This window comes from Aedes albopictus, chromosome 2, assembly GCF_035046485.1.
Source record: "Aedes albopictus strain Foshan chromosome 2, AalbF5, whole genome shotgun sequence".
Lineage (NCBI taxonomy): Eukaryota > Metazoa > Arthropoda > Insecta > Diptera > Culicidae > Aedes > Aedes albopictus.
Window position 1 is genome coordinate 400,145,661 of NC_085137.1, and position 60,948 is coordinate 400,206,608.

The 60,948-nt window shown below is 39.9% G+C and overlaps 1 protein-coding gene across 1 annotated transcript; it reads left to right on the plus strand.

The window, feature by feature from the left end:
• Nucleotides 1–27,656: 27,656 nt before the first annotated feature.
• LOC134288434 (UDP-N-acetylglucosamine--peptide N-acetylglucosaminyltransferase 110 kDa subunit) lies at nucleotides 27,657–60,209 on the plus strand. Its single transcript, XM_062853300.1, has 3 exons — nucleotides 27,657–27,927; nucleotides 44,332–46,434; nucleotides 58,518–60,209. Exons 1-3 carry the CDS (start codon nucleotides 27,800–27,802, stop codon nucleotides 58,786–58,788), a joined length of 2,502 nt encoding a protein of 833 aa, XP_062709284.1. The 5' UTR covers nucleotides 27,657–27,799; the 3' UTR covers nucleotides 58,789–60,209.
• The last annotated feature ends 739 nt before the right edge of the window (nucleotides 60,210–60,948 follow it).

A 60,948-nucleotide genomic window follows, 5' to 3' on the forward strand; every position in this document is an offset into this window, starting at 1 on the left:
GACTACTGCACAGAAAAAAATATTCATGTAAAATTCAGCGAAAAATCATGCACATAAAGGGAATGCTAGAGTTAGTGCATATTTACATGAGATATCATTAGAGTGTCCATTTCCCGGCCAATTCTCGTGTCCCGGGATTCGGGACAAAATACTTAGCTAAACCCAGGAAATCCCGGGATCCCGGGATTTTGTAAAATTTCAATAAAACCCAGAAAATTGATTTGTTTAGCTTTTGTGCAGTTGAAATATTCATTTTTTAAGTTATGGTTATTTCTGTATCCATCACAAGAAGTATTATAAAATGTCTATACAATGTACTGCACTACTACGTGATGTACAAATGTCAATAACGAAATACATATAAAAGTATCAACGTTATGTTCGTCAAGAACAGTCTGTTTTCAACTATTTAGTAGTTAATTTATTGTAAGTAATTTTCTACCGATATCTAATAGTTTAAGAGAAATAATTATCATAATCTGTATTATATCGCTACGGAAGATGTTTGTATTGTTGATATGTATCGTAAAAATCGCACTTCAATATAATTTTAGAGTACCTTTTGAACTCTTAGTTTCCGAATTCCATAATTTTAAAACTTTTGTACTTGTTATTGGGATTCATTAATTCTCTTCTGAAAAATTCAAATTATTTACATAATATAGTAAAAGTTTGGTCTCAGATTTTCAAAATTACAATGTAATATGGTATGTGGGCTATGTCCAGTTTGTTGTTGCTGCTACTGAATAAACCAATGAATAGAAAAAGATGAATGAAAAGCATAACATGATACCAAGTTTATCATGAATGATTGATTTTTTTTTTCAGGTATGACCAGGGATGCCAGATGATTTTTTGAAATATCTGTATCACTATTTCCAAAAATCTGTATCCCATACAAAATTTGGGTGAAAAATCTGTATCCCATATAAAAATAAAATAGCTCTTCTAGCTCAAAAATCTGTATTTCATAGAAAACAAAATCTGTACGGATGCTCAAAAATCTGTATAATACAGATAAATCTGTATATATGGCATCCCTGGGTATGACCTAGTGTCCAAAGCCCGATGGTGGTGTGTGAGAAAACCGCTCATATTTCGAAAGTGAAAATGGCCAGATAAAGTTTTTGCCTTGATATTTGGCAGTTTTATCTACATATTGTCTTCATCGCGGGATTCCCGGGATTGTCGGGATTTCTGAAATGATATCCCGGGATTCGGGAAATCCCGAAATCACTCAAATCCCGGGAATTCTTGTCCCGGGATGTCCCGGGAAGGACACTCTAGATATCATTTAAAATTACGTTATATTCGTGTAAATTTCCGCTAATAGTCGCGTAATTGGTTGGTGTCCATGATGGTTTACGCGATGGTTGGCGGAAATTTACACGATGGTAATGTAATTTTACATTATATCTCATGTAAAAGTGCACTAACTCTAGCATTCCCTTTATGTGCATGATTTCTCGCTGAATTTTAATTACATATTTTTTTCTGTGTGGTCTAAAATCACTTTTTTTGTTCGCAATCAAAAGTTATAGACGAGTAATAAGAACTCCTGAAGAAACCCTTAATGGAACTCCTAGAGATATCCTTGAAGGAAATCCTAGAGAGAACCCTAAAGGAAGGCCAGAAGAAAATTCTGATTGGAATTTTAGAGGAATTCCTGAATGAACTTCTGGAGGAATCTCTGAAGGAACTCCTGGCCAAATTCTTAAAGGAACTCCTGTTGGAATTCCTGAAAAAATTTCGGAATGAATCTTTTAAGGAAATCTCTGAAAGACCTTCTATGGGAATCCCTGGAGAATCTGCAGGATCAATCACTGATGGTTCCCCAGGCGGCATTCCCGAATCCTTCTTAATAAATCTCGGAAGCAAGTACTGGAGACATCTCTGAAGGAACTCCTGATGAGATCTCTAAAATAATTTCTGGAAAAATCCTTAATTGAAATTTTGAAGAAATATTTGAAGAAGTTTTAGGATGAATCTTCAAAGATGCCTGTAAGTCTTCTTTTTTTTTTTTTTGAAGAAACCCTCAAGCATCCAAAAGTTTGTTGAAGAGCGGACTCAGAAGTTAAATTTGATTTAATTCTGACTTCGTCGAACTTCATTCTTCAAAAAGTTACATATGTATTGTTTATAAACTTGGAAGTACATGTCTCGACATTAAAGTGCTACTCCGTGTTTGACAAGAACGATCGAGATGGCACAAGGAACCAAATAACGGAGCTTGGGAATAACTTTCCGTTCTCAATGTGCGCCTTCGAGTATTCCTAACTTTATTAAGTCAATAACAGTGCCGCCGACGTCCTCACGGTCAACGAGGAAGATTACTAGAGACTGAGATCACCTCTACTTTTCCACGTCTGTCACGGGAAGGGGTTTTTGTTACTGGGGATAGAAAAGTCACATGACCTGGATTCACTTTTGTAAGTGTTGTGATTCATGGATGCTTTATTTGAATCAAAACATTTTTTTTTCATTCTGACTAAAATATTACACATGTCGGCACTGAAATAGACGATCCATGTTCAAACATGAATGTAAAATATTTATGTATTGGAGGATGCCAAGGTTCTCAGAATTCACAGATTTTTTTTTTAGAGGTAGGGTTCATATATATATATATATATGTATAAACAAAAACAAAATTGAAAAAAATCAGGGTCGCCTAATTTTCCCGAAAACTCCAGTGGAAAACCAACATTTTCTACAGACACCATCTCCATTACTAACAAAAGGTGAAACGGAAACTTGCGACGACACTTGACGTGACGAACCTTTCAATGTTTATTAAGTGAATACGCAAAAATACGGATTAGTTTTTAAATAATTATTTTAATATGGAACGAACTCACCGATCGATATTCATATCTGTGTCCAGGGATTATGTGCTCCTAATCTACGCGAACAGAAGCGGCTCTTATCTAACACTTTTATCAGGAGGAAATGTATGCGTTATTGAAACTGCATTCTAGCATTTAACTGAAACTTATAGCGGCAAACTGTACTATATTTATTTGTTAAATTTACAGAGATGATTGTATACAGTATGTGCTTATCCTTACATTTTGTTATATAGGAGAATAACTTTTGTAAAACTTTTTCAATGAAATAATAGCTTGAAACGAGCTCACCGATTTATATATGTATCTCCGGCGATATGCGAGACTCGAAAAAGAAGCTTATCATACCGGCGCACTCAAGAGGGAAATGAATCCCACTCACACGATGCTCTTCTTTGTACTGACGAGTCGTTGTTGCTATCCCAGCGCCCCGAATTGAAATATGCGGGAATCTAAGAAGGATGCTCATCAGATCGGCGCAAGCAATGGATACACAAATCCCACTTGTCCGAGTCTCCTCTTCGCACTCCCTCTTCAAGGAGCTACTTTGAGATTCAGTGACCGTACATATGACTTTCACCAAAATTACTAGAGTGGTAAATACAGGGCTGACCACAATAGATTAAATCAATGATATCATTCCCTCAACACATGCAGGGCTGTTACAGCTGACACGGATTTTGTCAAAAAGTTTTTGATATTTTTTATGAAATTATACCGACAAAATTTTTAGAACTTACCTCAGACCGTTCTGCAGGATTTAGACAAAAAAATTCTCAAAGTTATACAAAAAAATTGCTAAAAATACTCAATCTCATTGTTTAAGCGGTTAGTCATTGAAAGGCTTATAAGCATGCTCGATCTTAGTTGGGACGTGAAATCAGAAAGAAAAAGAAAACATGTGATTGGTCGTTTTTCATTTCAAAAAACCTTTTAGAAACCAACAAAAAGGGGAAAAAATATAACTAACTCAAATTACATCTTCATGATCCGGTTCGAGTCGACGCGAAAAAAAAAACAATTGTTTGGGGAATAAATCTTGCCTGCTTTGAGGCAATCCCCATCCAATCGGTTCCGATTCAAACATCTAGGGTTTAGCTATATAGAAAATCATTTCATGGGTCTACCGCAAAAGGAAGGGAGGATACAGATAGCTTCTAAAAATAGCTTCATCTATAAGAAGTGTTTTCACAGTATAAACTTCTAAAAGTACCGAAGATAGCAATCTCTGAAGACGGTTTCTCTGTTTTCGCACAACTTTCAAACAGTACCGTACTTGCTAATCTAATGTTAAATCGTTTCGCCATAAACACATTTTCAAGTTGGCACGTGAATAGGAGGAAATTTACCTTCTTGAACAAATAATAACATAGTACCTATCTGATGATCAGTGGCCCAGAAAATTTGCCGACTCATCAATCCTCAATTCGCACCTTTGTTTGCCAATCGCGCAATATGTCAGCAGCAGAATGAGCTGATGGGCACGGGCAGGAGCAGCTTGACGACATTTGTCACTGACCACCGTTAGTGACAAACCCTGTAACATGTCAGGTCTCATTTTGAGTGACGCTGAGTAAATCTTCCTTCACCTGTTCGTTTGTTCATCCAACCAGATGAAACTGAACGAACGAAACAAAATCCAAAAAAAAAAGGTCGGTGCAAACAGCAAATGATATTCCCATCGAAATTGACCGTGTTGGCTTATACCTACGCGACCGGGAACGCTTAGTGACGAACTTGCGTTGTGTGTAGGATTAATACCCATTCAGCCGGCGCGGTGCCACTTAATAAGCAATCCGTCAAAGTCTCTGCTCATCTTGGATTCGGCTAAATTTAGACGAAATCATTCTGCGACGAAGCTAATTCGTGTACGACCGACCACGCAGGAATCGTTTCAACATTTGGAGTAAGGACAATGTGATAGACACTTGACTTTTTTTTATAAGTTGAGCGTTTATAATTAGTAATACTCGTGACCGGAAGCTAAACTACTTCAATTAGCGATCTTCAAAACTCATCACATCATATTGATAGCCTGCAGCAGGCAGATGTCACCCAAAATGATGAACGTATTCCGACCTGTGGAATGTCCGGCGTGGGCGTAGGTACCACCAGGAAGTATCGAACAAACTCCAATTCAATCGAATCCAGGCTGCCTTTGGCACAATTTTATAAATAAACTTCACGGAACAAGGAGTGGGCAAATTGTTGGCCCACATTTACTGTCCCGTCCCTGTTGTTGTTGTATGTACCATACCAATGTACCAAGTTAACTTTCCTTGGGGTAATAATGTGTTGTCGCGTCGACATCCCACTCCCGAACGAATGCCCCCGTTGCGGCTTCCATCATTCGGCTGAAAATATGTTAGAAATTTTCATAAATTTTCCGCGGTAAAGATTAATGAGCTGCACACACGCAACGGCGCGGTAGGTAGACGAACACGCGCGCTGTTGGTTGGATGACATCTTTTTGTACGAGACGACAACACTGGATTTGCTGGTCATTTCATTGAATAACGAATGGTTAGCGTTTGCGGTTGTCACTTGTAGTCACGCTACGTTGTAGAGTGGAATGTCATTGCTGTGTTACTGTCATTCTTGGAAAAAATGTCCCAAGTAACACAGAAAACATCTTTGGAAATTGAAATTCTTAAAGATGTATTATAAATGTACTATAAGTGGAATCTCAAACTATCAGTGTCATAGACGAGCTCTAATTGTGTTGTTCGATAACAAACACAAAACCTAACTGCAGTCTTGCCCATGGGCTTCATAAACGTATGGAATATGTTGTTTAAACAATTATACAACACTACTAAAGCAACAGGCGCACAAGTTCCAAAAATGTTTACGTTTTCACATTTAGCGCTTTTATTGTCAATCGTCACTTTTGAAAAAAAAACACTTTGTTTTAGTAAATAATCTGCCAATGCACCCGGCTCTATGACCCCCGCGAGACCAAGTCAGCCAACGTAACCGATTCAGCTGGTCCAGCCGCATAACGTTTCTGTACCTCCCAAAAGACCAGGAGCACTCCAAGCCAACTCCATTTTTTTTATCCCAAATACCTATGTGTCTACTTTTTAGCAGTATCGTACGGTGTATCGGATACCACTGCAAATGCAGTGGCAGCGTTCTTCCGGCAGTGTTCTGTTGACCTTCCAACCCCAGTGCAGCTTTGCTTATTTTACAACGGCACACGCAAATCGCCCCGGTAGCTTTCAAAACCTTCGAATTCGAACCTCACCGAGACTGAATATGAGCTGAGCCGTCATTCATTGAGCTAAGATTCTTCACACGGATAACTCTTTTGATGAGCACTACCAATTTCCCTCAGCAATTTATTCGGGTGGACTTTTAAATTTGTCATTGGACTAATACTAATGATTAACGGAATGCTAACTGGAAATTCCACAGAAACTAAAAAAACTCTGACGAGCCTTTGGGCAACAGCGCGTTTGGTGACAAAAATACATTTTGACGTTTTGATAGACTTGAGAGTCGCTACACAAATATGTTGTAATACAGTTTTTTAGCTGTTGCGATGATTACTGCAAAATCAAATAATAACATATTTGTGTTTATATTGGAAAAAAGCTATCAAGACGTATTATTAACGTTGATAAATGACCTATCACATTTCATTATTGAGTTCCTCTCTAAATGTAATTTCAACGCTATTTTAACTATGTTTTTACAAACAAAGAGCAGGATTAGTAAAAATGTTTTTGTTTCTTCGAGAAATAATTTTGATTACAGTGCTGGCTAAAAATATGAAGATGTAAAATGCAAGCCAAGCAAATTGACATTACATATTAATTTCCTTGCTTGGTGAGAGCTATATTTTTTTTAAATTCTGAATATGAAAATTTTATATGAGCGATAATTAGTAATTCGTCATATCTTCCATTAATTCGTGTATAATCAAAATTTAAATTATTATCAACATTTTTGATTGTCACTGTTAGCTTCACGAAGTTGCCGCCATATTTTTATCTTTCACGCGGATTAAAAAAAATCTCCAAACCAGGATTATTCGTTGATTTATGATATATTTTTAAGTCATTTCAATGGCGCTCAAATTATGCAAAAGTAAAATTATTGGTTTCACAGTAAATCTGCAACAGCATAGCTAAACATGATTAACACCTCTGTGCCTGAGCATTTCAGAATTTATCTTCTGAAAAATAAACGGCCATTAACATCATCACTTATAAATAATCATCATTTTTTTCGTGCACTTAGCAAGTGTAGATTACATTGTTATATTATTTTTTTCGGAAAGTTTCTTCGCTTCAAATATCGAGGTTCTTAAATAAAATATCAGTTTGTTTGAAAAAGATGTTCTGCAAGCTATATCGCTTTTAAATGACTTAATTGTAACATATGAGTATGTTATGTAATATAAGTGTTTTCTGCTAGTTGATTCATCTAAAATTAGCCTAATTTTAACCAAAGAATGTGATTGCATTATCTGAGTATTTTGTCATTATTAAATACAGTCAAATAACTTGATGGAAACTGATTATTAATGATGCGTCAGGTGTGAACGACATAATTAGTATTATAAGTGTATCACAATACATCTTATATAACTTGTAAGATGTTTTATAAGCCGCCATTTTTTGCGCTGTTTTGATTTTATAAGTGTCTAAAATCAAGTAAATAATGCAAGGAAAATACAGCAGATTATGTTGTAAACGTTGAGTTTTTACAATTATATAACAAGTTGTGTTACTTGGGGTGTTTGACTAATCGAGGATTTTTTACCATGAATAAATTATCATGACAATTGGAAAACTGTGCTGTTGTTTTCTCCATTTATTGCCTCTTCGACAGCACAGTTTTCCAAAGTTTTGCTCGAACAGCATCAAATCAGACAAAGAATCATAATACCCACGCTTTTTGCACGATTTCCTTGCAGAAACGGAGACTTCACCTTCTCACCATACAAAAACTCAGCTAGTTACTTCAAATCTAGTACTTCGCCGATTGTGCCCTATTATAGCATTGAATATTCCACGACATCATGATGCTGATTCACGTTTTTATTAGTATTTATCATGAAGTCAGTAAAAACCTAACATCGAGAGCTGAGACCACGTCAATAGCATTGAGTGACTGTAGATATATTTCGGGCCCAATTTCGTTTGATCAGCACATTTTGGGGCCGTTATAACAAAAGAGATGTTGACAGCAATGCCTGTCACTGGGCCGACTGAGACGGATACTTGACCTAGAGGCGCAGGGCACGGTTCTTATCCAAAGATTGATCGTTTGATTCTCATTCGGATGATGTTTTATATATTTTTTGCAAGCTGGGGCCTGAAGATCTGCAAGCGTAATCAATGGTTTGTTAGTCCATTACTGACGCGTTGTAATATCCTACAAGCTCATGGAACATTGGTGAATAGAGAACTAATATTCAAAGATATTCTAGATCATTCAAGAACTTCCGCGAGTGAAGGTCTAAGAACTACAAGCGTAATCAATGGTTTTTTAGTGCATTACTGACGCGGTGTAGCATCCTGCTGGTCCATGGAGTTAAGTTATGTAGAGAAATAATTATCAAAGATGTTCTAGGTCATCCAAGAATTTCCGCGAGAAATGGTCTTAAGATCTACGAGCGTAATCAATGGATTGTTGTTACATTACTAATGCGGTGTAACATCGTACAAGTCCATGAAGGCATGTTTTTGTTATAAAGAACTGCTTTCCAAAGGTGGTCCAGGTCATCCAAGAACTTTAGCGAATAAAGACCTGAAGGACTACAATCGTAATCAACCAATTGTTGTTACATTACTGATACGCTGCAACATCGTACAGGTCCCATGGAGCATGGTTCCTCAAAAACTAATTTGCGAAGATGTTCAAGGTAATCCAAGGATTTCCGCGAGTAAAGTCGTTGAGATCTACAGGCGTTATCAATGGATTGTTGACTAAGGACTAAGACTAAGGAGCATAGTTCTGAATTCCTAAAATTTTCGCGAGTAAAAGCTTTAGATTTACAAGTATAATCAATGGATTTTTGTTACATTCTGATATGGTGAATAATCCTACAGGCCCATGAAGCATAGTTCTGCAGTGGATTAATTTCCAAAGATGATCTATAACTTCCTAGACCATCTGTTAGGGAAGGTCGTAAGATCTACAAACGTAATCAATGGATTGTTATTACACCAGTGATGTGGTGTAAATCCCACAGGTTCATGGAAGAATCTTGTGTAGAGTAGTGATTTCTAAAGATGCCATAGCAGGGGTTTTCAGCCCTTTCGGCTCGCGGTGCACTTTTTGGAAACAATTCGCTCCGCGGTGCTCATGTTCATTATTACAAAAAAATCGTCAAAAAAACTGTTGTATTTTCCATACTAGCGACACCCAGGTGCATACAATTGTCGTTAACAATTTTTCTCACTGACTGACACTGACACTGCCTTGCATTTTTCCATTACTTTTCGGGGGACACAGTAACACAGTTATTCGACTTGGAATATTTCTTGCTGAGAATATTTCTGAAAGCATTCAAATAAAATCTTTATAAATATTGAGTGAAATCCTGAAAAGATTCATAACAAAATTCTTGCAAAATTAGTAGCATTTTGTTTTCAAAAAATTACAACCTTTGGTATAATATTGCAAGTTTTTTGATAATTTTTTTCCAGGCGCTCTTGTCAATTCTGAAGAAGATTCCTGAGTTCTAGATCTGAGATTAATTCCTACTCTGGTATCGAACAAAGCCTCAGAAATATAAGTAAGTTTTTTTTTTTAATCATTGAAAATTCCTTGTGGGGTGCTTATGAATATCCATAACGAGTTCCTAAAAAAAATTATACTTATGTGTAGGGTTTTGGTAGATTTGTTCTATGATTCTTCGCATATATCGGAAAGGATTTGTGCTGGATTCAAGGTAAACAAGCCATTGGAAATAATGCAAATGTTAGGGGGATTAGGGGCATAATGGACACCCGGGGCGAAATGGACACCCCTGTTTTTGCCGAAACCGTTGACTTTTATGTAAAACTTTTAATGCATAAGTGTAAAGGAACAAGACATTGTTCTATTTTTCAAAAGTACCATTTATATTCCTTCAAAATAACCAAAATATCCTTGAAATTGAAGCATGTTCTTCATATGGTGGATTTCTTATAATTTCGAAGCAGCAGCAAATAAGGCATTACGAGTGATTGAGTGTGTCCACCATACAAACAAGTGTATTGTTAGCTTATCTACATGTATACGTAGATTTAGCAATTATATTTTTGATCTGAACACACTGAAAATAGCAATTTTAATGTTGTAGTCTATTCGGGGCGAAATGAACACTGGCAATTTTGAATGGATGTACGCGCGTTGCATACTGTTAGGCGTTTTAGAGAGTTTGAAAAAATTCAATCCGGTTATTTTAGCCTAAAATTAATTTAATTAACTTTGAAGTTATGTAAACTCGTCTAAGATGGAGTGTTATATATGTGGTATTGATCTCCGTTGGCAAATTACTTAACTGGTCGATATTCTCAAAGATACAGCATAAAATATGCAGGGGTGTCCATTATGCCCCGATGGGTGTCCATTTCGCCCCGTACCTTTCCTGCCAGCTCCAAAAAACACACGGTTTTCAACTCATTATTTCATCACAATAATGACATTCTAATAGCTGTAAAAGATTGAAATACGTAGGAAACAAGTTAAAGTTGTATGCCAACTGATAATATGTTAAGTTTTTGTCTGTTATACATGCCTAAAATACTCATTTGCTTAGGGTGTCCATTATGCCCCTAATACCCCTACTCTCAATTTTTTTAAGCACCTTCCATAGTTTGGCCATAGACCACTTTTTCAATTATTTCGAATTATTTTTCATTTAGGCTCAATTGAAAATGGCAGATGTTCCAGAACTAAAAAACATTTTTTTTCCAAAGTGATCCACAAATCGAAGAAAATAAGAATGTCAGATAGTTTATTTAGTTAATTTTCAATTATGACAATCGGACACGCTGGTTTTTGTTCGCTTTTTCGTCATTCTGGAGAAAAGTGCTTTTTCAGTTTTTGATAATATGCATTTTTAATTTGAGCCTTAAGCAGGTAATCCATTTGAATATGCAGAATTTTCTTAAGTGCCGCGGTGCACTTGTCATGGCTTCGTGGTGCACAAAGTGCACCGCGGTGCATGATCTGAAAACCCCTATAGACCATCCAAGTATTCTCGCAAGTATAATCCTTGAAATGTACAAGGTTATTCAATGGGTTATTATTCCATTATAGATGCGATGCAACATCCTTTAGGTGCAAGGAAGATAGTTCTGCAGAGTGATTTCCAAGGATCTTCTAGGTCATCAAAGAACTCTCGCGAATACAGGCCTGTAGATCCAAGCGCAATCAATGAGTTGTTATTAAATTACAGGTGCGATGTAACATCCTACAGGTCCATGGAAGATGGTTTTGTAGAATTATGGATTTCAAAGATGTTCTAGGTCACCCAAATACGGGATTTCGGGAAGGTCATTGATTATGCTTGTAGATCTTGAGGCCTACACATACAAGGAGCAGCCTGTTTCACACAAATTTACGTTTTTACCATAAATAAAGTCTAGCTAGCAATCGCTAAAACCAAGTCGACAGATAAAACATATAAAAACAAAATATTGAACCAGATTCGAACACTAGTCCGCTGATTGAGAGGCACGGACTATACATCTCGGCCATATCACCAAGTTGTATGGTAGTCGACAAATGTGCAACTTTTTCTACGTACCTGGTCAGATAGATTTGTTGACTTCTTGTGCAACCGACTTGAACTTACATGACGAATGTAAAATTGAGTCAAATTTGCCATTCAGTCATGAAATGTTTACGTACGTTGATGGTTTACGTCACGTGTAAATTTCTAATTTTTTAAGAGTTACGAAAATTCATAGCCCAAGTAACACACATGTTATATAAAAGTTACGACAGCGCAAGTTTTGGTTGTATAGAAGATTATTTTACGTTATTTCAACACAATGTTAGAATTACGTAAAATAAACTTCTATACAACCAAAACTTGCGCTGTCGTAACTCTATTATAACATGTGTGTTGCTTGGGAGAAACAATTCTTGACCGTCTCCTTGATCTTTCGCTTCGTCCGTCTTAGCCCTTATTAATATCTAAATATCCTCTGGAACCCTCCTTGAAACCAATGCACTCCCTTTCTCAAACCCTTCAAACATGCCTTTACACAACACAAACAGGGTCCTTAACACGATTCCTAAAACATAACAATCTAATTTTATCTACAACATGACATTCATAGGAATAGCAAAAAATGAACTAAATAAAAACAAGACTCAGCGGACATCATACACTCATCAGCAAGCACAAATGGCTTGTAGAAGTAAACACAGCACACGCAAACGAGGAGATACGTAGGCTTGATTACATAACTGCACTTATGAAACACACTATTGATCATGATCATTAATTCGATCTAACTAAAACAACCATACTAGATCAAACACGGAGCTATAGAACAAACACAGACAATCTCGATACCACTTACGCTGAAATACTACATACCATTAGACATTTTAAACCGGGAGCGGTCGCGTCGCGTCGTGTACTGAGTACACCAACCATGAAAAATGCACCTAAGACGCGGATTAACAGCAGACGATATAGAAGACAAAACGATGAAAATAGCAACACATAGGGTTAAACTAAGTATCAAGTAGTACTGTAAACATTTGACGAAAAATGTTACCACAAAAATGCCCAGAAGATGACCAACCGTCAACTACAAAAACAGATAATTTAATACGAAAACGATAAATCAAGTAAGAGTAGTTAAAGAAGTGATATTGTGACCAACTAAAGCCCACTTTTCGGCTTTTCGGGCCCGTATGAAGTTGATCACCAATATCAACTTCTTTTCCCGATCAGCCTAGATAGCTGTGTAGTGTCGGTAGCGGTTAGTTCAACTGGCTAAGAATAGCACTACGGACCGCCTGTTCCAGTGGTAGGAATCCACTAATCAGGTGACCCCTAATTCATGGTGTTATGCGGCTTTATGCTTACCGTGCCTAGGAATGAATGGCTAGGGGGGTCTAATAAAAACCTAACCGCAAACGGAGCCTGTGGAGTACCAGGGCACCCTCCACAGTATTTGCCCTTACTGTGCTAACCGGAGCAATAGCGCGGTGGACCTTGTGTTTCTCCGAGACAATCAGCTGCCCTTCTTCAATCTCATACTTGAGGCTGAATAAGGGCGGGATTATGAAGATGTTATTAATTAGTTTAGATTTTCACCTATATGGTTTCGCATTATGCGTTTTACACAGTGTATTCTGTGCATCCTCGCCTTTGGAGTAATAAGTTTTACATATCGTACCTTTCGTGTTTAGTTAGGCTTAATCAACATCTTTTATATATAGATTAAGAAAAGATATGGGGTTTTTACGCCTTCTTGTTTCCGGCAAAATGTGGCTGACTCAAGGAGGCTTTTCCCCATCATAATCCATTTCATTAAGACCTTAAGGTCAGATGGAATTATTAAACAAATAAATAAATAAATAAATAAATAGAAACAGTTGGAACAGACGACGTTCGGCTGGATCGGAGGCTTTCAGGTCGGCTCGCAAGGCCTACCAGAAAGCTCTTCGGTCTGCTGAACGATCCGGCTGGAAAAACCTTTGTACAAATGTTTCCAGTCTGAGTGAAGCCAGTCGATTGAACAAAATCCTTGCAAAATCTAAGGATTTTCAAGTGAACGAACTTCGTTTGCCAAATGGTGATTTCACTTCCTCTGATGAGGAAGTTTTAGAATGTTTATTCAGTACACACTTCCCCGGATGTGTGGATATTACATCTTCGGATGAACCTGATGTCTTTTCTTGTAGTTATGATTCTTTAGCTTCGGCTCGGAGTATCATAACTTTAGAATCGATTGAATGGGCACTTAATAGCTTTGCTCCTTTCAAATCTCCTGGGGCAGATGGGATTTATCCTATTTTGCTTCAGAAGGGATTTGATCATTTCAAACATGTTTTGAAACAACTACTTGTTTGCAGTTTTGCTACAGGGTATATTCCCAAATCCTGGCGGGATATTACTGTGAAGTTTATTCCGAAAGTGGGTCGCGCGTCGTATGAAGAAGCAAAGAGCTTCAGACCTATCAGTTTGACCTCTTTTCTTCTGAAATGCTTAGAACGCATTGTGGATCATCACATCCGTGATGTTTATCTGGCCAATGTGCCTCTTCATGTGAACCAACATGCTTACCAATCTGGAAAGTCCACTGTGACTCTTTTACACAAAGTTGTTTACGATATCGAGAAGGCATTCGCTCAAAAGCAATCCTGCTTGGGTGTTTTCTTAGATATCGAGGGTGCCTTTGACAACGTGCCTTTCGATGCCATATTGGAAGCCGCACGGGGTCATGGTATATCTCCAATGATTTCCAATTGGATTCACCAAATGCTCAAAAACCGACATGTCTTCTCGACATTGCGTCAAGCGGCGATTAGGAAATTGAGTGTTTGTGGATGCCCCCAAGGGGGAGTCTTATCACCACTTTTATGGAATCTCGTAGCAGATACGCTATTGAGGCAACTCAATAATAGCGGTTTTCCTACTTATGGTTTTGCCGACGACTACCTAACATTGTTAGTCGGTATGTGCATCAGCACCCTTTTCGACCTGATGCAAAACAGTAGTTGAGGGTTGGTGTCGCCAATATGGCCTTTCGGTAAATCCGAGTAAAACATCTATTGTTCTTTTCACGGAAAAGCGAAACCGTAATGGTGTTCGAACTTTACGTCTCTTTGATTCTGAAATCAATGTGACTGAACAGGTAAAGTACGTTGGAGTCATTCTTGATTCCAAGCTTTCCTGGACACCTCATGTTGAGTTCAGAATCAAGAAAGCTTGTATGGCCTTCGGGCAATGCCGGCGAACCTTTGGTACAACTTGGGGTCTAAAACCCAAGTATATCAAATGGATCTACACAACTGTTGTTCGGCCAATATTGGCCTATGGATGTCATGTGTGGTGGCAAAAGGGCGAAGTGAGAACGGTCCAATCAAAGTTAGGCCATCTCCAAAGGATGTGCTTAATGGCGATGTCTGGAGCGTTCTCTTCAACTCCCACGGCAGCGCTCGAAGTTCTCTTTGACGTTGTCCCACTACACATTCATCTCAAACAAGAAGCACTTTCTTGCACTTACCGTCTATGGGTACTCGGTTTATTAGAGGAAACTCCTGTGAACCGCAGTTCAACACACACCTCGTTGTTTCCACTTTTGGTGAATTGGGACAAAGTTGTCCTTGCTCCAAGTGATCTTACAATTGCTTGTAATTTTCCATATAGGACATTTTCCACGAAATTCCCTTCCCGGGAAGAGTGGACATCTGGTTATCTGGAGAGAAGTATTTCAGACGGCATCGTATGTTACACTGATGGCTCCCTTCTAGAAGGTCGAGCAGGTGCTGGTGCTTATTCTCGTGAACTAAGGCTGTATCAGTCTTATTCACTTGGCAGACACTGCATCGTTTTTCAGGCCGGAATCTTTGCTCTTATGTGCGGAGTGCAATCAGCACTTCAGCAGCACGTAATGGGCAAAGTAATATACTTCTGTTCAGATAGCCAGGCTGCTATTAAAGCACTTGCTTCGGCCAACTCCAGGTCGAAGATAGTTATCGCTTGTCGAACTCAAATTGAGGAGCTGAATTCAGCAAACGCTGTTCACCTTGTATGGGTACCTGGCCATTCTTCCATCGCTGGAAATGAATTGGCTGATGAGTTAGCTCGCACTGGAGCATCACATGACTTCATTGGCCCTGAGCCAGCTATTCCGGTATCCAAGTGTTGGGTGAAGCTTCAGATTGACACCTGGGCTGCCACTCAGCACAAACAATACTGGAATAGTTTGGAGTCATGTCGTCAAACAAAATTGTATTGTACTGAGCCATCTCTAGGGGTGGCAAAGTATCTAACAAATCTGTCAAAGCAGAATTGCAGCATGCTGGTCAAAGCATTGACTGGCCACTGCCGACTCAGTTATCACATGGCGAATATTCAGCAAGCTGATTCATTTTCATGTGATAGCTGTGAATCCGATTATGGAACTTCGTATCATTTAATATGTAACTGTCCAGCTTTTGCGCAATTGCGTTTCCGAGTACTCGGGAAACACTTATTAAGTGAAACTGACTTCAGAAACCTGAATCTTCAGGACGTTCTGTTGTTCTTGACCCGCTGTGGTAAAGAGCTATAGGCTCTCTTTACGCTTTATGCATTATCACAGTGCCCTTCTCAGGGCGCTGTTCGAACCCATTGTGGCACGCTTATGCGTTATTACAGTGTCCTTTTCAGGACGCTATGTGAACCCATTGTGGTACGCTTTTGCGAGTATGACGATCCTATTCCCTTACCTGTCCTTTCCCATCTCCTATCCTTTTTCCTTCCCTTTTCCGTCAGGTAAATGATGAATAGGCTCGTGTTCATGGCGATGGCACAAATTTCCCAAATGGAGGAGAACGTGCCTCTAGAGCCGACCTACTGATAAGTAGTACTGTAAACATTTGACGAAAAATGTTACCACAAAAATGCCCGGAAGATGACCAACCGTCAACTACAAAAACAGATAATTTAATACGAAAACGATAAATCAAGTAAGAGTAGTTAAAGAAGTGATATTGTGACCAACTAAAGCCCACTTTTCCCTTGAAAAAGCCCACATGTCATGGCCAAAACGTCGGGCAGAATAGAATAAAGCGTTTAATTTTCAAGACTAATAGCGCCAACTTTCTCCGATTTATCTGTTAGCAAGTTACCTTCACGGTCATTACACGAGACGAAAGACGGCGCTGTTTTTCTCCGCACGTCATTGACAGTTTCGTAAAATATCCGCATATCATTTTGTTTCATACTGTTTTACGCATCAGTGACGACACACGTGGAGGAGAATGGGCAAAATGATAAACTTACCGATGTTTTCTGAGCATTGGGTTCGTATCATTCGATTTGTTAGTTTGCGTAAATTTTGTTTTACGAATTGAGAGAAAACTCTTTTTTATTTAAGTTTCGTTTCTTCAATAGGAATATATTCTATATGGGGTAATTCTGGAAGAGATTAAATAAAATACTGTTGTTCGCACGAAGAGATCGAGCCTTTGCTCGAATGCTTTATTTAGCTATCTATCCAATACAGTGGTCGGTGTAAGGGTGGTATACACCACAAATCTTGCTTATTTTAGTAACGCAACCAAACCAAGGAAAACCCCATGACTCATCATCATGGCCTTCGCATTGTGAAGAATTTACAACTGCCGGATCATTTGTATTTTATAACCGGATAATAAACTCCAGTAGTGCATAATTAAAGAAACTTCCGAAGTGGTGGTTGCTGCCGTTATTCTAGAAGCAATAGCAGCAACAGAACAGAACATGAAGCTTCTAGGTGTACCTCCGCCAGGAGAACACCGAAAGTACTTTGCTCGCGAACTAATTAGCACACTTTTCGCGTTTGGTTATACCATTAATGGTAGGAGTTCCTGCCGTACTCGGTATAGGTACATCATTCTGCACTTCTGCACAGGGCAAGGTAGTGGAATGATGAAAACCATTGCGCGCCGCGACAACTTCGAAAGCACTCTTGCCTGTCGGCTGGCGGTACAGAAGATGAGAGCCAAAGAAAAACTTGATTAATTTTGTTTCCCGTCAAAAGGTACACATGTTTTGAGAGAGAACACTTTCGCCGGGTACTTTCTTCCTGTCGTATTGTTTCACGTGTTGTACGTTTTACATACAACTACCATTCATTCTAACGATTTTTTGTTGGTTTTTATTTTACGATGACAAGCCGGCATGCAGTTGTTACTCATGTCAGCAGACAATCCCCCGGTGATACAGAATTGAAATTGCTTGCCGACTCTCTGCTACAACGAGCATTCGCAGCACTGCGGAATGGTCAGATTAAAGCGACTGCCGCCGCGCCGAAGGCATAAAGTACAAAGTTGTAGCATTACCAATTGGGAGGCAAATTGAGTGCCAACGCTGTTCCCTCCTGTTGTGCTCATGCCAGAACGAAATATGACGGCTAATTAAATTTATTAAATTTGCGACTGGGTGCGGAGCACCTCGGTGATGACATTTCCAAATGTGCGCGAATCAACGACGACAACTTTTCCCAATTCAATCTCAGCAGAAATGGGCACCAATATTTACCGATGAAGGCAGGTCGTTGACGACTACCTACTGGTGGTAAGGAGAATGGTCACGGTTAATTGAGGACAACGAGCAAATAGCAGAATTTTTGGAAACTGTGTCTAAAACTGTAAGATTAAATATTCAAGTGCAGTAAATAGTCAACTCAGCTGTATGCTGATTATAACATATAGCTCTTCGTGTCCAACTTCTTTATGTTAAAAAAAATCAGGAAAGAAAATTAGCCAGCGTCATGAATTATGGTTCATGATTGCATGACTACTTGACACATCAAGAACAAGCCAATTAAAAGCAGAAGATTTAAGTTCGATCCCTGTTAGAATATGCTTATCCAAGCTGGTGGATCAAGATATACATAGCTAAATCATGAGAATGTAATTCAAGTCTTCAATTCGCGAAGAACGTTCGACAAACTGTTGACAAGTAACGCACAGGATGTATTACGGCTGAATAGCTGATGGTCATGATATCATGGACAGTTTCATAATTTGTATCATAGCACACAAAGTATTTTTTCTTGTGTAGATTCCTTGCCCAAAATTCAACGTAAACAGCCTACGACCCCGGTTTGCAATATACTCGTGTGTACTCTCGAGAGGAAAATCTACTTTTCTGGTGGAGGAGGGGTAACCGTCACGTAATATCCTGTTCAAGGATGGAAAATCCAGTCTGACTCGAAGTATGAGCTTCTATAGCCAGTCATAGATACCAGCAGCAACATTCCCTTTGCTCTCGTGTGCTTTTGCCGAGAAGATGGCAAAAGAACGTTCGGAAGGTTAGGTGCACGTACACACTGAAGCGAGCAACCATCAGGAAAAGCAAATAAACAACACTTACAGCTGTTCGCTCTGCTGTTGGGTAGAGATTCGTCGTTTTTTTCCTGATGAAATTCTGATGGTACCAGGCTTGATTGTTTTACTTCTGGCACAGCAATAATCCATTCAGGGTTTCCACTGTGGGTCTTTTGCATGCATGTTTACTCATATGATATCATGATTCGGAAGAAAATTAAAAAAAGGGGCAATTCCAACGAATTCTTATTGTTCTTAGGTTTTACTCGTCATGATTTATAACCCAGAATAGAGGTGCAGTCGAGTTTCCTACAATACAGTGCTACCCACTTTATGCCCACCGCATTTGCTCGACAATTCTACTTCCAATGAAACTATTTTTTTCTTGTACAATAAGCTTATTATCTTCCAAAAATCAACTGAATTGGATAAAAGACAACAGAGAAATAACGGTGGCGTAAAGTGGGTGACATCGTATTATAGGAGTCATGACTGTATGTCGAACATTTGCGTGACGACAACGAGAAATTGGAAAGTGACGGAAATTTTCCGGAGCTAGAAGATGCAACTGCGGAAGAACAAGGGAAACCAAATTTCCGTTCGGTTCTGCTGTGCATCCCCATAGTAACGCTAATTTACGATACGAACCAGAAGTTTTCCAATAGAGAAGTTTTGCTGGAGTTTTTTTTTTTACCAACGTTACCAAAACGCAACAACAACTGAGAAGCTTCCTAGTATTATCTGGAATGCAGTTTCAAGAATCTTATGTGATGCTCGGAGTATGCTTACTTTGCTCGTTAAATGTTATAGGCCAATACGCTACAAACAGCGGTATGCACTTTTTCGACATTATTGTCAAATTAAATTGAAGCTAAAATACAAAAGGCGAATCAACGCAAAGACATAGGACTATCATGTCTTTTAAGAATCATATCGAAAGGACAAGTTTTCAGAAATCAGACTACCGTTTCCTAAGTTAGATGGAAGCTCGTATTTCATCCGGTACTCAAAGCTGGCAAAATTAGACACAACAAATTTGGTGTGTTTTTTTTTTAATTTTATGTTATGAAAATACACAATGAAAAAAATGTCATGATATCATGACTCACTTTGTCGTAACGCCACAGCTTTGATCCTGACCTGATCTTGTCCAGGCGTCCCGATCCTTTATCACGTCAGTATTCGTTGCAGGGATCAAAAATACGAGGACTTTTTCTTTCTCGTCATCTCTACTTTACAATGCACGACATCGACGATGATAACGGAGGTAAAATTTCCCAACTTTTTATTAACGGCACGGAATCTACACGTTGCCGTTCGTCAAGTATCCTTCTCGGATAGGCTATTTGTGACCTCACTTTTGAACACAAGAAAATATGTTTTCCAAAGGAAACAAACCGGAGACCGGTGGGTCGAAAATCGCACTCTTGTCCTTCGTCTGAAAGGAAGGCCCCTCCTTCGATCGCTCTCGCACAATAAAAAAGCTTCAGTACTATTTTTCACAAACGCTTTTGAACTTCAGAACAAGCAATTGTGCTTATTTTGTCACTAATTTAAGATTCTACACCCAGAAAAAATGAAAACAAACAACTGACGCCTTGATGGGCAAATGGCTGACAGGCTTGCATTATATAACGTTAAACGACGCCAAAATCCGTAATTTTGTTTCATGTTTTCATTACTCGGAGTCATGTTTACAGGTATCAGAGACATGATACCTGTACAATGGCTGAGTGTAATGCTATTTTATTTGTGAAAGCAAGAATAGCTTCGAATGACGCTTTTCGCAATCATGTCTTTTGGTCATGAAAAGGGTTACAATTGTTCATGAATACCAAAGTATAGGTCATGATATCATGATTATGATTTGTATTATGCTGGCCTAGCCTAATATTTACCAATTTTCGCTAATTGTTGAACGGTGTACTCCGGTAGTCGAAGTTTCAAATTATCTGTTGCATTTGTTTCATGGGGGTTTCAGAGGGGTTTCAAGGAGTTTCGCAAGAAGGAATGAACGTTGAGTTTCAAGAAGCTTCCCGAGGCGAGTTTCACATAAGTTTTATGGAGGTTATACGGGCGTTTCATATGGTTTTACACGCTAATAAAACCGTTGTTATAAAAAGCTTAAGCAAGTGCACTGAAATTAATATATGTTGAGTGAAATGATGCCGTATCGTGACGCATCAAAAGTAAATTACTAAGAAACGTATTTCAAACTTTCTGGCAAATGTTCCACCGACTATCAGCTGACTATTTCGCCTAGTGAAATAAAATCACAACGCCCAAGAAAGCTATAAAGTTCCACAATTTTGCTTCAAATTTCCTGGTACGACGTTGCATTATTTTTTTCCCAACCAACTTCGTCCTGTTATAGCTCAGTAATAGTCCTGTTACGAAACTATCGCGCTGCTGCTGCTACCACGGGCTGCTGACTGATGGACGACGAGCGCTGCGTTTGACTAAATAATGCTGGTGATATTTCTCCTCCGGCTTGTGCCGGGTCCGGGTAGTTGTGTGCCAAGTTGATATCCGTGCAGTTTTTTTTGCTCTACTCTTGCTCGTTTGTAGGATTGCAAGCTGTCTATTAAGAGTGCAGAAATGCAGCAAAAAACGAGGTCGACGGCTGGCTGTGGGCAACCGGAGCTCTAGCTAACTAGATTGTCCTTGCCCGCTTGGTGTGCCAGCTACATCGTCTTCACCTGCACAGGTTTTCCCTTTTTTTTCGCTAAATTTCAAATGGAGCACCACTTGTCGTGATAAAGTACCACTGCCGCCGCCAGCGCCAGATATGAAGATTCGATGGGCAACCTATATATCTACATAAGTTTATAACCGCCATCATCAGCAGCACCACTTGTGTGTTACGAAATGTGGAATTAATTTTACTTTCGGTGAATCCCCCACACCCCAAATACCAAAGGTCAGAGCCGTCGCCGTGGCGAAATGTGCATGGAATGTTTGAATTTTTGGCTTTCCACTGCTGATGAGGGCGGCTGGCAGCAACGGGCATTGCATTGCAATAAATGGGAAAGTGATGTGAATTTTAGCGAATTAGGGAAATGTAGGCGTGTTCAGTATTGGAGTGCCGCCAAGTACGAATTTAAGCACCATCGGCTCAATATGGAGCTATAAATTTGGTGGAATAAGCCAACTTATGCACCGAAAACAAATCCCGTGCAACATTAAGCCCCAATATGCATTACAATGAATCGATGTCCATACAAAAACAAGGACTAGCTAGGGAGTAGTAAATACCCGTGAATAGAAATGGACTTCAAAACTCTTGATACGACCTTGTGGTCTCGAAAATTGTTCGATTTGTAAGGTCCCACGACCCACGACGGATGGTAAGGACCCACGACCAGTGCTGAAAATGTCATTTGGCGCTGTCCATAAACTACGTAGACTCAATTTTGGCAATCTCAGACCCCCCCCCCCTCCCCCCTCGTAGACTTTCGTCCATACAAAATTTTCGAAATTTGTAAGGACCGTAGACTTTGGCCAGACCCCCCGTCCCCCCCTCAGAGTCTACGTAGTTTATGGACAGCCCCTTTCGACATCAACCAACTGCAGCTCATTTTAAAAGCTGAACCTGACAATATGATATATAAGAAATTTATGAGTCTAGTGTAGACTAGTTCTATAATAAAGTCACGGAAAATCCGCTCTTTTTCGAATATATAAGGTAAATGTCACGGACTACTTACGAAAAATACCGATTGATATTCATCATGAATATCATTGTCATTTTTCAAAGGTAGTCCGTGACATTTACCTTGAATATTCGAAAAAGAGCGGCTTTTCCATGACTTTCTTGTAAAACTGGTCTAGCCGCACAAGTTTTTCATATATCATATTCTCAGGTTCGGCTTCTAAAATCAGCTGCACTGCCCATGATTGCATATCAGTACCATCTTTGCTGGGTTTCCTATTCATATGGGACAGTTATGCGGTCATAGGCAGTGCAGGTGGTTGAATTTAGATATGTCGAAATGACATTTTCAGCACTGCCCACCACAACAGCAAGTGGACTCCGGATTGACTGATAAAGGACATCAGTAACAATACAGTTTCTTACCGATTTTGGCAACACGAGGTGAATTTTATGTTGCCAAATTGGGGTGTTGCCAAAATCGGTAATTTTTTTTGTGGATTATTTTCAACTTTTATACGTTAATTTGGCGTATATTTTAAATATGGACTATTCACAACTTATAAAACGATCCCTGTAGGTGACGTTCATAAATTACATCATGATTTGTAAATTTGTTGATTTTGGAAAATTTAATGAATTTTGATTTTTTGAAGAAGAGTAAGGCTAAAATATAAATACTTTTACAAATACAAACGATTTTTCGAACGATTTTTCGGTAAACATTTTTGGTCAAAATTTTTTGTTGCCAAAATCGGTAAAAAATGTTGCCAAAATCGGGTGTTGCCAAAATCGGTATGAAATTGTTGCCAAAAACGGGTGTTGCCAAAATCGGGAGTAGACAAAAACGGGTATTGCCAAAATCGGTAAGAAACTGTATTATGTCCTTCTTCGTTATACTGTCGATGAAGTAGAAGACAAGCTGTTTCGAAGTTGACTATCAATGTCAGCAGTAGGATAGATGTACTAAATTTAAAACCCCCGGAAACTACTCTCAAATCCTCAAAAGTCTCAGAGAAACCCCCAGAAGCCTCTTGAAACGCCTTAAGACCCCTCAGAAACTTTTCATGAAACTCTCTTAAAAGCATGGTTCCTGATTTACAGTGTGCCACAGTTAATGGTTGCCGTTATTGCTTGTGTGCCTGCTTGACGATAGCAAACTCCGGCGAACAATTTGAAGCCACACTCGGAAATTATTCATTCGTTCCTCATTCGCATCGTGAGTGATCGAACTTAGTGTTCTTTGAGCACTTCCACAGGCTTTCTTTGCCAGCCATTGCATGAATTTGTACATTGTGAAGCAAGCACAATGATACACTATGCCCAGGGAGTCGAGCAATTTTTCCCGACTGGAACGGGAATCGAACCCGCCGTCTCCGGATTGGTGATCCATAGCCTTAACCACTAGGCTAACTGTCTAATCTAATAAACTGTAAATATCGATTACCGACTGAAACCTGCGGTTCAAAATTCAGTAAAAGATGGAAAAATACTGAACTTAGTGAAAAAAAATACATCAGAATTTAAGTAGTGTAGAAATTTACTTCGGCATATGCGCTAATTCTCGTCATATCAGATGGAAAATAGCTGAAAAAATTTTTAATTTACCTTTGGCAATGACTCATCAGATGGATGCAAATATTTGTAGACCAACCACTGGAAATCAAATAATTACGCAAAATTTCGCGTATCAAGTTCACTCCACTTAAGACTTCATATTTTTTCTCGTTTTGCGAATGACGAAAGCAACCGCTCCAAAGCTGCAACTAGCCGAATTGTTCTACATCACCGTTCAATTTTCACTAGTTGATCAGCGGGGTGAACTTGATCACTATTAGTCTTTCAACGGCTGTGGACGCTAGAATTCTGTTTCAATGTAAGAATTGTTGACGTAAATCAACTGTATGGATAAAGTTGAAGAAGTTTTTGAAGGTTTTTGTACCAATTGTGTCAGATTTTACATAAAAATATCAACTCTTTTAGAAGTGTATTGAAATTAGGTAAAAAGATTGTCTTTTCAAAAATCGCCTCCCATCAACACCTTGTAAGGACTGTATCGTTAATTATGAGTACACCTGAAAATTGCTGTATTTAAAAATGTTTTATTTATTTTGTAAATTAAATTCAATTACATTGTACTTTTCGGCACTTTTGTTTTAATGAAAAAAGTAGACCGTTTCAACGCTCTTTTGCTCAGTGAAAAGTTGACGTTTTCACAACGTAATGACAACCCAGGTAACCACTAAGCATTTGAATAAGCCGTACATCAGCCCGTATTATGCATTTGAACTGCTTGCTGCCCTACGGAAGCAGTTCGAATGCACAACTGCCTTGAGTTAGCATAAGCTGTGCTGCTCAAAAACTTTTGGCTGTTAATTAGCATTTCAACTGCTTGAGGTGTTTTCACTTGGGAGCAATCAGAATGCTTTTCAACTGCTCTTCAAATGCTAAGAGCAAAGAGGTTAGGAGATATGTTATGCATTTGGCAACACATTGTCTCTCTTACTGAGCCTATGTTTCTGTTGACAAATTTGTGCATCTGATTTGTTTCTTCATTTTCCCCTACTCATCCTAAAGTCCCACAGAAAACATTACTGTAGCAGTGTAGCTGCATTGGATTGGGAACATGCCTATCAAAAAATCACCAATTATCATTTCGTCGGGAAATATGTGCCGAATATGTGGATGCTTTGATAGATCATAAGATTGTTTGAAAAAGGGAAGAGATAATCATATTCCACAGATAAAAGAAGGGATGGTAATGCTCTACCACAATGAAATTTCTCTTGGAAAAAAGTGTGTTGTATGTTGAAACTGAAGCTGTTAGTCAATTATCTTTATATGGTATATGATTGATCAATCTCCGGATTGTAAGTTCAAACCCACATCACAACAAAAAATTAACAAAAAAGTGCCACCTAACACCAGCTGTAATAATATGGAAGGACGATGAAGCGGGGAAGCAGGCTGATTTTTGTTTTGTTTTTTTGCTCGACGAGGCGTTACGCTTTTTTGACATTTCGTCACGACGTTCCTGAAGGGGTAGCACTAAGACAGCCCGTTATTTTGCCAAAACCTGCTGTGAGGTAGCACTATATGTGCATATACGCTAATCAGCATTAAATGCCTTGTCGTAAAGGCTACTATAATGCTGGAGGAATGCTAATTTAAATGCTTACTGGTTACTTGGGAAAAATAACTTTTTGCTACTCCGTCATATAGGCATGGAGTGTGCAACAATAGGCGAGTTTTTAGCCGTGCAACAATTGGCAAATTACCCTAATATCTATTTTTATACTTGCCTTTTTGGTATCGTAACGGCCTACTTTTCTTCACTAAATCAAAGAGTTGCATTATTGTTCATAATGCAACTCATTTGGGTTGCATAAATAACTATTACAAGTCTCCACAGAAGCCCGTTAGAGAAGTCCTTGATTTTAACTATATGAATCTCATTTACCATATTGATGCCATAGTTTGATTGTCGTACGTTTTGCTGACAGTTATTTTGATTTGTTATTCGTTCTGTTCGTGTCGTTGTCTACCTCAACAAGTCATAAATTTTAAGCTTGAAGAACTTTTTAACAATAAAAGGCACCCCATTTTTTGTTGTGACTACTTTAGTAAGCCCCACATTATTAGCGTGGTTCAAAATACCACATGAGCATGAGATGACCGTACAAATCGTAGTCGCTACTCCGTTACTGACCAGAACAGTCAACATTGTACAGGGAATTAAAAGGATAGGGCCTGGGTGTAGCTATCCATTCTCAATGTGCAATTTTGAAAGTTCAAAACTTTAGGGTATCGCGCCACTTGGGCGTTGGCTTCTATATTCGTCTGTTTTCCACTATAACTCAGTCAATTTTGAACCAATTGACTTGAAATGTTGTACACTGGTAGATACTATACCTATCTCACTACATTCCAAAAGTTGTGTCAATTGGTTCAAATTTGACTGAGTTATAGTGGAAAACAGACGAATATAGAAGCCACCGCCCAAGTAGCGTGATTCCCTATATTGTCAGTTCCGGCGCCGGCCACGTCCTAACGGTCATCGGGAAAGAGTAGGAATGTTAGTGTGACATCCGCTGCTATTAGACACCGTGTATACCTACGCATTTCCACGGTTCAAAATACCACATGTAAAAAAGTTCGTTGGGCACCCTTTTCATTCCTTTCTATACGACGCCACTATGCTCTGGTCCAATCTTCAGCTAAATCCGTTAACATTTGGGCGGTGCAGCATGAGTGAATTTCTTAACATTTGTTTACTGCTGAAAATGTATGATCCCCTCAATCTAAAATACAATGACCCCACACCGATAAATCACCTTAATTTTGTACACTATTTATGAATTACCATGTTGATCAAATGAGTGATCCATAAACTGTGGTAATTTTTGCCGATTCATAAATTGTGGGGTCACTGTACCTTTCGCAAGAAAAAGGAAACGTTTTTTTTTCACCCGAGAGCATTTCGCTGATGCACTCATAAGATGATATGTCGCCAATATACCAGTCAGTCTGTGGGGGATTAGAAGCAACTGTTTTTGCGCAATGTATCAATGTCACCTGTTCACCTGCCGTTAACGGTCGACAGGCAGTCAGCATCCCGCCAGCGACATAATGCCATAGTGCTGTGGTTGGCAACCAACAGTTCGGTCCAATCTCGCGTTGGTTAAAGCCAAACCATGTAAAACACACAGACCGGGAAATGCCACTGCCAACGAAGTGTTAAATTGTTTTAATTGCTGTTTACAAACAATGCCACAAAGCGTCCGGCGACGCCACCATCGCATCCAAATCACAATCGCTTTGGTTGTTTAGCTAGAGAGGAAAACCAAGGACCGACAATCCCAGAAAATTAATGTAGCGATAGGAAATCATGCGGTTTGATGGCCAACGTGGTCGTCCTGCTGAATGCAATGCTCCGTGCGTGGACCGAGAAACTTTATAGTTCAAATGGGTTATGGTCAAGTACGGGGACGATGGATGGTTTGAGGTTCAGCATGTGCAGTAAACGCATCATGTTATCGACAAAAACACCACCCACGTTTAGGTGCACAAAGTGCAAATCCGTGATGCGTACGACGACGATGCAGGGAGTAGTGGAAACATACGGTGTTGATATGTAGGCCATCGCATAATACGAACCAGTCAGTCAGTGATAGCAACAGATAACTGCCAGCGAAGGGTGTGAAAAGGGGGAAAAGACCACAAAACCGCACTCATATCCGTCTACCAACCAACCAACACCTGCTCAACTGCACCAGGTCAGCAGGAGACTCACTCACCTGTTGCAGCAGCCATGGATTACCAGTGTATCGTGATCTACACCATCGTCAGGATAACACCATATCATCCGTACAACTCGCTCTCGGAGCTCGAAGCCGACCAACATGGATGCGTTGATTGGATTAAGTTCTACATAAAAAGGTTTGTCCCTTCAGAGTATAGTGCCTCTTTTGTTCGGAAATGACTCGTTCTTGTAGTGTAGAGTCTGTGATATTTATCTTACGAAAACATATGGCCTTTTTTCAATTTTTATGACTGGACGCTTATTTTTATATTTAAAGTCGCTCTGAATTCCTGATTGTAAGACTTACATCAGTAATATATTCTGAAAACTTATAAATGCATATATGTATAAATCTTATTAGATCCACACATATAAAACTAAGTTATTATCAATGTCCTAGATTGCCGGTGGACGCATAAATTTCGCATGTGCAAAAACAGACAATCGAGAAAATCGCGTCCAAAGTTCTAAAAATCGTGTTCTCGAATCGTGTTCTAACATCAACCAATGTTCAAAACACAGGAAATTTAGACGATAAATACCCCTCATGACAAAGAGATCAAAGCTGCCGAAAATATCCACTCATCGAAGTCATTCAGAGATGACTGTTTTTTTTTTGCCGCTTGATGGTTCTGGTAGCTTGCAAACATTTCTATTTCTGGTAATTTCACAGGAAACTTTTCTCTCTGCAAAACAACTTTGACTACGACAGCAACACGCTTAATATGAAGGAAGTAAATATTCCTCTATCGCATAACTTCGTCCAACTTTTTAAACTATTTAATATAGTATAAGATTTTAGTGAAATCTTCTTCTTTGTTACTTTTGGGGTATGATTCCTCCTTGAATTCTCCCGGAGATTTCTCCTGGAATTCTTACTGAGGTTGAATATGAATAGGAAATTCCTAATAGGATTCATCCTATTCCATTCAGAGATTCATCCTTCAGGAATTTCTTTTGGAATTCCTTCAGATATTCCTCAATAAGTTCCGTCTTAGATTTTTCCCTTCTAAAAATCTATCCTTCTAAAATACCTCCTGGGTTTCATTCACAATTTTGCCATGAGATTCTTTTGCGAAAAACTGCTAGGATTGCTTCAGAAATTTCTGCTGCATTCCTCCAAAAATAATGCTGGAAATTCTTCAGAAATTCCTCTTAAAATTCCTTTGAGGACTCCTCCAGATAGTCCATACATTTATAGAAACTTATCCAGGATTACTTCTAGAAATTTGCTCCAAGGCGTTCCTCTAAGGAATTCTCTAGAAACTTCTCTACGGATTCCTGAAGGAAATCCTGGAGGTATTTTTCCAGCAATTTCTGCTAGAATTCCTTCAAAATTTCATGCAGAATCCTCCTGGATTTTTATAAGAGGTTTATTCAAGGATTCTGTTAGGAATTCTTCCAGAGATTTTTCTACGCATTTATTCAGGTTTTCAGATTCATCAAGGAATTCCTGCGAACCCTTCTAAAACTCCTGCTAAATCTTTCTGGGATAAATCAAATACTATCTGTTGATGTTATTGGCGTTGAATGATCTATGTAAAATGCTAAAATTTGCCTATTTTTTTAACCCTCTATGTGCATTAGGGTCATTATGACCCCTAAACGTGCACTAGGTCAGCGAGGTGCGCGCAAGCTAATGCACGAAGAAGGTTAAAGATGCCTTAAGGAATTTTTCCTATCATTTATACTAGGATTTTTTTTTTTTTCAAAAGCTCTTGCTGGGATTCCTTAGGAAATTCCTCCTGGAAACCTTCCAGGAATTCTTCATAAGATTTCTCCAAACAATCAGTGATTCCTCCAGGTTTTTTTTCCAAACATACTCTCAGATTTCTTTTTTCAATTATTTCTCCAGAAATTTCCCCAGGATTTTTTCCAGGAATCGGTCTTAGTTTTCTCATTTAGTGTCGGCAACATGTTCGCTTGATGCAATTAGAGAGCTGTTTGGCTTATGTGGAATTATGGGAAAATTGAAGCCTCTTGTTAAGGTTGCCTTGTGGCATGCCAGCTTATGTCCTTCAAAAGAAGATTAAAATAATGTTAACAAGTCTATGGCTTGTGTAGTCTCTGATTTGCGGTCCGTACTTATACTACAATAGTTAGATATAATGAATCATACCTAGGTACTGACAATAATGGTATTTCATGTAGGTAGATACTACAACAGTTCCGATCAATCCGTGTATTGAATTACCGTAATCAATAAAATCAGTTACATTGTAATTTCTTCCGAGAAATTTCAACGTTTTGTAAAAAAAATTCGAAACGCCAAAATCGAAAACTTTGAATCCGTTGGGAAACTGATCAACCGATGAAATTTAATTCTTATATGGGAAAATGAGCTGAGCTGAGCTGAGCTTGAGCTGGGCTGAGCTGAGCTTGATTGACCGCCCGTAGATGCTACTCCAGTATCACCAGACCAGCTACACTCACACAAGGAACCAATGAGATATCTGCCGGGGACTAGCAGGCATCTTCAGTGTGTGAGCGTTGGCAATCTTCTATTTTTAGGCGACAATGGCGCCTGCTACGTCAGGTTGCAGGTCAATGTGGGGAAGGGTAAGGAAGTGATGATTGCAATCGTTTGTATCCACGTCTGATCGAATATATCTCTGCGCCAGCACAAATTCATGCGGATGTCGGAGTGTTGGTGGGACTAGGTTGGCAGAAGGTTCACACATTGAAGTGTAGATATCAGGGTAAGGTGATAGAAGTGTGTGTTTTTAGTATTCTGAAGATGTGCGGCACAGTTCGCTTGATTGCATAACTTTTAGGCGTTATCTAATAGGATTGAGACACTGTGCTATGAAAGTTTGGAAGGAAGGGAAACGGCTTCTTCAACCCGTTTCTGTTCTACACAGATCGAAAAAAGAGTGTAAAATTCTGTGACATATAATGCACATGATTGGAGCGTGGGATATCACAGAAGTTTACATGACATATCATGTAAAAGTCATAAAATATCATGTAAACTTCCATTATATGTCATGTAAATCAGCATGACTCTGAGTGTTTACATGGCATATAACACAAATTTACATGATATATCATGTAAACCATCATAACACTAAGTTTACATGACTAAAATGAAGTTTACATGACGTGTAAATCTCATTATTTTTATCTGTGTAGCGATGGCTATGGACATGTGAATATACATGAGTTGTATATGTAGAAAGCAGAGAGAATGTATATAAAAAGATACAAAGTAGGAGGAAAGGGACGGGCCAGGGATTGAACCCAGGACCTTCTGCATATAAATCAGAAGCGGTAGCCACTAGACCACCAAGCCCGTCTTCAATTCTTAGATGGGAAAATGATTGAACAAACTCATTTTGATGATGCTGAATCTGAAAAAGGTTGTACAATTCATGCATCTGGTTTATTCGTATGTAAATAAATGAAATAAAATTCGGTTGCAAAATGCCCCCCATTGAAGCCTAAAGGTAGGCAATTTCCTTGTGAATTGTGAATTTTCAAATTGTATTCAAATCTAGGTTCAATTGATTGAAAGAGTTTTCAACTTTACCCCGCTGATTAGCCAGAAATTTGCTCTGGCAAGGGTTTTAGATGGTCAATGATACCTTTGGAGGGGGGTTTTAACCCTTACCAACTGCACCGATGAAACACATGCGACCGAACCGAGCTCTTGACGCATACTAAAAAGATTGATTGATTGATTTATCTTTATCTGAGAGACTTTCAGCCCTTGGCTGGTTCGTCTCTATACTAAAAAGACACCTCAGTTTACACCACATCGTGCTCCAGGACAGACGTACTTCTATCGTGCAGTGATATAAGCGTATTGTGTGGAAAAGTGTTGTAGCGGAACAATGGAGCGCACCATTGCGTAGCGCTATTGTTTCCGAATTAGTTCACATCAAATTGAGGTTAAGTTAGACTCAATCACGTGGTACAAATGGCGGATGCAAAAGTTCGAGTTAACACGCTGAAATTTGCTTTCGGTCGTGGCTCGTCGGAACCAACGGACGCGGAAATGTTCGAGTTCTGTCGGCAGCGACAGTTCAATCCGGAGGAAATCTACTCCATCCATAAGGAGAAGGATTCGATGGCGATCTATGTGAAGTTCAAAAGCGAAAGTTTTATGAAGAAGGTACTGCATAACATGCAGGCGGTTTTAACATTCAAGTACGCAGATGGGAAATCGGCAGACGTAACTGTATCGGAAGCGGACATTTCGTTCAAGTACATCAGGGTATTTAATCTTCCTCCGGAGATAGAGGATAGAGAAATCTATCAATCACTGTCCCCGTATGGCATAGTCAAGCAGCAGGTTCGTGAGAGGTATCATCCGAGCACGGGATTTCCTGTGTTCTCAACGGTGAGAGGACTGTATATGGAAGTCACGAAGGAGATTCCCCCTCAAGTAAGGGTGCGCCATTTCCAGGCCAGGATTTATTATGAGGGGATGATTAACAAGTGCTTCATTTGTAAGAGTGCGGATCATATCAAGGCAAATTGTCCCAGAAGGAATGCTACGCAGAACTCGTCTTCCGTTCAAGGAAGGCTATACAGCGATATTGTGGAAGCCCGCGATCTTCGTCCAAGTTTCGCCAAACGTGTGGAGGACAAGCAACTCGAATGTCAAATGACGGTGTTGAAGAAGCAATCAGGGGCTGCTGAATCACAACAGGAACCGTGTGGATCGGGTACAGATACCGTAGGGCTATCTGGGGAAGCCATCAGCGTTGTGGACGTTCCTCGGGTGCAGCCGGCCTTAGTTTCGGAGGCTCAGGAATCATCACCACGGATATCAGCATCAGGTTCGGAACAACGTGAGTTAACTGAACCGGTTTCGGACGAATCAACGCGACAGGAGGAGCCTTTCATTGAGCAAAAAGTGAAAAAACGCGGGAGAAAGAAGACCCGCGGGGAAAGAGGTGAGTCATCCAACGAATCTGAATCAGAACCAGTAATCATCGTTCCAGCCAGCGTCTCCTTATTGGACGCCCAGCAAGTGAGGACGAGAAGTAGAAGCAAGCAGCCACGGATCGCACAAGACTCATTGTCACCCCCATCGACGGTACACAAAAAGCACAACAAAGCCAGCCCGTCCTTGACCGATAGCGACAATAGTTTAACTACCATCCCTGATCCGACTCTCAGCAAGGGTAGCTACCGGATTGCATCGTACGAATGGATCGACAACGAGAATGAACGACGACTACTAATAGAAGAGGATAAGCAAAGAATAGCTGAAGCCATCGGTACTCCGTTGAATCAGATGAACTTTTACCATGATTGATTTTTTGTGTTTTAGATTTTATTTCGTTGTAGACCATAAAACTAAATTTTATTATTTTATTTTATTGTAAATGTATTATACTGAATTCGGCTCCGTAAAGTGCTACGCACGCCTGAGCCTTTAAATAAACGAACTAAGAAAAAAAAAATAAAAAGACACCTGCATATTCGGTTCGGTGTTTTAGGTACAGTCGAATCTCCTATTACTATAGCTTCATCTTATACTTAAAATTAACTAAATTGGTTAGAAGACAGTCTAGAAAACGCCGTGGGCATAAAGTGAGTGGCAGCGTCTAATAGGACCCGACTATATGCAGAGTGCGAGATTAAGTATCGGTACTATAAAAAAACGATTCGCTCTCGCTTGTATAATTAAAAGGCACAACCGCGAGCATGTTGAGAGGTTTGCATCTAAGCCAAAAGAGAGATAGAATTAATCACCTGTTCTGCGGCTTAGTTGGTTAAAATGCCGGTCTAGCAAATACGGAGTCGTGGGTTCGAGTCCCACCAGAAAGAGATTTTTTTCTACTGTCCCAACTGGGACTTGGCCTGTCTCTCTTCAGCTTAGCGTTCTTTGAGCACTTCCACAGTTATTAAATTGAAGGGCATTCTTTGCATGACATTGCACAATGGTCCGAATCTACGTTTTAGCAGGAAAAAAATCCGTATCTCTGTTTTCGTTAATTTTAGGCGTTTGGTGTCTTCAGAGAAGTTGTTTGCATTTGTTTGCTGCATCTTTTCCAAAACTTTTTGATTAGGGTGGTCCACGTCCTAACTCAAATCTGGAAAAGATTTTTTTAATTTTAAGTCATACGCGATCGAGTTCTTCAGAAAAGTTGTAGGCAATGCTATTTCGAGCAACTTTGCTGAATACGCCATTTATCTAACTCTTAATTTGAACATAGTAGGTCAATTTTAAGTTTTGACTTAGGGTGAGCCCCCCAAAAACGGTTTTTTCGCAATAACTTTTTTATTTGATTTTTTTCGAAGATGTGAGCTTCGGAGCATTTGAAGAGCAAGTAATGACGCATATTTGTTCTGAACATTGCATGTTGCTAGGTCTTGTCATTCATATGTTATGGGCAATTTTGACTTAAAAACAACGATGTCTTCAAATGCTTATATCTCATGGAACTGGTAAAATAAAAAAAGTTTTTTAAGCGGCATTTGGAAGGTCACATATAAAGCCAAATTTGGAGCAAATATTACAAGAACGTTATTTTTTAAATTGGAATAAATCGACTCCAAAAATCCCCTTAAAAAATCGAAAAACTACTTATAACTCATACAATTTTAAAGATAGAGTCAAACTGTCTTCGGGCAAAATGTGGGTTTTCACTATACCTAAAAGTTTCCCATACACGACTTTTTTGTAAAACGTGAAACAAAAGCTTGAAATTGATAATTTGTTTTTAAAGAATATAATCGTTCTGATTTCCTAGAAAAACATAGCATGTACCCCTAAGAATCAAATTATCAATTTCAAGCTTTTGTTTCACGTTTTGCAAAAACATGGTGTATGGAAAACTTGTAGGCATGGTAAAAACCTACATTTTTTCCGAAGACAGTTTGACCGGATCCGCGATTCATAGCCTTAGCCAACTGGAGACCCCAGTTGAGATTTCCGTCACCTATACGCAGCTTGTTCCTAATGGTGTTATTTTGATGGTGTTTTGTGTTCTATTTCAGGTCGGTTAAGGATCTTCTCGTACCGTGACTGTACCTAATTCCGTTCACTTAAGGCGGTGAACTAAGTCTAATAGCTGTAGAAAATACATGTTCTGCATTTAGTGACTGTAATTGTGCAACGCTGTTCCATTATGTCTCTATACTGCTAGAAAAATATAATCAAGGTTGCAAGCACTCCACTTTTTTTGAAAATGGCCGCTATTTAGAAAAAGTTGTTGTTCCTTATTCCAATCAGTATGATCCTAATTCCGTTCACTTGTGTTCCTAATTCCGGTCACTCCAAGTAATTATCAAGTTGACAAAATAATCATATTATCATAGGTTGTTATAGTTATATTTATATTTTATATGTCGAAATATATTTATTTACTTATCAAAACATGTTAGTTCTATAATAATTTGAAGTAATAACATTGGATTGTTTTAATGTTGTTGCGTTTTTGAGAGCTTTCTGGGAAAACTACAAAATTTCACCAGACTGAAGCAGTGTCGAATGTCGCGTCAAAGTCGGGTCAAATTTTATGGAATGTTGGACCAATGTTGGGCCCACATCGCAAAACTGTTGGGTCTATGTTGGGTTTGGAGACCAAAATAAAAACAGGTCAATGATAGGTTTATGTCGGGTTTGACGTCATCTATAAATTTTAAACCTACGACACCACAATTTATGCTTGCTAGCTGGGATTACCAATAAATGATATGAACCAAACATCAATCGTCTGGGAGCCTTGACTGATGCTGGAGTTGGTTGTATCGATTGTACTGCAGATTTTTTCATAGTTTCCTTTGGATTTATATGGTGATTGGAATTAGGAGCAAGTACAACCTGTAGTATCCTAATTCCGGTCATGTGCCTCTTTCATTTCTAGCTTCAAGAGTCTTCTTCGAAAAGTTGATTCGATGTTAAATTTATAAAAACATGTCCTTTATTGTTCTGCTTTAATGCTATTTTGATTGATTTTGTTAATATTTCAATGAAAATACATTAAATGTATAAATTGATGCAATTCACAGGTCCGCAAAAGAAAAAAAGTAGAATGGCGGCCGATTGAAAAATTAATGGCATTTAATGTATTTTCACATTAATACACAAGAAACCCTTTAACTTTTTGATTATATTCTGGCGTAGACATACTTATTGAAAATTACAAAGATCAATTTGCTAAAGATTTGCGAAAATTTCGGCAAATACTCGGTGCTTTGATTCGTGTGAACGGAATTAGGAGCTGATTGGAATTAGGCGCGGTCACGGTATTATAAATTCCTTGTCTGCTACACGATTTACGAATTCAATTGCCCATAGATGAAACACAGGTTTGGTTCCATTGGGACTTGACGTCAAAAACATAACAGTGTAACGTTGTATGTTTTCCAGCTGTTCATTATATTACAATTAATTAAATTTATTACGAGCATCCCGGTTTCAAATTCTATGTACATTGTAAAAGGCTTCCTCTCAAAGTTTACTACAAACAATTAAGCTCTGCGGGTAACATCCCGTACACATCTTCCACTTCCTGTGGACTGGGTAACCGCATACTACCTGAGTCTGTACCTCCTGTTGCTATTATTATTCACTTCGTCCTGCTTGAAAGCAGCAAAAGTATAACGTTTCACTTGAGCTGAGAGACTTCTTCCCTTTCCCCAATTCGTCTCATATTATATTCTTCCAATAACAGATCACCTTCTTCGAGAAACTGTCATGACAGCTCACACCCCTTCTAAGTGCTGATGCTGACTGAACCCAGGGACCCTTCGCTGTCAGAGCCCCGCCAGGTCGTCCTTTTGTTGGCAAAAGGGTTCGGTTTGGAATAATTCTATAGGCCACTGTCAATAAATGCTATTTTTAGAGAGCATCATGCTTTCGATGCGACGACGTTCAATAATATGGGTCGGGCTCGGGCACGGGTCCTCCCCAACCGCAACCCTTTCGGTACTCGTCCGTCGTCGTTCCAAAAGTTTTTTGTTCGCATACATCCGACCGCGGATCGAGTACCACCACCATCTGACGAGCTTTTTATTGCTCTTCACGTCCGGGTTTCTCGCTTCTAAACCCGGTCGACACGTGAAAACAGCGCACAACAGCACTTCTTTTTTTTTATTCGATGAAGCAATTTTTGATTGCTCGCCAAAAATCGAATTACTAAGCACCCCGGCCAACATAGCACTTCCTTTGGTATCTACATGATGGGTCTTTCGCTTCCCTCGAGGTAAATCTTCTGCGTTTGCGATTACATCTAGGGAGGGACGATGGCTTCGTCATCATCGTGCTCCCATGCTGCTGGATAAAAAGGAATGACGATGTTTCGGTTGCTTTGGTACTCGCATTATCGTTGAAGTACTCCTACCACCAGCCAAGTGTCCTCTTGTCATTCCCGGAAACAATTTCCGGCAATTCCACGCTTTTCCTTTTCTAAGTCTCATTCGATGGTTTCCGACCGTGAAAAAAAATTGTGTTCCTGCTTTATGTGCCATATGGAAAAGCCAGATGTGGACTAAGATACGAGAGTAAGAATGCCCAGTTAGGGAACGTTTGAAAATTACTGAATATTTACTTGCACAAATCGAGGATAAAGTTACATATATGAATATATCCATCGCCATTACAGATGTCGCTACTTTCTTTAATAACATGGACCCACTCATCTACTCATCCCTGGCAAGCATTTTTGATTAAATTTAATGCTGTCCTGGAAAAATACTGGAAAACATGTAATTAGAAGGCACTAATTGTTCTAATTGGCAAATTTAGAGATGAAATTTGAGAAAAAAAAATCGCGTTCTGGTGGGATACGAACCCACGACTCCGTATTCGCTAGACCGGCGCTTTAACCAACTAAGCCACAGAACATGCTGTGATTCTTCGGAATAGAAAGTCCAACTGACTCCGAAGCCAAACCGTGAACACTCCTTTTCCACAAACCCATCGCTCTTGTGGCTTAGATGCCAATCCACAACACACTCGCGTTTGTGTCTACTAACTACAAGTGAGAGCAAATTTCATCTCTCAATTTGCCAATTAGCATTATTTTGTGCCTTCTTGTTACAAGTTTCTTCTGTATGTTTCAGACGTAACAGCAAATCTGGTAAAATGCCAGTAAAGGGCAACATGTATCATTGTATTGAATCCTATCATCAATTTAGAAAGAATCCAGAACTGAAACAGTTTTTAATAGATGACAGGATGGTAAAAATTGCGAATATTTAATAGATGTTTGGTTATATAATAATCTATTGTACAAAGAAGTAATCGGAAAGATCTCACCAAGTTCTATGTCGTCGGACGATCGCACCCCCGTCTCAATTTCTTTATTTGCTAACCGCACCAGTCCTCCTAAAACTCATTCTAGGATTTTTCAGGGATTCTTACCGGGATTTTTTCCGAAATTCCTTCAGTGGTTTCTCCAGGGATTCCTTTCGGCATTAATTCGGATGTTCCTTCCTCAATTTGTTTAGTGATTATTTTGGGATTTCTTTGTAGATTCTTTTAATGATTCCTTCTGGGAATCTTCCCGGGACTCTCTTAAAGATTTCTACTTTGAATTCTGCCTGCAGTATCTTTCAGGGATTTCTCTCGGGATTTCTCCAGACATTCCTGTCGAGGTTTCTACAGATATTTCTTCCGGGTTTCCCGTAAGGCTTTCTCCCGAAATTCCTACAACAATTTCTCTAAAATTCCTTTTTAGTTATTCCTTCAGGATTCTTTCATGGATTTCAGCCGGGATTCCTCCAGGATATTCAAGGATTCTCGAGCGAGAGTATGAGAGTATTACTCCTAGATTTTTAAGGATTCCTTCAGCGACTTCTCCCGAGCTACCTACATGGATTCCTTCCGGCATTTATTTAAGACTATAGCCCAGGCTTTGAGTCCTCCCGGGATTAGTCCATTAATTTCTCACGGATTTCATGAAATCTTTCTGAGATTCTTTCAATGATTTCTCCAGGAATCCTTTCGGGATTACTTCAGAGCTTGTTCCATGGATTCCTCTCAGAATTAATTCTTAGATTTCTCATGGATTTTTTTTTCAGTGACTCCTTCCGGGATTCTTTCCGGGTCTTTTCCAAAGTTGTCGGGATTCTTTCAGAAATTCCTTCCGTGGTAGTTGCACAGTTAACAAAGATCTAACGTTGCACAAATTATCTCTCGAAACTTTTATAAGAATTATATTCTTACACAGCTTTCGAGAGAACATTTGTACTAGCTTGGATGCTTGTTGGACTACCACAGTTAATAACTGACACATTTCTATTTTTCGAGTAATTAATGACGGGCTTGGTGGTCTAGTGGCTACCGCTTCTGATTCGTATGCAGAAGGTCATGGGTTCAATCCCTGGCCCGTCCTTTTCATCCTACTTTGTATCTTTCTATCCACTTTCTCTCGCTCTCTCTTCTCTACATATACAACTCATGTATATTCATATGTTCATAGCCATCGCTAGAACCAGAAAAGAATTGAAAAAAGTCGTTTCCCTCCCTTCCAACTTCCACTCACAGCACAGTGTATATATAACGCCTATAAGTTATGCAACCAAAGCGTGCTGTGCCGTTTGACCTTATTCACCTTATTCACCACACAATCTATCACGAACACTATAAATAAAGGACCCATTAGACTGTTTGCTATGATGACAAATATTTGACCAAACAAGCCCAACATATGACCAACGCAACGTGAATCATGGCAACCTTGGATAAATGTCGGGCTTCAATGGCAAATATTTGTCATAATGACAAACAGTCTAATGACACCTTAACCCTATCCATGGATCGCATCACCGACCCAACGGTGACTCCCAGATCTCCCATCCTTTCTGTCTAACAAATACCCCAGTCCGTGCTGGTTGTGGGGACGCAGAGTGCTCTCGGTCTCTAGTAGCAACAACCAGTACACTCTAACATTCCTTTCCCTTCCCAGCTGACTATAAGGACTTGGCCGGCGCCGTTATTGATCAAATATGCATGAGCTGCTAAAATTGCACTTTGAGAATAAGTGGAATGTCCCAGCCCCTTATTCAGTTGGATCTCAGTGCAACTGGTACCGGTTCAGATCAATCACGGAGGAGCAACCATTGACATGTATAGTCAGAATTGATCGTTTCGACACATTTCTATTTTTCGAGTAACAGTTACAAAGATATTTATGCCCAGAAATGTGTAGAATAACTCATCATTCTTAGAAAAATGTGACGATAATCTGTAAGTCAATATTCTGGATGCTTAGCGGAAATTGTAGAACATGTGTTTCTCAAACATGTTTGATTTTGCAACCTCGTGAAGTAAAAAATAGTTATTTATGTGACGAGTTGCAAAAAGTTGTTTTTGCATTTGTCATTTTTCAAATTCTTTCTGGAGTTTCTACGGGAATTGCTTGCGAAATGAAAATCCCTCTGGGACTCGTCCAAGAACTTCTCCAGCAATTTCTTCTAGAATTCCCCCAGAATTTCTTTGAATTCGCGCAGGAGTTCCATTTGGAACTTTGATTTTCTTACTTACATTGACATTCTTCTGGGAATCCTCCAAGAGCATCCTCCGGGAATCCTCCAGGAATTCCTCCTGTGAATTTTTCCGTACTTCTTTCTGAGAATGTTCCAAGAATTCCTTCTTAGAATTCTCCTGTATTTTTTTTTCTAAAAATATTGATATTACTTATATAAATATTCAAGATTTTTTTTTTCTAGAAATTCTTCAGGAGATCATGGAGAAATTCATGGAACTTTTTGATAGGATTCTTTCGTAGGGGTCTTCTGGGAATTTTCCAAAAGTTGGCAGAGGAAGCTCTCAGTTAATAACTGTGGAAGTGCTCATAGAACACTGAGCTGAGAAGCAGGCTTAGTCCCAGTGAGGACGTTACGCCAAGAAGAGGAGAGGGGAGATGTGGTTTATCGGCGACCTCAAAGCGATCACACGCTTAAATTTTATCCTATGCCGAAATTGTCTATTGTTGTTATTCTCTCTCTTTTTTTTTTGTTTTCCTCCCCTGTTGGGGAAATTAAGCCACTGCGTCCAATAGGCTGAACTTTTGTGGCATATTCTCTTACGTGGAATACAGGACGATGAACACCACCAAACGTATGCAAGTCTTTCTCGTCACAATAAATTTCGTTTGGCGCTGTCCATAAACTACGTAGACCCAATTTTGGCTATCTCAGACCTCCCCCCTCGTAGACTTTTGTTCAAACAAAATTTTGGAAATTTGTATGGACCGTAGGCTTTGGCCAGGACCCCCTCTCCCCCTAATAGTCTACGTAGTTTATAGACAGGTCCTTTCCATATACACTGGAGTGTAGAATTAGCAACTAGTTAAAATACACAAAAATAAAAACAAAACTTTCCATATACACTTCGCATGGAACATTGAAGTAACATTCATTAGGTATTTGTAGTTAAGCTTTGTTGTTGGGAGATGTGTTGAACACACTGGAACGTCTCGAATAGTAACAAAAAATTGATATTTGCATTTATGAAAATTCTTACTACATATAGGGTAAGTGTTCCAATTATGGTTATAGTAATGATTATTCCCCATAGTTGATTTTCACCCTTTAACGATGTAAATCGACAAGAAAAAATTTGTGAACAGATCACGTTCACAAAAAAAAAAGGTTGCACTCATTTAAACTCACATTTTGCTCAAATTACACAAGTTTACAAAATAAAATGAAAGTCGTGAACTTCTGTCAACGACCAAAATTTTTGAAGCACAATTTAGTGCTGATTTCGAAACCGACCTTCAAAAAATTTAAAGTAGAACAGTTTTTGAGTTTTAGCTCAATATCGAGTTTGGTAACCTTTCAAAATATGTAATTTACTAAAATTCAAATATATTGCGTTTTGTTCAACCAATTTTAAATCTTTTTCCATAAATTGAAAGCTGAATACAATACCATTCAATCATCTGAATACAGGTTTTGCGTCAGATTGATGAAATTCAATATATTGGCGAGTTTTAGGGATGATCTTCTTAAATTTTAGCAAAATTCCCGAAAATTTTTAAAGAAATGTATTTTTTTCAATAAGAAAAAACTAACTTAAAAATTCTTTCTCGACGTTTGTTTGACGTATCATATGTAGGCGAATTACAGTAAAAATTTCAGCTCAATCGGAGCATTGATTACGGAGAATGAAATGTGTGAAGGGAGCAACTTTGCTTAAAAATAGAACAAATATCGATTTCAAACCATCAACCTTGTATGGAAAGTCGAAAAAAAATCCGCTCTACTGTAATTTTTTTCCTTCGCGTTTTCGAACTCAGGGCATGATTCTACACCAAAAATGATCATCAGCTTACCGAGTTCAAAAATGCTGTAAACTAGTGTTATGGTAGAAATTCATTTTTCTCAAAATTCGGGCTTCCTTGCACCCTTTTTCGCCATTTTTTTTCCTCCCCTGTTGGGGAAATTAAGCCACTGCGTCCAATAGGCTGAACTTTTGTGGCATGTCCCGTTTTGATATTCGCATCTAGCCAGCTAATTACCATGTGTCAAGTAATCAGCTACTGCCACGACGCGTCGTCTCCCAGTCAGGTGCAATGGAATTGATAAACTCCAAGACCTTCCCAAGTTTTGCAGACCACATCTCACTGGGTTGCAAGCAACCACTATTTGGAAATCTTTGCCTGCGCGTGTATAAAGCACCACAACTGCAAAGCAGATGTTCCGAGGTTTCACGTTTCATATTACAGAAACGACAGATATCACTCTGAATATGGCCAATATTTTTCAAGTGATACCTGCTCGGGCAGTGTCCAGTTACTAGGCCAGTGTATGTACATAGAGCTCTCTTGTTGAGCTCTAAGAGCTTTTTGGTTTTATAAGCATTTGGTGTTATAAATCGTTTTGACTGATTGCAATTTTTGACATCCATCCAATTGGATATCACCCTCTGCTCAGCCCAGCGTTTCAGGTCCATTTTAATTGTACAGTTTGATATACCACAGAATGGTTCTGGGCCAGCAAACTGTAAATTGTAACCACTTTTAGCAAGCTCGTCTGCCATTTCATTTCCTTCAATGCCACAGTGACCTGGAACCCAGTATAAGTTTACTGAATTCCCTTGACACAGCCTGCGCAGTGAAAGAATGCATTCCCAGACAAGCTTTGAAGTACATTTGTAAGCGCACAATGCTTTTAGTGCAGCTTGACTATCTGAGAAAATACAAATTTTTGCATATCTGTATTTTCTCTCAAGGCAGATATTTGCGCATTTCAAAATAGCAAGTATCTCTGCTTGAAACACCGTAGGATAGTGTCCCATCGCCACTGATATTTGTATTCCAGGGCCGTAGATTCCTGCTCCCGTTTTTATTGACTGATCCTTGACGAACAGTGGGACCTCCGACTTCCCAATCTGCACGAGTTGTTTCGTGCAACTTGTAAGGGAGCATCCATTTAGTACGTCACGCTAAAATTCGGATTTTCAGACCCCCCCTCCCCCCTTCGTACGGGGTTTTCCTATACTTAATACATTGCTTGTCACACTTTCACAAACCCCCCCTCCCCCCTAGGACCGTGACGTACTTAATGGATGGCCCCTAAGGAACATCATGGTTCTCCACAGGTTTCATCCAGTCTTTAATCATTTTCATTACTATTTCGGAAGTATTGTGAAATGCTCAGGTGACCTACAAGATCACCTGGCATAAACTTTTAAACTCGTTCAAGTCTCAGCAATTCCTTTTCTGCTTCTAATTGCACGTACTCGTGCAAAGGTAGCAGATTGAGAATCGCATCTAAAGCTTTTGATGGTGTGCTTCGCATCGCTCCTGTAACAGCAATGGACGCAAGACGTTGAATTTTCGCAAGCTTTGATTGCGTGGTAGCCATAGTGTACCAGTTATGGCTAATCCCATAAGGAATGCATGCAAATAGTGCGAAAAGGAACCGAAATTAAAAAATGTACAGTGACCCCACAATTTATGAATCGGCAAAAATGACCACAGTTTATGGATCACTCCATTTGATCAACATGGTGATTCATAAATAGTGTACAAAACTTAAGGTGATTCGTCGGTGTGGGGTCACTGTATTCATAACTGGTACAGGCAAGGGTACAAGGTTCCTATCATTGGCACACGCTGTAATAAATACTAAAAGTAGTTTTGGCTCCGTTTCTATATTTTTCCTGTAGAATATGGAACCAATCTATGTTTTAACATATTGATGACATTTGTTGGTCTTTTTGTTATTTTTGTACAAATAGTTTTCCTTAGGTAGTGCCATAATTGGTACAGGCACCCTAAAATGCATAAAACAAAACTCCTTGATCAAGGTGGAGCGGATCTGGTTGGATGGTTAGAACACTTGACTATCACGCCGAGGACCTGGGATCGAATCCCACTCCCGACAAACTTACAAAATGTGAGTTCTTCCTTCGGAAGGGAAGTAAAGCGTGGGTCCCGAGATGAACTAGCCCAGGGCTAAAAATCTCGTTAACACAGATAAAAAAACTCCTTGATCAACAGCAGATATGAAGCATGAAATACGAGATATCTGCAAGGTGGTTAACTGGCAGCTACAAAAAATATTACAACCCTACACATTCAAACGCCATCATTACATATTCTCCTTCCTTTACTCTTTCATTACAGAGCTGTCGCTGCATACCTCCGGGCGCTGAACCTATCCCCGTACAATGCGGTCGTTCACGGAAACTTGGCATGCGTGTACTACGAGCAGGGCCTCATCGATTTGGCCATCGACACATACCGGCGAGCGATCGAGCTGCAGCCGAACTTCCCGGATGCGTACTGCAATCTGGCCAATGCCCTCAAGGAAAAGGGCCAAGTCCAGGAGGCGGAAGATTGCTACAATACCGCGCTGCGTCTCTGCCCGAACCATGCCGATTCGCTGAACAATCTGGCCAACATCAAACGCGAGCAGGGCTACATCGAGGAAGCGACCCGGCTCTACCTGAAGGCGCTGGAGGTTTTCCCCGAATTCGCGGCTGCCCATTCCAATCTGGCATCGGTGCTGCAGCAACAGGGCAAACTGAATGAAGCTTTGCTCCACTACAAGGAAGCCATTCGCATTCAGCCGACGTTTGCCGACGCGTACTCCAACATGGGAAACACCCTGAAGGAGATGCAAGATGTGGCCGGAGCACTGCAGTGCTACACCCGCGCAATCCAGATTAATCCAGCATTTGCCGATGCTCACAGCAATCTGGCTAGCATTCATAAAGATTCCGGAAACATTCCGGATGCGATCCAGTCATACCGGACGGCGCTCAAGCTGAAACCGGACTTTCCAGATGCGTACTGCAATCTGGCACACTGTTTGCAGATTGTGTGCGACTGGACCGACTACGAGGCACGCATGAAAAAGCTGGTGGCGATTGTGGCGGACCAGTTGGACAAGAACCGACTGCCGTCGGTGCACCCGCACCACTCGATGCTGTATCCACTGTCGCACGATTTCCGCAAGGCCATTGCCGCCCGGCATGCAAATCTCTGCCTGGAAAAGATTCACATCCTGCACAAGCCGCCGTACAAATTCTCCCGGGAAACGAGTGGACGACTAAGGATTGGTTACGTCAGCAGCGACTTTGGAAACCACCCGACTTCACATCTCATGCAGTCCATCCCCGGCATGCATGACCGATCCCAAGTAGAGGTCTTTTGCTATGCTTTGAGCCCTGATGATGGAACCACGTTCCGAAGTAAGATATCACGCGAAGCAGAACATTTCATTGAGCTGTCACAGATCCCGTGCAACGGTAAGGCCGCCGATCGGATTCATGCCGACGGTATTCACATCCTGGTCAACATGAACGGTTACACTAAAGGAGCCCGGAACGAAATCTTCGCCCTACGACCCGCCCCTATTCAGGTCATGTGGCTAGGTTATCCCGGAACGAGTGGCGCCAGTTTCATGGATTACATCATAACCGACACAGTTACGTCCCCGATGGAACTAGCCGACCAGTACAGCGAAAAGCTGGCCTATATGCCCCACACATACTTCATCGGTGACCACCGACAAATGTTCCCTCATCTGAAGGAACGACTCATCGTAAGCGGCAAGCAGCAAAACAACCAACTGGTGGACAACGTCGCCGTCATCAACGCGACCGATCTGTCGCCGCTGGTGGAAAACACCGACGTGAAAACGGTCCGTGAGGTCGTCCTCGCACACAAACCCGTCGAAATTCAGCACAAAGTCGTAGAACTTCCAACCACAACCCCGGTCGAAACGATGATTGCTTCCGGGCAGATCCAGACCTCCCTGAACGGAGTCGTCGTACAAAACGGACTGGCAACTACACAAACCAACAACAAGGCAGCTACCGGCGAGGAAGTCCCACAGAACATCGTCGTGACGACCCGGCAGCAGTACGGCCTACCGGACGACGCCGTCGTCTACTGCAACTTCAACCAACTGTACAAAATCGATCCGCACACGTTGGCCTCCTGGGTGAACATCCTGAAGCATGTGCCGAACTCGGTGCTGTGGCTGTTGCGATTCCCCGCCGTCGGAGAGACCAACATCCAAGCGGCGGCACAGCAGCTGGGTCTGTCCCCGGGTAGGATAATCTTCTCGAACGTGGCCGCCAAGGAGGAGCACGTCCGGCGAGGTCAGCTGGCAGATGTCTGCCTGGATACGCCGCTGTGCAACGGACACACCACGTCCATGGATGTGCTATGGACCGGGACGCCGGTCGTTACGCTTCCCGCCGAAACGTTGGCATCAAGGTGAGTTTATTTCATGCATTTATTTTAGTATATTTTACGACTGAGTCCACAATTCTACGTCACATATTTCGGTTCGCTGCTGCTTCTCTCCAACCTTGGGATTCCCCCAGGAATTGGTCCAGGGATTCACTCGGGGATTCCATATGGGATTCTTTCAAGAACAACTCCATAATTTATCCAGGAAAACCTCAAAGAATTGTTAAAAGATTCCCTCATGAATTCTTTGTGAGATTGCTTCCGGGATTCCTTCTGAGGATCTTTCGGAAGGATTCCTTCAGAAATAGCTAGGGATTCATCTAGGAGTTCCTCCACGAATTATTTTTGGGATTTCTTCTGGACTATTTCAAGAATTCCTTCTGTGATTTCTCCAGTACTTCTTTCTGTGATTTCTTGGGATTTCTTCGGGAATTCTTTTTGGGGTTCCTTCACGGATTTCTCCAGGCCTGTGAAGAATTAGCCTAAGTAAAAATTCACGAATAAAAATAAATTAAAAAAAAATCTCCAGGAAATCCTTTTAGAGATTTATCCGGGGATTTCTACAGGAATTGCTCTGGCGATTCCTCCAGGGAATAAAAAAAAATCTTTCAAATTCCTTCGGAAATTCCTGAATAGATTCCTCCAGAAGTTTTTCAAGAGATCCCTCCCCAAACTACTCTAATTTCTTCAGAAATTCTTCCAAGAGTTCATCAAAGAATTCTCCTAGGGATTCCTCCCAGAAATTATCCAAAGACTCTATCAGGAATTCTTCCATGAATTCCTCAATGAACTACCCTAGAAATTTCTCCAAGAATTTCCCCAGACATTCCTCCGGAAATTCTTCCAAAATCTCTTCAAAGAATTCCTGTGGAAATTGCATTTCTCTAGGGATTCCTTCAAGGATTCCTTCAGATTTTTTTTTCTAGGAATTCCACCATGAGTTCCTCAAGGGATTTCTTCAGAATTTTTTTCCATGGATTCCTCCCATAATTCCTCTAGAGATTTTTACAGAAATAAATCCAGGGATTTCTCTAGGAATTCTTCTAGAGATTTTTCCAAGAATTCACTCAGAAGTTTCTCCAGGGATTCTTCCAGGAGTTTCACCACTGATATCATCCAAGAATTCCTCCAGGAATTTAATCCAGAAGTTTATCCAAGCACTCTTTCAGGAACTCTCCCAAGAATTCCTCCAGGAATTATCCGAGGAATTATTCGAAGAATTCTTCCTGGGATTCCTTCCAGAATTCCTCCAGGAACTCCTTCCGGTATTCCCCCAGGAATTCTTCCAAGATCTCTTCCAAGAATTCCTGTGGAAAATCTTTCAGAGATTCCTCCAGGATTTTCTCAAGGGATTCTTCCAGAAATTTCTTCAAAGACTCCCTTCAGATTTTTTTCAAGTAATTCATGCAGGAATTTCTCCAGGGATTCCTCCCGGAAAGTCACCACGGATTCCTTCACAAATTCCTCCAGGGATTCATCCAAGAATTTCTCCAGAGGTTTCTGCAATAAGTCCTTCTAGAATTCCTCTAGGATTTTATCCAAGAAATCCTCCAGGAATTTCTGCACGAAATTCTTCAGGATTGCCTTCAGAAATTACTCCAGGTAATCCGCTAGAAATTCTTCCGGATATTTCTCTAGGAATTCATGCAGGTATTCTTCCAGACATTTCTCCATAAACTCCTTCAGACATTCCTCCTGGAATTCTCCCAGGGATTTCTTCAGAAATTTCTTCAGAGATTCCGCCCAGAATTCCTCTAGGGATTACTGCAGGAGTACATCCTAGAATTCCTCCATTGATTCCTCCAAGAATTTGTCTTGGAATTCTATCGCGGATTTTTTTTTAAATTACTCCACGAGTTCATCCAAGATCTAGGCATTCCTCCAGGAATTTAATCCGGGATTTTATTCAGGGACTTATGAATTCTTCCAAGAGTTCCTCCAGGAATTACGCTAGGAATTCTTCAATGAACTCTTCCAGGAATTTTTAGAATAATTTCTCCAGGAAATCCCTCAGGGATTCCTTCAGAGATCCTCCATAGCTTCCTTTAGAAATTCACCCATGCATTCCTCCTACAATTCCTCCAGGCATTCCTTCGCGATTTCCTCCAGGCATTACTTCAGGAACTTCTCCCAGCATTCCTCTAGGAATTCTTCCAAGATCTCTATTAAGAATTCCTGTGAGATTTCTTCCAGAGATTCCTCCAGGAATAATTTCTCTAATTGCTTCAGATTTTTTTAAAGGAATTTCTCCAGGGATTCCTCTCGGATGCCCCCACGGATTCCTTCACGAGTTCCTCCAGAGATTTATCCAAGAATTTCTGTAGGGATTTCTAGAAATTCCTTCTGAATTTCCTCCGCCTTTCTCAAACTACCGTGCCATGCCCTAATACCGTGTGCCTCCTAATACCGTGTATTTGACAAAAAACTCAAATATTTTATTAAGTATATTATTTTTTTAACTGAGTAACTAGTTCAATCATTAGCATAATAAACCTTCTCAAGTTAGGCGTGATAAATTTGGCACATAATTACAAAAACAAGCAATTAAAAATATTTACAGAATGTGAGTGCAAAGTACCAATACACGGTATTAGGGCATAGTTCCTTTAGTGTTCCAAATACCGTGTTTCGGTTAAAACTTGCAAACTGAAAATATTATTGATACTTTTTACTTCATGAATCAATTGCACAAACCTCTAGGCAACGTTTGACGCACAGGTTCTTTTAAGTATGGACTTAGTATGATTGATATAGTGATGATTCAAAGGACCACCAATGTATGCGGCCCTCATACACGGTATTAGGAACAATGCTATGTTTTACAATTTTGATTTTAACAATGGATTAAACATTTGGAATTTCATTAATCATATTTATTATTCATATTACACACAATAAGCAATAATATAGCGTTTAAAAAATCAAGAAACATGCATTATTGATTTTTACAGGGCTCTTTGAAGTGAAGATCATCCTTAAGGTCACGGTATTAGGGCATCGCACGGTATAGGTCGTGACCTACTAGCCCCATAAGAAATACACGCGTCGGTAAAGAAGTTTGAGAAGCGCTGCTCTAGGATTTTATTCAGAAATTACTCCAGGAATTCCTCTTTAAATATCTCCAAATATTCCTCCAAGCTTTTCTCCAGGGATTGCTCCAGAAATTTCTCCAGGTATTTTTGCAGGAATACATCCAGAGATTTCTCTTGGAATTCCTCCACGAAGTTATCCAGAAATTGCACCAGAAATTCCTCTTAGAATTCTGTCGCAGATTTCTTCAAAAATTACTCCATGGTTTTTTCTAATATTTCCTCCTGGAACCCAGGGATTTCTCTAGGAATTCCTCCAGGCTTTTTTTTCGAATTTCTCCAGAAATTGATGCAGGAGCTCCTTCAAGAATTTATCCAGAAATTTCTCAGAGGATTCCTCCAGAAACTCCTCCAGGAATTCCTCCGGGAGTTCCTTCCAGAATATATCCTGAAATTTCACCAGGAGTCCCTTCAGAGATTCCTCCAGGAACATTCCTGCAGAAATTCTTGCAGGTATTCTCCCAGGAATTCCTCAAGGGTCTTGTTCGGAAATTTCTCCGGAATTCCTCTTGGAATTTCCCCAGCAATTCATCCAGGAATTCCTCCTGGAATTCCACTCCAGATTCCTTCACAAATTTCTACAGGGATTCTTCCAGGATTTTCTCCAATAATTCCACCAGGAATTTGTCCAGGATTTTCTCCAGGGATTCCTCCATGGGATTCTCCTGGAACTCCCTGGAGGATTCTTCAAAAATTTCTCCAGGGATTCATTCCGGAATTCCTGCAGGTTGTGTTTTGAATTACTTCTAAGTTTTCTAGAGGATAGAGGAATGACTCCAGTGATTTGTATTGAAATTCTCTAAGATCATTTAACAGGAAATTCTCCAAGAAGTCATCCAGAAATACATCTCGATTTTCTACTGGAGATCCTCTAGGAGTTCATCCACGGATTTATTCAGGAATTCGTCCATTAATTCCTTCGAGAATACATCCTGCAGCTCTTGCACAGAGACTCCTCAGAAATCCTTCATGCCATTCTTTCAGTAATATATCCTGATATTATTTTCTTTCTCCAAGATATCCTTCAAGAAGTTATCCATGGATTTCTTCCGGAACTACTCCAGAGATTTCTCTAGGAGTTTTTTCTAGTGATGTTTTGAGGATGTTCTTTTAGAAAGTCCTTCAGGGATTCCTCAAAAAAATGTCAAAGGATTTCTTCAGAAATTTCCCCGGGAATGCCTCGAAGGTTCCCTACAACAATTGTTGTAGGACTTATCCTAGGACTTATTTCTTCACGGATTCCACGAGGGGATTAGCACCACGCTGATTTGTGTAAAACAGGCGAGCCTATTTCATTGTATTGTGCCCCTATCCCCCTGGCCGAGAAGCTGGCTACACCCCTGAGTGAGCCTCTCGGAGAAGCCGTTCTCGTCCATGGTTTTTCATAGCTCTATGCGCTCGATACTGTAGAATGCTGCCTTGAAATCGATGAAAAAGTGGTGCGTTGGAACCTGGTATTCGCAGAAGGACTTGTCCCACGGTGAAGATCTGGTCCGCTGTCGAGTGGCCGTCATCGAAGCCGGATTGATAGCTTTCCACAAACTCATTCACTTTAGGCGTTGTCCATAAACTACATAGACTTATTTTTGGCCATCTCAGACAAAGTAGACTTAGCATCCCTCAACGTGGAACCCATTCAGGTGTTCATCGAAGTGCTGCTTCCACTTTGCAATCACCTCACGTCCGTCCGTCTAGAGGCTGCCGTTCTTACCTCTGCGCTCATTTCGACTAGCGACGCGAAGCCGCGTTGCAAGATGCGTTGAGCTTCAGGTAGAACTTCCGTATTTCTTGAGAACGGCACAGCATTCCCATATTCCCGCAATCCGCTTATTACTGGTTGCTTTTTTTTTTCTCCTGAAAAAAGCGAGTCTGCTGTTTCCGCTTGTTTGTAACGTTCCATATTCAACCGGGATCCTTGTTGCAGCATTACCGATCGCGCTGTATTCTTCTCCTCCAAAATCTCTCTGCACTCCTCGTCGAACCATTCGTTCCGTCCACCCCCGTTCCAAACTACTTCTATGACTTAATCACTTAATGTATTCCATTGAGCTCTCCATCGACTGGTAAGTGGCAACACTTCTAAGAGAATCGATAAGTCGTAGGCCGTTTTCGTTCGGCCGATAAAGAGCTTGATCCTCAACCCTCAAATCCTTTCGTTGATCAAATCCACCACTCGATCATGCATCTCCATTGGCGTAACTAGGAATTTTTCCTGGAGGGGGCCCAGGGGGGGCCTGACTTGAGATGAATTCTAAGCGGGATGGGCGCCCGATATGTGAATATGCAAATTGGTATTGTAGTTTTGAATAATCAAAATTACTGTTTTAGATTTGTTCATAGTTTCGTAAACTATATGGGTACGAACAATTCCTCCAAGATTTTTTTCCATAGCTTGCTTCAGTGATTTCATCATGGCTTCTTTGGCAGCATCCATTTATTACGTAACGCTAAAATCTGAATTTTTAGACCCCCCCTCCCCCCTCCGTAACGCTTTTTTGTATGAAAGTCCTAAATTTTTTGTATGAGCCGTAACGCTTGGCCGTACTCCCCCCTCCCCCTAGAGCGTTACGTAATTTGTGGACGGTGCCTTTCAGAAATTCAATCAAGAATTCATCTAGGGATTCCACTAGACATTTTTTCGGGGATTTGTCCTTTAGAGGTTCCTCCAGTAATTTTTTTTTTCGAGATTTCCTTTAGGAATTTCTCCTTTAAGGTGTTTCTGCAGGTATTCAGAGATTTCTACAGGGATTTCTTCATATATGCCCTCTAGAATTCCACTGGAGATTGCTCCAATAATTACATCTGGAATGATTCGAAGTATTTCTGCAGGAATGTATTTAAAAATTCTTCCAGGTATTCGCTAAGAAAGCTCTCCTGAGATTCCATAGAGTTCCTCATGGGGTTGCTTCGGGGATTGCTCATCGGGTTTCTTCAGAAATTACTTCGAGTTCCTCCAGGGATTCACCGAAAATTTCTTCTGTTATTCTTTCAAATACGACTTTCGGGATTTTTTCAAAAATGCCTGCAAGAACTCTTGTTGGGATTCCTTCAGAAACTCCCCCAGGATTTCAGGATTTCCTCAGGAATCTTAGCGGTTTCTTCAGTATTTCCTCTGAGAATTCATCAGAAACTCCTCCTGGAATTCTCTCAGAAATCGAACTTTGTATTTCATCAGGAATAAATCTTGAGATTCCTCCAGAAACTCCTCAAGGGATTCCTTCGGAAATTCCTCCCGGATTTTTTTCAAGAACTATTCCAGGTATTGTGCGTTTAGCACTAAATTGATTTCCGAAAAAACTTCATTGACTTCCGCTGCCTTTACTATACGTTAAACGTAACGTCGGAAGTAGTGCGCTGTACTGTAAATCTGGTTTTCTATACAGCGAACTACTTCCGACGTAATGTTTAACGCATAGGAAAGGCAGCGGAAGTCAATGAAGTTTTTTCGGAAATCAATTTAGTGCTAAACGCACAATATTCATCCTGCCAATCCTCTACGATTTCATTCAGGCATTTCTCCAGTGACTTCTGCAAGAGTTCTACCAAGAATTTCTACAGGAATTACCCCAGGTATTTCCTCAGGAATTCCTCTGGGAATTTATTCTAGAATGGATCCAGGAATTCTTCCAGGGTTTCCTCCAAAAATTAATCCAGGAATTTGTTCTCTAGGGTTTCTTCTACACATTCCTCCAGGAATTATTTCATGGATCCCTCCAGAAATTTCACCGATGATTCCTGCAGTAATTCCTCCTGAAAATCCTTCTGGATTCCTCCTGGAATTTCTCCACAAATTCATCTGGAAATTCCTCCTGGAACTCCACCAGAAATTCCTTCAGAAATTTCTCCATGGATTTCTACCAGAATTCCTCTAGAGATTCTTCCAGGTATTCATTTAGGGATTCCTCTTGGAGTTCTTCCATTAATAGTTCCTCGGAATTTCCCCAAGATTTCCTAATAGAGATTTGTTAATAAATTCCTCCTTAAGTTCCTCCAGAAATTGTTTCATGGATTCCTCCAGGTTTATTTCCAAGAATTCCCCCAGGGATTCTTCCAAGGATGAAATTCCTTTAAGGATGCCTCCAGGAATTCCTCAAGAGGTTTCTTAAGAATTACCTCAATAATCTCTTCAGAAAGTCCTCCAGGAATTGATCCAGGAACTCCCATAGGAATCCCTTCATAAATTACTACCGCAATTCCTCCAGGAATTCCTCCAAAAATCCCTCTAGGAATTACTCTACAAATTTCTCTTGGAATTTATTCAGGAATTTCTCTTGGAATTTCTTCAGAATTTCTCTCGAGATTCCTCCAGGAATTCATTCCAGGGATAGTTCGTCGGAATTTCCCCGGAAATTCCTTTACAAATTTATCCAGGAATTCGTCCTGGGAATTTGTCCAGAACTTGCTAGGCATTCCTCCTGAGGTTCCTCCAGAAATTGCTTGAGGGATTCCTCCAGGGATTTTTTCCAAGAATTTTCCCAAGAATTCTTCCAAGAATTTCTCTAGAAATTTCTCTAAGGATTCCTCTAGGAATTTTTCAAGAGGTTTCTTTAGAAATTTCTCCTAGGAGTTTCTCCATGGACTCATCCCAGGATTTCTCTAGGAATTCATCTAGAGATTGCTCCGGGAGTTCTTCTAGAGGTCCCTTCCAGAATGCTTCTAAAAACTCCGCCAGGAATTCATCAAGCAATTTATCGAAACCTCCAGAAATTCCTCTTCAAATCTCTCCTGGAGCTCACCAGAAATTCTCTAGGTATTTCTTCAGGAATTTCTCCATGAATTCCTTCCAGAATTCCTCTACAGATTTTTCCAGGAATTCATTGAAGGATTTTTCAAAGAATTGATTTAGGGATTCCTCCTGGAATTCTTCCATGAATAGTTCCATGGAATTTCCCAAGATTTCCTATAGAGATTTGTCCAGGAATTCCGCCTGGAAGTTATCCGGAAGTTCCTCCAGGAATTCCTTCTGAGGTTCCTCCAGAAATTTGTTTCAAGGATTCCTTCATAATTCTTTCCAAGAACTCCCCCAGGGATTCCTCCCGGAGTTTTTCCAGGAATTATTCCAAAAATTCCTGCATGAATTCCTCCTGAGATTCCTCTAGGAATTCCTTTCAAGGATTTCTTCAGGAATCCTCTAGGAAATCCTCCATTGATTCTTTCAGAAATTCCCCCAGAAATTTCTCTGGGAATTTATTCAGGAATTATTCCAGGTATTCCTCCAGGATTTCATCCTGGCATTTCTCCAGGGACTTCTCCAGGACCACCCGTATTTATACTACCTTAGGTAGACATAATGAATCATACCTAGACATTTAGGTACTGTCATGAATAGTATTTCATGTAGGTAGATATCCTATGCACACAACCATTAGGTAGACACTACAACTGGCAGAGGAAGCTCTCAGTTAATAACTGTGGAAGTGCTCATAAAACACTAAGCTGAGATGCAGGCTTTGTCCCAATGAGGACATTACGCCAAGAGGAGAGAGAGTCCTCTAGAAATCCTCTAGAATTCCTCCAGGAATACATCAGAAATTCCTTCAAGGATTCTTCCGTGAGATTCCTCCAGTAATTCTTGCAGAAATTCCTCCAAGAATTCCTCATAGAATTCCTCCAGAAATTCCTCTGCGAATTCTTTTAGAAATTTATCTTGAAATTTCCCTAATGTTCCAGGAACTTCTCCAGGGATTCCGCCAGGAATTTGTCCAGAAAATTCTCCAGAATTTCGTACCAATTAGTACGATAATAAAAAAATCCCCTAATGCTCCAGGCATTAGTCAAGGAATTTCTTCAGGGATTCCGCATGGAATTTGTCCAGAAGGTTGTCCAGAATTTTCTCCAGAAATACATCTAGGAATTCCTCGTGTGATTTCTCGAAGAATTCCTCCAGAGATTCTTCCAGTAATGCGTCCAGAAATTCCTCCAAGGATTCATCTAAATTTGTTTCTAGTAATTTCTACAGGGATTATTGATGCGGATGCTTCAGATTTTTTTCCTGAAATTCTCGCATAATTGCTCTTCGGATTCCTCCAGGAATTCATCCTGGAATTTCTCCAGGTATACTTTCAGAAATTTCTCCAGGGATTCCTGCAGGTATTGCTCCGAGAATTCTTGTAATGATTTCTTCCGAAATTTCTCTCTGGATTTTTCAAAAATTTATTCAGCGATTAGTTAAAAAAATTCAGTAATCCGTTCATAATCTTTACCACGGATTCACTCCAGGGGTTTTTTAGGATTAATTGTAGATTTTTTGAATAATTTGAAGGATTTCTAGAGGAATTCCTCCAGCGGTTTGTATTGGAATTCTTTTAGATAATTTTAGAGGGACACAGAAGCCAAGAAATTCTCCAAGTAGTCATCCAGGAATTCTTCCACAATTATCTCCGAGAAATATTTAAGGAATTCAATCATGAATACCTTCAAGATTACCCCTTGCATCAAAAGCTTTTACCGTGTATGCACCAAACTTTGCGCAGTTAAGAAAAATCAAATTTCTAATCGTTATCTATATCTATATATATAAAAATGAGTTTGAAGCCCCTTTGAGGCAACAAAACTCACGAACGGCTGAACCGATCAGGATGACTCTTGAACGGTTCGGTTCGTATTCGTGGTGGCTGTGTTTATATCTACAAAAAGCTACGAAAATCAACTAGAAAAGTAAGAAAATTGATGAAGTACTGATTTTTCATGAGCTGGGAAGGAAATCAACACGATCGAAATGAGACCAATCTAGAGTGCGGTGCTTTTTTGAGCTCAATAGTTGTCAAACCACCGCAAGACGGCAAGACAAAGTTTGCCGGGACAGCTAGTATAAAATATAAACAAACAAAATATATCATGAACAACATGCTCATACGATAGACTAATGATCCTTCTTTGAGTCTGCAATATAAAACAAAAATCATAATATTAACCAAAAAATACTTAAAATAGAAAAACTATTTCATTGCCATGTTCAAAACATTGCGCACAAAATCGTCTATTGTTCCTAACTTTGCGCATGCTATGAATTGCTCCAAAAAAATATCAAAAATGCTATCATTTAATGTTTGCTCATTAAACTAAAGTTATACAGATCAGGTAGTGTGCCCTTAATTGATCTTTGTTGAAATACTTTGTCCTACGAGGGAGGGGGAACAGAGGCCTCCGGAGTTCTTGATTTCGTCTGCGGTTCGTACTAGGCACCTATCGTGTGAACAATCCAAACTTCATGAGGGGTTGTTTCCTGTGGCTAAAGATCAAAAGTAAAAGCTTCCTGATAAATGAAGCGACCGTTACATATAGGAACAATAAGGGGTCATACAAATATGACGTCCATCTTTGGGGGGAGGGGGCTGGGGTTGTCTGAAAAAGTGTGATATGCCATGTATTAGGTATACTATGAAGCGTGACGGGGTGGCCCAGGGGAAGAGGGGGTTCTAAAAATCTAAAAAAATGGTGGACGTCATATTTGAATCGTCCCTAACATTGACCGCCGGAAAATCCAAATGAAGGACTGTTCACAAATCACGTCTCATTGTAGACAGATGGAGAGTGCCTGCCATAGTGCTACGTTTCATACAATTTTCTACTAATTTCTATACAAAATCTGCTACATGGTGGAGAGGCAGGCCTGAAATTATCAGTACTGGTGTTACATAATATTTGAATGGTTCATAAGTCATGTATTCACGTTCAACATGGATTTACTGAAAGTGCGCAAAAATTTGGAACTCAGTGCAAATAATGGTTCCAAACATTGCGCACCACAATTTACTAATTAAATTGAAAAAAATATTACGAACTGTGATAGATATTACTAGAATATCACCTTTTTTGTCAAATCACTGCAAAATTAATCATCATTGCACAGTTTTATCGAGGAAAATGTTGATTTTTAGTAGAGTTACTTCTTGGCAACCGTGCTAAGGCGAGGCAAATTTTGACATTTTTGTGTATTTTTTGTTTATTATTCAACATAAACAAAGATTTTATGACAATTATATATTTGTCAAATAATGTTTATGTTTACACAATGCTAGTGCAATGATTAAACTAATGAATATGCTGACATTTAGTTATTTGTTTCGTTATTTTACAAGAATGCGCAAAGTTTGGACCTGCGCAAAGTTAGGTGCGCACACGGTAAATATATGAAAATTTCATCAATGGCCATTTGAATGTGTGCATTGTTTGATAGACGCACAACTACCCCTGGCCCACGAAATAAAAGATATTAGTGACCGACTAGAACTCACCTCCAGCATGGTTTTAAAGAATACACTCGCATTTACGCTTGGGCTACATGGATCATTTCTTATTATGTAACATCTATTCTCACTAGGAATTCAAAAACTTTTGCTGGAAGTCCATTGCAAATTCAACCAGATTTTTTCCCACATGATACTTGAATTCCACAAAGAATCACTTAACCATATTTTGCAGTAATGCTGCTAGAAAATTCATAAATTCTTAAAGATACTCATCAAAGAATTCCTGGAAATTATCATTAAGATTTAATTTTTAAGCGATTTAAAAAAGAAGATGTACAGAGCATTGCTATTTATGTATATAATTCTTGTTATATAATGTTTGGAAATCAAAACTTACTAATTACATAGACCATTTTGAACAATGATCTTGTAAAAAGTTACAAGTTGAGAATAGTCTCCAATAACTGTCAATTTAAACACATAATATGCCATATAAATGTCTATTATAGATCTATGTTTGTCACCACGACAGTGGTTTTCAGATTTTTTTAAATTTCTATATATAAAGTCATGAAAAATTTCTGGGGAGGGCCTGGCGAAAAATTTCTAGAGGGCCTGGCGGGCCAGCCCCCCCCCCCCCCCCTGAATCCGCCAGGCCCTCTAGTTACGCCAATGTGCATCTCTGTATATCGCTCATCAAGATAACGAACATGGTTGGATGCAAAAGGTCGAGCTTAAAAATCGTAATAATTTCTAAAATATTTATAATTACGATACCTACACAGATATGAAAACGTTCTTTCTTCTTTTCTCCAATCCATTGTAGGGTGGCCGCATCGCAGCTGGCAACGCTCGGCTGTCCGGAGCTGATTGCCCGAAGCCGGCAGGAGTACCAGGACATCGCCATCAAGCTCGGTACCGACAAGGAGTACCTGAAGGCGGTCCGGGCCAAGGTGTGGCATGCCCGTTGCGAAAGTCCACTGTTCGACTGCAAGCAGTACGCTCACGGCATGGAAATGCTGTTCTACAAGATGTGGGAACGGTTCGCCCGCGGCGAGAAACCCGACCATATATCGGCCAAAGAGGGTCCCAAGTAAGATGTAACTGTGAAGAAGAGCTTCTCTCTGGGAGATAGTTGTACACACGCTTGGGTCTACTCATTTTAAAGTTTACGGTTTCTTTCCTTTTTAATTGAATGAAACCTTTTATTTGAATGGAACAAAGAGCGCAGAAATAGATCCTTGTTCGATCGGACCGGTACTGTAATATGAAAACTTGACACTTGTATCTAGAGAAAGCTTACAAAACACTATTTAAACTGTAGTTAAATGTAAAATTAAGGAATTGTGTATAAAATTCAGCATATTTGAGCGATAAAAGGTAGGATTCGTTTGAAGACCAGCTTGATTTAAACAGTAGAGTTTTTAGAACTGATTTTCGCCATTATAAACAATAGAAATTTTCCTACAATGAATTACAAAACTTAACGATTCAACTATTCAGTATGATACACTGAATAATTACGCAACCTGTGACGGAAACTTAAAAAAATAACCTTTTCTAGCAACAAGATGAAATGATTGTTCTAGAAGGAGAAACCAAAAATCTTAATTATCAAAACGCATTGCTCTTGAAAGATATTTATAGCTCAAGCATCCGTCATCATTTTTCGAAAAATAAAAAGCAGTTTTCTCGCTGTAAACCAAAACAAGGGTCATGAAAATATATTCACTGCATTATATTCCTCATGTGGAATACAGTGAATATATTTTCATAGCAAAAGCTTTTGTTTTGAACGAAAAAACTGCTTTCAAATGTTTGATGATGACGATGATTTCAATGACGAAAAGTTCAACGTTAAATTGTTACAATGCTTGTGTTTCCCACAACTAACTGTAGATAGCGCTATGCTCGGCCACAACAGCCTAAAACGGTACAGTCTGGCCCCTTTTAATCAACCAACATTAACACAGCAAAATTCGCATTTTTTGTGCGTTTCGTTTCAAAAGCGCACCTAGCAGCAGAATGTGAGTCACTTTACTACAGTTGGCCATTTGTGAAGAGATAGCATGGCAGATAGTCATAAGCATATCTTGCTCGATCTATCCTACAGGAAAGAAAAACATTACCCGTGTCGAGCCCCTAATTACCCTCACACACATTGACCCAAGCCAAACAAGCCAATAAACATGTTGCGGCGATGGCCCGAAACGTGCGATAGACACGTAGAAAAAACCGCTACCTAAAAAAACAAATGTGATGTGTGATGATGATGATGACGAATGAAATATGAATGAACCGAACCACTAATTATTACTGTCAGAAGTGGCGACAAAATCGGCGGCAAACCCTTTGTAAATAGATTCGTTTTTTCCCACTCACTCCTTTCCGCCGCCTATCAGAACGACCTACATACATATATGAACAAGTCGCATAACAAAGCAAATTAACAATTATTTTCTGTGTAGTAAAGTAATTGATAGTAAGGAATAAATTCATGTTACTTGATGAAAAAAAAGATATTTTATGACTTTTTTCACTAATATCACAGTTCATTGGCTGAAAATGGCCTCACAATTGGATCTTAATGAAGTTGCAAGAATCAGAATCAAAACAAACCAAGCGAAAGGTTGCCAGATACACAAAAAGTAATTTGATCAACTGACAGCATGACTGCCAGCACGCTGGCACACTTCGGCACATCACCGGCACATTTGGCACAAAATGAAGTGTGCCGAGTTTCTCACCCCCTGAATTGTACCAAATATAAAGAGATGATACTCATCAGATAACCAGGAAAAGGCCTTTGGCTTCGTGGTAGGCCGTGCACATGTTGCCTTTTTGCAGTTGAGGCGTTCAGGATGTTAAAGCATCGAAGCAATCGGTGCTAATTTGAATTTGGCAACATCATGCCGTTGCTATGTATTTACCATAGCAACCATAGCTGTAGCACATAGAGCTGTAATAAAGAATTTTCATTAGTAGTTCAACCATTTACTGGACCACACGTGTTCAATTCATTTTCTCCCGGAAAAGTATCTTCCTTGCAGCCGAATCTCCAATAGGTTATTGGCCCAGCCGAAGGTTCCAGATCCAGAAAATTCAAGCGTGGACGTTTGCTGTTTTTTCCCGACGGAATGGAGTGGGCGAAAATCGTGAAATTGAACAATTCGAACTACCAATCATGGTCGTTCTCCGTGAAGGCGTTGCTGCGAAGGGAGCAGCTCTGGAGGCACGTGGAGCCGGGTACCCCGCCG

What these genes read in the sequence shown, in the direction of transcription:
- LOC134288434 (XM_062853300.1), top strand. Translation starts at nt 27,800, where the DNA reads ATGGATTACCAGTGTATCGTGATCTACACCATCGTCAGGATAACACCA. An exon ending in ATTAAGTTCTACATAAAAAG is followed by an intron (nt 27,928 to 44,331) that starts GTTTGTCCCTTC and finishes CTTTCATTACAG; the next exon opens with AGCTGTCGCTGCATACCTCC. An exon ending in GCCGAAACGTTGGCATCAAG is followed by an intron (nt 46,435 to 58,517) that starts GTGAGTTTATTT and finishes AATCCATTGTAG; the next exon opens with GGTGGCCGCATCGCAGCTGG.